The sequence below is a fragment of the Ovis aries genome, chromosome X (genome assembly GCF_016772045.2).
Source record: "Ovis aries strain OAR_USU_Benz2616 breed Rambouillet chromosome X, ARS-UI_Ramb_v3.0, whole genome shotgun sequence".
Lineage (NCBI taxonomy): Eukaryota > Metazoa > Chordata > Mammalia > Artiodactyla > Bovidae > Ovis > Ovis aries.
The window spans coordinates 94193583-94265671 of NC_056080.1; positions in this window are offsets into that span (position 1 = coordinate 94193583).

Sequence of the window (72089 nt, forward strand, 5' to 3'; positions counted from 1 at the left end):
TTTTATTTCTATTATTTTAGTTATTAGCCTTAAGATTTTAAATAACTGACTTAAAATCTAAAATTTAGCAGTATCTCTACTCTCTTTTTGAATAATTCAAAACCTTAAAACATTTTTGCAGAGATCATTTTCTTTCATCTTACATCTAATGTTATACTTCCATTTGGTCTTATACCCTTCTGAAATCAGCCACAATTTTCATTTTATGCCATCCATACCTGAATGACTCACATATTATCACTTTGTTAGTTACCATTGCTTTTTAAATCTCACTCCTTTCTTCTGAGTTCAGATTCTATCATTTTGAAGTAATTATATTAATAGTTATTTCAGCAAGTTGCTATGACTGGTGAACTCTCATTCTTTATTTATTTGAAAGATATATTCATCTTTACCTTACAAAGTAGCTATAGAATTCTAGATTGATGATTGTGTTCTTCCATTACCTGAACTAATGATTTTATTTTGTTCTGGCCTCCATCACTGCTTTTGAGGAGCTTTAGCCTGTCTAATATTCTGTGATTTCTTTACAAGCAATCTTCCCTCTCTGGTTACAAGACATTTCCTTTGTTGTTAGTCTGCAGTTACACTATTATATGTCTACAAAAAGTCTCAGTTTTATTTATCTTCTTGTGGTTCATTATCCTTCCAGTGACTGAGAATTCATATTTATAAATTCTAGAAAAAACTTTGACTATTGCCTCATTCCTAGTCTAATTTCTTTTTCTGGACTGTCTCATTCTATCTGCTATGTCTCCTGATATATCATTCATATTTTCTATTTCTTTATCTCTCTGAAATGAGCTCTGGATAATATTTTCAAATCTATTTTCTAGTTCACATGTTCTAAATAGATTATATACAGCTGTGCCCAATATTGCGATTTTAAGCTCAAAGACCATAGTATTCATTTTTGGAAGTGTTAGTTGGTTCTTTTTCAGATATACTCATTCCTTTTGTTTTTCATTTGTCTTGTTATCTCACGGATTTTATTCCCACTAGACCTTTAATTATCACAAACATTTATTTTATGGTCTATCAGATTATTTTAAGATCTACTGAGTGGAATGTGGGAAGGGTATGAAGCGTCCATCTTCTGTGTCTGCAGTTCTTATTCATGATGGATCATTTCCTTCTGTGTTCTTAAATTCTGGATTGTGAGTTATTCCTTTTTTATAATGAATTTATTTTTGGCTACACTGAGTCTTTGTTGCTGCATGTGGGCTTTCTTTAGTTGTGGCAAGTAGGGGCTATTCTCCAGTACTGGCGCACAGGCTTCTCAGCGTGGTGCCTTCTCTTGTTGTGGAGCACAGACTCTAGAGCACAGACTCAGTCATGGCACACAGACTTAGTTGCTCTGCAACATGTGGGATCTTCCCAGATCAGAGATCAAACCCATGTCTCCTGCATTGGCAGGTGGATTCTTTACCACTGAGCCACCAGGAAGCCCGTGAGTTATTTTTGTACAACTGTGTATGGAGGAATTGTGGGTCATCTGGCCTGGAGGTATATCTGTTCTGGATAATTTCATGTTTGCCAATGTCCAGGGACAGGTCAGGAAGCAAGAGTTAGAACTGGACATGGAACAACAGACTCGTTCCAAATAGGAAAAGGAGTACGTCAAGGCTGTATATTGTCACCCTGCTTATTTCACTTATATGCAGAGTACATCATGAGAAATGCTGGGCTAGAAGAAGCACAAGCTGGAATCAAGATTGCCGGGAGAAATATCAATAACCTCAGGTATGCAGATGACACCACCCTTATGGCAGAAAGTGAAGAGGAACTAAAAAGCCTCTTGATGAAAGTGAAAGAGGAGAGTGAAAAAGTTGGCTTAAAGCTCAACATTCAGAAGACAAAGATCATGGCATCTGGTCCCATCACGTCCTGGGAAATAGGTGGGGAAACAGTGGAAACAGTGTCAGACTTTATTTTGGGGGGCTCCAAAATCACTGCAGATGGTGACTGCAGCCACGAAATTAAAAGACACTTACTCCTTGGAAGAAAATTTATGACCAACCTAGATAGCATATTCAAAAGCAGAGACATTACTTTGCCAACAAAGGTCCATCTAGTCAAGGCTATGGTTTTTCCTGTGGTCATGTATGGATGTGAGAGTTGGACTGTGAAGAAAGCTGAGCACCGAAGAATTGATGTTTTTGAACTGTGGTGTTGGAGAAGACTCTTGAGAGTCCCTTGGACTGCAAGGAGGTCCAACCAGTCCATTCTGAAGGAGATCAACCCTGGGATTTCTTTGGAGGGAATGATGCTAAAGCTGAAGCTCCAGTACTTTGGCCACCTCATGCGAAGAGTTGACTCATTGGAAAAGACTCTGATGCTGGGAGGGATTGGGGGCAGGAGGAGAAGGGGACGACAGAGGATGAGATGGCTGGATGGCATCACGGACTCAATGGACGTGAGTCTGAGTGAACTCCAGGAGATGGTGATGGACAGGGAGGCCTGGCATGCTGCTATTCATGGGGTCGCAAAGAGTCGGACACGACTGAGCAACTGAAATGAACTGAACTGAGGGACAGTAGCAGCTCCCCACAATCTTATACTCATTTCTTGGCTTGGAGTTTCTTGCATCACACAGGTGGAGTGTACCTTTTAACCCAAATCCACACGTGGTGCAGACCCAACATTTTGAATTGTTAAGAGAGATATTTTGAAATGTTTCTATCGAAAGACATAGAGATAAAAATTATTCCTTATCATATCCCTGGACTTTGGGAGTCTTGATTTGTTTTCATCTTCTTCCCCATAATTCATCGTTTAGCCCACTGAAGCTTTTCAATGGCCCTAGCTTTAGATCAACATCTTAACTCCAAATTGTTTCCCTTGTGTGAGTCTAAGGTCTAATCTACTCTCCTTAGATATATGTTTAAAAAAAACTAACCCTGAGATTATTGACAATCATAACCCCTTACCATTCCTAGCTCAAGTTTAGTTACAGCATTAAGTCATGTACTTTCCACTCTGGTATTCAGGTTTATCTTCGTTTCTGACACCTGGATCTATGATCTCAATTATGTACATGAAAGAACTCTGTTATATTCTATTAAACTTTATTAGGAGTTCATTACAGAAGTATTTTCAATTCTCTTTACCGTTCTGCTGCAATCAGAAGTATAATTGTTTCTTTTGCTTGTCTAACTTTCACAGTAGACTGACAGCTTCTCCCAGCTACAACTAGAGTCAGGACTTCATGGAATCTGTGTCAGAGGCATTCAACAGAATGATAACAGAATGTTCAACAGCATGAAATTTAAAAATGTAAGCTGTTTTCTGAGAATAGTCCAGGGTGGTTTATATTTTGGTTTTGTGAGGATCGACATAAGAAGCTATGACAGGTGACAAAGATGATGTTCATTTCATTCCACAATAAAGAATTTGGATTTATCTACCAATAAACTTGAGGCCATTAAAGAGATTTAAACAGTGGAATATTATCATTTATTTGTGGTACAAGATGACCACTTCAGTTTCTCTGGAGCTGGACTGAGCGTGAGAAAAGGTGGATGTGGAGAGACCAATGAGATTACCACCACAGGAAAAGAGTGAATTTTTAAAATCAGCTTATTTTTCAGTGGTACAGTTTGATCTCTAGGTTTCCAGAGAGTAGAAAAAGTACTTCATAGAAATGTATTGTGCACACATATACCACAAGTTCCCCCAAACTTTAAATAAATCTTCGAATGTTTATGTGTTCAGTAAGTCATTAATTAACTGCCTAATTGATTTCAAAAACAATGTACTAATCCATGGGCTTCCCAAGTGGCGCTAGTGGTAAAGAACACAGATAGACGTAAGAGACACAGGTTTGATCCCTGGGTTGGGAAGATCCGCTGGAGGAGGAAATGGCAACCTACTCCTGTATGCTTGCTTGGAGAATCCTATGGACAAAGGAGCCTGTTGGGCTATGGTCCATAGGGTCGCAAAGAGTTGGACACAACTGATGTGACTTAGCATGCATGTATGCACATACTTTTCCATAGCCTCACCCCAACTACATCAAGCCCTTATGAATCATATCTTCCCAACTGCATGAAAAGAAACTCAAGTTTAAAATGAACAAAATAATGAAATCCTCAAGACAGCCTAAGTCAGAAAAAAAGATTATATGTTTGCTTCTGGGAACAATACTCTCTATTCTGGAGGCTTTCAACTAAACTGCATAGCTATTTTGGCATATTGTGTCACTAAATCAATTGCCTGTATGGACAATTAACACCATCCATCAGTGAGTTAACATGGTATAAGAGTTCTCCCTCCCATTAAATTATTCTAAGACCTAAAATAAAATCTCATCCTTGTAGAAAACTTACTGTCTTCCCTAAGTAATCCACAATGAATGATTTCTGTAGGAGACAGGCTCTGTTGAGATCAGTCTGTTTTCTGAAACACCCATCTATCCTCTAGTGAATACCTTTCAGCACACACTAAGGTTTGCCTTTCTCAACCAATTCCCTAGGTTATCTGATGGCACAGAGATCTAGTGGTGTATACTGTTTTAGTCTCTTCAAACAGCTACTGAAGACAGGTGGAGTCAACACTGGTCGACTCGAAAGGAAAAAGATATATAAAAATATACCCAGGTGAGCACAACATGACATTTTCTCTCAAGTATTCTGCACTTGTGGCCTGCCAAACATTTCAAGAAAATTTTTCTACTGCCTTTGGACAAGGTTCTTTTGAGTAAATGAGCTTCATATAAACAGTGAATAAGACAAAAGATTGGTAAGATATTAATAATTAGTAAGCAGGCTACTTATAACATTATAATATATAAATCACATTCTGTTGATTCAACTAAGAGTAGTGTGATGATTTTTTGCAATGTTCTGAGAAGAATAATACCCTTTCCAATCTCTCATCCTTATATACCCCTATCATTATTTTTAAGGTTCATGAACAATGCAATTTTTTTTTTAATTAGAGTGATGGCTTTGTTACTTTCAGATAAAGACACTGTGTCAGGTACAGGAAGGTTTCCTTCGGAATACTCTGCTGGTAATGTAAGCAGCTCTTCCAGAAAAGAACATGGCACACTTAGCTCGTTGTGACAATCATGGAGAAGGATCAGGTGTCTGTGGGTCACCTTTGTGTTGTCAATGGGTACAGCATCATTGCCTACTGGCACAGGGGTCTTTCTAGCCTCTCTTGGCAGGTTTTCTTCCATAAGTGTCATCCACTGAGCCTACATGTGCTCTATCCATTGTGTATTCATTTAGAAAACCTGTGTTGCAGTGTTAACACTTACCTTGCTTCAGAATCAGTATAGTGTTTTGGTTTGGAGCAAGAGCTCTGAAACTGGGCAGTCAGGCTAGGTTCAAATCCTGATTCAGGCAATTATTGCCTTGTGACCTTGGGCAATTTACTTAATCTTTGTGCCTTGCTCTTTTCACCTCTAAATTGGAGAGTAACTATACCTCTTCGAGTTGTTAGGATTAATCACTTAATACACAGTCTGTGCTTAGAAAAGTATACAGATGCTAAAACACTGCTTATTATTGCCAGACACTGTTAATCACTGAGGATTTGGCTGTCAGAGCACCTGTTCTCGTAGACCTTGAAAGCCTAACAATAAATTATGACAAATGTTGGACTTGAAAACTCAGGGGGTTATGGGAACCCCTATGAAGGGGAGCTAACACACTATCAGAGGAATCACTTTTCATAAGTGCCATTGGAGCCAGTGAAAAAGCCCTGAGGCAGAAATGTACCTTGTATAATTGTATGAAAGCTAAAGAAAAGAGAACACAATAATCTAGAAGGGTAGTAGGAGATGAAGCCCAGTGATAACAAGAGGATGTGGGGTCTTTGTAGGCCTTTGTAATGCCTTGGAAATATGCTTTGAAGACAGGAGGAACCTTTGAAGGGTTTTGAATATAGGAATGATTCAATCTGACTACATTTCAGCAGACTCATTCTGTCTACTGTGTTATGAATAGATGGTGTAATGACCTGTAGCAGGGAAACCAGTGAGAAGACAACTGCAATAATTCAGATGAGAGGTGAGGGTAGCTTGGAGCTGGATGGAAGCAGTATTAGACAGGTCCACCCCTAAAATGTGTGGGGTTCAGGGAAAGAGTGTAGATGGAACACCACTGGAGTGGGTAGCCTTTCCCTTCTCCAGGGGATCCTCCCAACCCAGGGATCAAACTCAGGTCTCCTGCATTTGCGGGCAGATTCTTTACCAGCTGAGCGACAGGGGAAGCCCAAGAATACTGGAGTGGGTAGCCTATCCCTTCTCCAGCGGGTCTGCCTGGCCCAGAAATCAAACTGGAGTCTCCTGCATTGCAGGTGGATTCTTTACCAACTGAGCTATCAGGGAAGCCCCTAATAGAAGCCCACAAATGATAAATGTGATATAGTCTACCTCTATATCTTACCTTCATTTTGAGAATTTTTTAAATGTATAAATATGTATGCTTTTTGTATTACTAAAAGTTGGAAAACTATCAAATATGACTGAATTGATATATTATTCTATGTTTCTGGATGTTCTGTTGGTGGAATGACAATATAGGCATGATTAATAACATAAAATATATAATTTACAGTTTCCTATATATCTCTCTATAATTCTTTTCTTGTCTTTATTTCAGTGAAATTATTGTTATTATAATCAAGTTTTTGCATAATGCATATTCTTTGCACGACAATACCAGATTAGATATCCTTTCTTAAGTCATCGTAGTATTAATAGATTTTTAAATAAGTTCAATTTGGTGAAGCTTTGTGAGGCAGCAGCAGCTGAAATTGCATATAAAATTATTAAAGGAATATTTAAATTCATAAATGAACCACAGATTTTACTCACCATGTTCTAACAGTGCATTGGACAAATTTTCATTAATGCAAAAATTATGATAATGTATTTAAATTTTAGCACTTAATTTTCCATGACATATATTAATACAAATTTCACAAAGACTTAAAACAACATATAGATGTGTACAGTAATTTAGAGAATTTGTATCATGCTTCCCATATGTTGTCTTCTCAGCTGACGCTAGTGGTAAATAACTCGCCTGCCAATTAAGAAGACAAGACACAAGAGACGCAGTATGAGAAGACGCCAGGAGAAGCGATGTTCTTAGTGGAGATCTAGGTTTTAGTTAGAGCAAGGGGGAAGGGAAATTTCAGAAAAGAGATTAAGAATACGGTGGACTTTTGTGATGGCGGGAGTGGTGAATTTCAGACAGCTTCAGGAGTGGAAGGTTTTCAGGAGTTGAAGGTTTTCAGGAGTCAGGGAAAGGTCAAAAAAATAGAAAGGATAGAGGTGGTGGTACAGAATTACATGAGATTAGACTTGTGAGATGAAACCTGGAAATTTGAAGCTATTAGTAGTAACTAACATATCAGACATAAAGGGCTAGTCAGTGCCTTGAAATCCAGTGGTCTCAAGGCAGACTTTGGTGGTGTCCAACTCTTTGCGAGCTCATGGCAAACCCATACTGTAGCCCACCAGCCTTCTCTGTCCATGGGAATTCCCAGACAAGAATACTGCAGGGGATTGCCATTTCCTCCTCCAGAGGATCTTCCTGACTCAGAGATCAAACCCATATTTCCTGCATTTCCTGCATTGGCAGGTGGATTTTTTTTTTTTACCACTGAGCCACCTGGGAAGCCCAAGTTGTAGAGTAAAGCTCCCAATTGGATCTTAAATTTTTCTAGGGCAAGTACCACATCTTTGACTTATTTTGTATTTCCTCTTAGTATTTTGTGATATTTAGTGTAGTTCTCTTCATATATACCATGAATGCTTTTTGACTATATACATCCATATTCACTTCCAAGCACAAGTGTAAAAGATTTTATCAACATAGTTTTTCTTCCCTAAGAGTTCTGGAATCAACCTGTCAGACTTCAAAAGAAATTTTCACTGTGACTTTGATCCAAATTAAATTGAATTGAATCTATGGCTTAATTAGAAGGATTATCTTTATAATACAGAGTATTCCAAAAAAAGAACATGATCTACCCCTGCATTCATGCTTGTCTATGTATACATTTCAAATATGTATTATAGATTTTCATCTCAAAATTTTTCTATAAAACTGAATTTAAAGTCATTTTAATCATGTATTCCATGTATTTGTCTTTTTCCAATTTATTTTTCCCTCAGCCAACTGTTTGTTGTGATCCACAAAGTCAAAGGCTTTAGCATAGTCAATGAAACACAAGTATATGTCTTTTTGGAATTCCCTTGCTTTTCCCCTAATCCAGTGGATGTTGGCAATTTGATCTCTGGTTTCTCTGCCTCTTCTAAATCCAGTTTATACACCTGGAAGTTCTCTGTTCATGTACTGTTGAAGCCTAGCTTGAAGGATTTTGAGCATAATCTTGCTAGCACGTGAAATGAGTGCAATTGTGTGGTACTTTGAACAAAAGAGCACTTTGTTTGTAATGGAGAGTGGAGTAGCAGACGAATTCCTCAAAGAAATGAGTTTTTCTCTAATTTAAAACTGTCTGATCAAAATCCAGGGAGACTTAGGTTTAATTGATTTTCTACTATAACCATTAAGTTTGCATTTTCCTGGATTGGTTAATTTTTCATTACTAACTCCTACTCTACAAAAAACTAAAGTAGGAGTTACCCTCCAACATGTATGAAAACAAAAGGAAAAATATCCCCAATATGTTTTAAATGTTATTGGCTTGATTGTTCTTTCCCAGCTACATGGTGAGGGTATTAGGGATGACATCACTGTGTATGTACAATATATTTTAAATCCCCATTTGGAATGCAGTGACAGTCCTAGTGCTATAAAAGTAATACAGTACTAAATAATTAACTAAGAAATTATGAAAAGCAAAATGGAGAGTAAAAGACAACTACAAAGCATCTATCACAACAAAATAGTCATCTTTTCTAGTTGATTCTGTCTATTTTTCTGTGACTGAAGAACAAAATATCAATTATGGGCAGATGGCCATTAGCATAATCCATAATACCAGAAGATAAAACAGTGCTTTGTATCTTTCACCTTTGATTAGTAGCATAATGTTTTATCAGGCTCGGTATAAATAACACTAACAGAATATGGGCTTTGAAAAACCAACAGTTTTTTTCAATAGTAAAATCTCTGTTAGAAAATAAAAGAAGAAAATATCACCCAAATCTTCATACAAGGATCAAAGTGTGGGATGTTTCTGATTCGCTCGAAACCAGGGTATACACTCAGTATATAACAATCCACTTACAGAATTAACATTTCCATGAAAATCTTCTTTAACAAGATAAAACAATTTGGACTTTCTAACATAACATAAAAGCAAATGGTATAAGTAATATATCCATATTCTATGTGTTTAAGCAAAGTTTATACTTTCAAGCTTGGTGAGCTTTGGGATGCCTGTCTTAAATTTCACCTAATAGGCCTTTGACAGCCTCTATTCTACAAGGTTTTTTTAACCTTCATTGCCCTCCACTCTGTTTCCACCAGGAGAGAAAGAAATCAAAGGCCACAGACAACAAAGCCTAAGGAGCCTCCAGCCCCAGGATTTAAGATGCCCCCATGCTAAAGTTGGATAACTCACAGCTAATAGCAAATTCAGGTGAACATCTTCCATCTCTGTAGGAAGAGTAGGAAAAGGCTATAAAAGATGAGACTGAATGTTATTTGATTCTACTCAAGTACAAAAGTTAGAACATCTTCTATAACCTGCATGAAATAGAGTAAAGCACCACTGAACCTGCAAAGGGACCAATTTTAAATGAAACTGTCAGCTAAGGAGATGACTCATGGTAGATAGAGCAGAAGAGGATCTCTAAGGGGGAGTGGACTCAACAATGGAGGAGACTCTTCTAGGCAGTGCTCAGCAGGGATTGATTCTTTCCTGTACCTATATCCAATGAGGTAGCCATTTTGGAAATGTATTTTGTCACAAATGTATTTTGCAGATGGAATCAGTAGAGCCAGTTTGCACTAAAGGAGAGTTGCAGTGTCAGCACTCCAGAAATCTGTGAAGCTAGCAACTCAAGTCATAGACATAACAAGACAGGATATTGAACAACTGCCATTACACTAAAAGCTCTTTGCAGTTTAATATTTTGGAACTTAATGACTAGAACTTGTAGGCCAACTAAAAAGCCTCTTTCACTGTTTGATAGCAGTAGACAGTAAGCAGATCAAATCAGTCAATCCTAAAGGAAATCAACCCTGAATATTCATTGGAAGGACTAATGCTGAAGTGAAGTGAAGTCACTCAGTTGTGCCCAACTGTTTGAGACCCCATGGACTGTAGCTTACCAGGCTCCTCCGTCCATGGCATTTTCCAGGAAAGGGTACTGGAGTGGGTTGCCATTTCCTTCTCCAGGGGATCTTCCCAACCAAGGTATTGAACCTGGGTCTCCCGCATTGCAGGCAGACGCTTTACCCTCTGAGCCCCCAGGGAAGCCCAATGCTGAAGCTGAAGCTCCAAAATATTTTGGCCACCTGATGTGAAGGGTTGACTCATTGGAAAAAACCCTGATGCTAGGAAAGATTTGGGGAAGGAGGGAAAGGGAGTGACAGAGGATGAGATGGTTGGATGGCATCACCAATTCAATGGACACGAGTTTGAGCAAACTCAGGGAGATAGTGAAGGACAGGGAAGCCTGGATTACTGCAGTCCATGGGGTCACAAAGAGTTGGAAATGACTCAGCAACCAAATGCTGCTACTGCTGCTAAGTCGCTTCAGTTATGTCCGACTCTGTGCGACCCCATAGATGGCAGCCCATCAGGTTCCTCTGTCCCTGGGATTCTCCAATCAAGAACACTGGAGTGGGTTGCCATTTCCTTCTCCAATAACTGAATAACAACCTCTAAAAAATCTCTGTTTTGCTTTTAATAACATTTATAGTTTTTTTTTCTAATCACAAGAACTGCACTTGCTCAATATGAATATTATAAAATACCTAAAGCTATAAAGAAAAGGAAAAAATTCTATCATCCCTTGATAATATAGTTTCTATCTTGACATATATTTACCCAGGCCTTTTTTTTTCATTTTGAATTCCATTTTAAATGTTAGAATATGTGTATATGTGTGTGTCTCTGGGTCTGTGTTTTAAAACTAGATAACATTCCAAAAACAATTCTGTATTTTTTAAATCAATGCATGAGTATTATTTCCCATGTCACTAAGTATTCTCCAATAATGTTATTTTTAATGACTACATAGTATTCAGATTGTCTCTAAAACTATTAAACATTAGTATAAATAATATTTTCTTTTATCTGAGTCATAGTTAATGAAGTAAGATAGCAAAATTAAATATGTGGTATACATTTTAGAAGAAAAATAATAATATTTACAGATGTCATGACTGTGTACCTTGAAAATCCAAAATATTATTTTGGTAAATCAGCTATTAGATTAAGAAAATTTAGGAAGTTGGCTAGAAATAAGTTTTGTTTTATGCTAACAGAAATAATTAGAAATTAAAATTTAAGAAAGAAAAAGAAAACCTATTCACAATTGACACAAATTCTATAAAATACTAAGGAATAAATGTTATAATGATAAAAATATGAAAATATATTGAATCCATACAAAAGTACCTGAATATATGGATGGATATACAATGATCCTTGGAAATGAAGACCAAACTTTAAACCTGCAATAGTTTTGTAAATCTAAAGTTCCTATTGTTTGTATCGTATTCTCAAAAATATCAAAGAGTACATTTAATATGGCATAAGATAAAATAGAGGCCATGTGGCTTACATGAAACATATTTTGGAGGGTTCTGGGTTGTACCACCAGAAATAAAGTGCCCTCCAGAGCAGTGGAAACAAGCACAAGATAATCTTTGATCACTCATCAGTAATGACATGTAGGAGGCTACAGATACAGAACACATACAAGCAGCAAATCACAGCATCAGTTCAGTCAGTTCAGTCGCTCAGTTGTGTCTGACTCTTTGCAACCCCACGGACTGCAGCACGCCAGGATTCCCTGTCCGTCACCAACTCTTGGAACTTGCTCAAACCCATGTCCATTGAGTCGGTGATGCCATCCAACCATCTTATCCTCTGTTGTCCCTTTCTCCTTCCACCTTCAATCTTTCCCAGTGTCAGGGTCTTTTCCAGTGAGTAAGTTCTTTACATCAGGTGGTGGCAGTATTGGAATTTCAGCTTCAGCATCAGTCCTTCCTTCCAATGAATATTCAGCTCTGATTTCCTTTAGGATGGGCTAGTTGGATCTCTTTTCAGTCCAAGGGACTCTCAAGCGTCTTCTCCAACACCACAGTTCAAAAGCATCAATTGTGTATAACGGACTTTTGGACTCAGAGGGAGAGGAGAGGGTGGGATGATTTGGGAGAATGACATTCTAACATGTGTACTATTATGTGAATTGAATTGCCAGTCTATGTCTGACGCAGGATGCAGCATGCTTGGGGCTGGTGCATGGGGATGACCCAGAAAGATGTTATGGGGAGGGAGGTGGGAGGGGGTTCATGTTTGGGAATGCATGTAAGAATTAAAGATTTTAAAATTTAAAAATAAAAAACAAACAAACAAACAAAAAAACAAAAGCATCAATTCTTCAGCACTCAGCTTTCTTTATAGTCCAACTCTCAGATCGATACAAGACCACTGGAAAAACTTTGACAAGATGGACATTTGTTGCCAAAGTAATGTCTCTGCCTTTTAATATGCTGTTTAGTTTGGTCACAGCTTTTTTTCCAAGGAGCAAGCTTCTTTTAATTTCATGGCTGCAGTCACCATCTGCAGTGATTTTGGAGCCCAAGAAAAGAAAGTCTCTCACTGCTTTCATTGTTTCTTCATCTATTTGCCATGAAGTGATGGGACCAGATGCCATGATTTTCATTTTCTGAATGTTAAGTTTTAAGCCAACTTTTTAACTCTCCTCTTTCATTTTCATTAAGAGGCTCTTCAGTTCTTTGCTTCTGCCATAAGGGTGGTGTCATCTGCAGATCTGAGGTTACTGATATTTTTCCTGACAATCTTGATTTCAGCTTGTGCTTCATCCACCCTGGCATTTCGCATAATGTACTCTGCATTTCGCATAATGTACTCTGCATATAAATTAAATCAGCAGGGTGACAATATACAGTCTTGATATACTCCTTTCCCAATTTGGAACCAGTCTGTGGTTCCATGACCAGTTCTAACTGTTGCTTCTTGACCTGCATGCAGATTTCTCAGGAGGCAGGTCAGGTGGTCTGGTATTCCCATCTCTTGAAAAATTTTCCACAGTTTGTTGTGATCCACACAGTCAAATAATTTGGCATAGTTAATAAAGCAGAAGTAGATATTTTTCTGGAATGCTCTTGCTTTTTTGATGATCCAGCAGATGTTGGCAATTTGATCTCTGGTTCCTCGCCTTTTCTAAATCCAGCTTGAACATCTGGAAGTTCATGGTTCATGTACTGGTGAAGCCTGGCTTAGAGAATTTTGAGCATTACTTTGCTAGCATGTGAGATGAGTGCAACTGTGCAGTAGTTTAAACATTCTTTGGCATTGCCCTTTTTTGGGATTGGAATGAAAACTGATCATTTCCAGTCCTGTGGCCACTGCTGAGTTTTCCAAATTTGCTGGCATACTGAGTGCAGCACTTTTTGCTTGATTTGCAATCAAGATGATTTCGTCACCTGAATAGCAGTCTTTATGATTAAAGAGCTAAGGTTTATTTATTTAATGATAGTTGATAATAGCAATACTGGGCAATAGAGTTAGTTACCATATTAATTATTTTTAATCAAAATGTAAGTGGGTTTTTTTTACAGTTATAACAAATTTACAGTTCTTATGAAAAGAAATGTACAAGTGCCAAGAAATTTTTGAAGAATAACATGGGAGTAATTGACTTATCAGATCTCAAAATATACTGCAAAGCCAATGTAATCAAAGGACTATGGTAATGACAGAAGAATAAACAAATGGAAAAGTGGAACAGAAAGGAGAGTCAAGAAAGAGATCCAAATAAATATTGTTGTTTTTCAGTCACTAAATCGTGTCCAATTCTTTGAGACACCATGAACTGCAGCACAGCAAGCTTCCCTGTCCTTCACTATATATAGGGACGAAACATATTAAAATGGGAACAATCAAAGAATGAGGGAACAAAGGATTATTCAGTAAATTCAATTAAGTCCATTTGTATCCATATATTTGGAAGAAAATTTAGATTCTTACACATATTTTGGAATGATTAAAAATTAAATGAAAAAAATAGAAGTAGTAAGAGAATAATATTTTATAAATTCAGTATGGGTAAGGATTTCCTAGCAAGGTAAAAAATCTAGAAAGGATAAAATTAAAATCTGATCACTTTAACCACATAAATATTAAAATCTTCTATGCAGCAAAAGATTATAAACTCCAGTGACAACAATGAGGATAAAGCTTTTAAAAATATAACAGATAAAACATACCCCTCTAGTACACAAAAATATTGCAAATCAATAATTAATGATTTATTACAGAAAATATAACTAATGCAATACAAAACAGGCAAAGCTTGTGAATATAATGTTCACAGAATCAAAAAAAATAAATGTAAGAAATATATGCAACCTCAGTAGTTTTCAAAAAAATGAGAATAGAATTATCAAAGGGATATGACTTTTTTGAAAATCAGAGTAGAAAAATTAGAAGACCTAATGATAATTACTGTTAAAGAGGGTACAGATAAGGGACAATAGCTCAAAGATGTTGGCAGGAGTATAAATTTGCTCTAACCATTTTGGAAAGTAATTTGGCAGGTAACTATGAATGCTTTAAGAGCACACACCTTTTTGAAAAAATTATTTATTTTAATTGAAGGCTAATTACTTTACAATATTGTAGTGGTTTTTGTCATACATCGACATGAATCAGCCATGAGTGTACATGTGTCCCCCATCCTGAACCCCCCCTCCCACCTCCCTCCCAATTGCATCCCTCAGGGTCATCCCAGTGCACCGGCCCTAAACACCCTGTCTCATGCATTGAACCTGGACTCGCAATATATTTCACATATGATAATACACATGTTTCATTGCTATTCTCTCAAATCATCCCACCTTTGCCTTCTCCCACAGAGTCCAAAAGACTGTTCTATACATCTCTGTCTCTTGTGCTGTCTCGCATATAGGGTCATCATTACCATCTTTCTAAATTCCATATATATGCATTAATATACTGTATTGGTATTTTTCTTTCTGGCTTACTTCTCTGTATAATAGGCTCCAGTTTCATCCACCTCATTAGAATTGATTTAAATGTATTCTTTTTAATGGCTGAGTAATATTCCATTGTGTATATGTACCACAGCTTTCTGATCCATTCATCTGCCAGTGGACATCTAGGTTGCTTCCATGTCCTGGCTTTGTAAACTGTGCTGCGATGAGCATTGGGGTACACGTGTCTCTTTCAATTCTGGTTTCCTCAGTGTGTATGCCCAGCAATGGGATTGCTGGGTCATATGGCACTTCTATTTCCAGTTTTTTAATTTACATTCCCACCAACAGTGTAAGAGGGTTCCCTTTTCTCCACACCTTCTCTGGCATTTATTGTTTATAGGCTTTTGGATAGCTGCCATTCTGACCAGCGTGAGATGGTACCTCATTGTGGTTTTGATTTGCATTTCTCTGATAATGAGTGATGTTGAGCATCTTTTCATGTGTTTGTTAGCCATTTGTATGTCTTTGGAGAAATGTCTGTTTAGTTCTTTGGCCCATTTTTTGATTGGGGTGTTTATTTTTCTGGAATTGAGCTGCAGGAGCTGCTTGTATATTTTTGAGATTAATTCTTTATCAATTGCTTTGTTTGCTCTTCTTTTCTCCCATTCTGAAGGCTGTCTTTTCACCTTGCTTATAGTTTCCTTCATTGTATGAAAGCTTTAAGTTTAATTAGGCCCCATTTATTTATTTTTGCTTTTTATTTCCATTACTTTGGGAGGTGGGTCATAGAGGATCCTGCTGTGATTTATTTCAGAGAGTGTTTTGTCTATGTTTTCCCCCAGGAGTTTTATAGTTTTTGGTCTTACATTTAGATCTTCAATCCATTTTGAGTTTGTTTTTGGAGCACAATGGCAACCCACTCCAGTATTCTTACCTGGAAAATCCCGTGGACAGAGAAGCCTGGTAGGCTACAGTCCTCAGGGTTGCAAAGAGTCAGACACCACTGAACGACTTTACTTGTGGAGCACACACCTTTAGATTCAGCTACTTCATTTGTAGAAATCTACCCTGCCACTATAAATGGATGTATGTACATGGATGTTCATTATGGCACCCCTGAGCTTCCTGGGCGTTGCAAGGATACTTCATTGTCCAAAAGCCCTTGAAATAATTTGCTTTTCTGAGCCAAGATAATTGACCTTTAATGTTTTACCTAAAAAAGAGACATCTAAATAATGCTATCAGGCTTGCATATTCAACTTATTTGACCAAGGCAATTAATTCTTCTGTAAAATTTAATGAAGTACATTGAACTTCATAAAAATACTTTCATAAAATCCCAGCAGCAGACATGGGTTTTAGTGGTAGACAAAAAAAAAAATGTAAATTGTTCATTTTGGTCTGTACTGTTGTTAGATCTTTTATCCAGTTTCATCATTTTAATTCTCCCTTTATATATAAATCTTTAGATGTGGAGTCAAATTCTATTATATGGCATGATATAGTGTAATTCTGGTTTTCCACCACTTTTCTTACTGCCCAGTTAACAAAGCTATAAGATGAGCTCAACTGTTAAAGAAGTTCTGTTTCATAATGCTTCTAATAAGTTAGTTTGGATGATTATTTATATCTCAATATCACTAGTATAGGGCTTCCTTGATAGCTCAGCTGGTAAACAATCTGCCTGCAATGCAAGAGACCCTGGTTTGATCCCTTGGTCAGGAAGATCCCTTGGAGTACAGATAGGCTACCCACTCCTGTATTCGTGGGCTTCCCTGGTGGCTCAGACGATAAAGAATCACCTACAATGTGGGAGACCTGGGTTTGATCCCTGGGTTGGGAAGATCCTCTGGGGAAGGTCATGGCAACCCACTCCAGTATTCTTGCTTGGAGAATCCCCATGGACAGAGGAGCCTGGCAGGCTACAGTCCATGGGGTCACAAAGGGTTGGACACAACTGAGTGACTAAGCACAGCACATCATGTCACTAGTATAAACTTGACCCTCAATAAATATTGATTGAAAGAATGAAAAATATCTTTTATTGAGAGGAGGAAAATGTGGAACACAAGAAGGAGAAAGACATAAACCATTCATGCAAGTATTTGTTATATGTCCTAAGTTCTTATTTTCTCCCAAATATTTACGACACACATTTTGTGTCAGACATCATTCATCTATTAAACAAATCTTTAAAAATGAGTACCTATTATAAGCCAACACTGTTCCAGGAACTGAGGACATAACAATGAATAATATAGAGGATGGAGTTTGCACTGTATCAGAAAATTTTCTAGTCCTTATACACACACTACCTACCTAAACATTTTTCCAGCATGTTTCAGAAAAGAAAAACAAAATACAAAAGCCTTCCAATAGGGACGATCTTAAAGCTGCAAACTGTATTGTATTTCTTTCATTCATTCATTCAATCAACACATATTTACTGAATGCCTGCCTCTATGAGACATGTTCCAAGTAATGTGAAAACATGAGTAAATGAAAAAGACCAAGTCTTTGCCCTCAAGAGGACTGTGCTCTAAACACAGACAAGATACTATTAATAAGAAGCTAGAAAAAATAAGTAACATGCATAAAATAATGAGGGGGTGGTTTAAAGCCAGGATGGTTTGTAGAGTTGACTTCTGAGCTGAGACCTAAATGACCAGAAGGAGTCAACCATGGAAAGATAGAGTTGAAGAGTTACAGCTAGATCTCCACAGAGAACAGCTTCCACCAGAATAAATGAACTTGAGGTGTTTTAGGAACAGAGAGGAACAAAATGATCAATGAAGGGAGTGGTAAGTGATGATTTCAGAGAGATGTCAGGAGGCGGGATCATGTTGGACCTTGTAGGCTAAAAGAAAAAGAGTGATTTTTACTCTATTATATGGTAGAAAGTCACTGAAAGGTGTTGAATAAGGGAGTGGTGGGATAAGATTTGCATTTTTTTAAGATCACTCTGGCTGCTCTTCAGAAAACTGGTGATATGGAAGTAAGGGTGGAATCAATATTGCATTATCCTAAACTAGAGACAATTGTAGTTTAGATTGGAGTGGGAGCAGTAAAGATGGTTAAATTCTGGATATATTTTGAAGGTAGATTGTTTCAGGGACCCCAACACAACTTTCAAGTTTGCTAATTCACTATAAGAACTCACAAAACTTAATCTGAATAAGGTTTATTACAGCAAAGGATACATAGCAAAAGGAACAGGAAAAGATGTTCAGTGGGCAAAGTCTAGGAGGCTAAACATAGGCTTCATGTCCTTACCCATCTGGGGCCACATAGGGCAAGCTTTGTGTCTAGCACCAAACTATGTGGACAGGTGTGGAATGTATCAGTCTACGAAAGCACATTTGAGTCTTTGGGCCTGAGGCTATAATTAAGAGCTGGTCACACAGGCACATCATAGTACATAACTAGCAGTAGTAATGGAAACTTCAGGATCCCAACAATGCAACCAGGTGCACAGCACTGAACTTCATGTTTATGCAAAGCAAACTGGCCAGCTGGCACAGCAGAGTCCATTGCTCCAAGTGAACACAAATACAATAAAATGATTACTCACTGACATAAATAACATTCTTGAGGTCACATTTACAAAAGTTGACCAAGGATTAATTGTGGTTTCAGGTTCCTTGGACATACAAGACATAAGCAATCAGATATGCTATGTTAATTCTTTGCACATATAGAACCAAGAAGATTTCTGAAGGAATGGGAATGTGTGATGTGTGATAAAAAGGAGTCAATGAGGTTTGTGATCTAAGTAACTGGAATAATTGAGTTGGCATTTCTGAGATAGAGGAGAATATGACAGAGGCAGATTTACTAGAGATGGGGGAAGAGCAGAAGTTCAGTTTTGGGGAAGAGCAGAATTTCAGTTTTGGACATGTTAAGTTTGAGATGTTTATTAGCCATCTAAGCAGTGATGGCAAGTAAACAGTTGGATATACTAGCTCAAAAGAATGGTCAAAATTGGAGACATAAGTTGGAGAGTCACTGCTATATAATGGTTATCAAAACCATGGTTCTCAGTGACATTACCTAGGGAGATTGTACAGGTGGAGATAGTTATCCAGAATGCAGTCAGCAGTGAAAGAGAACCCAGGAAAGATTGAAAAGGAGATCCCACAAGATAGGAGGAAAAAAAGAAGAGAAGCAAAGAAAAAATGTATTATTCTGGAAATAAGTGATCATCTGAGACAAATGTTGCTAAGAGGTCAAGTCACTGAAGACAAAAACAGTAATTCTTGATTTTTACAAGTGGTGGTCACAGTAACCTTGAATAATAGAAATAAAAGTCTGATATAACAGGGTTGACAGGATGATGGAAGGTGAGGAATTAAAATGAGGAATTAAAAGATTTGTATACAAATCTTTAAAGACATTTTGCTGTGGAGGGGAACCCAAAAAATGAGTTTTCTGGAATATGTCAGATGTCAAGGAAGTTTTTGGGTTTTAAGTTTGAAGATACTGCAGCATATTTACATGCTGATGGAAAGGACCTAGTAAATATTCAATAAAGAAGGAAATATATATAGGTTCTTGAAAAAAGGAGACAGGAATAAGATAGAAAATTCAAGTGGAGTGTGAACCTTAAGTAAGAGCATAATAAATAAAACAGTATGGTACTGGCATAAAAACAGACACATAGAGATCAATGGGACAGAATAGACAGCCCAGAAGTAAACATATACATATATGGTCAATTAATTTAGAACAAAAGAGCCAGGAATATACAATGGAGAAAGTAAACCTTATTAGGTAGGGAACTTTACTGTATGTATGTATAAGAATGAGTTCTTTTCTGAGAGCACAATGGTAAGTTCAATCTGTTCTTAAGTCCAACAAAGCTAGCCTTGGTACCCGACTAACACAATTGCAAGTTGCAGTTTCACTCATGCCTGACGTTGATGGAATGCGTGTTGGCATCTTTGAAAGTCTGTGCCTTGAAAGTTCATATGTAGGGGACTTTGTGTGTGTGCGTGTGTGTGTGTGTGTACACGGTATGATTGAATCGTTTTGCTGTACACCTAAAACTAACAAGACATTGTAAATCAACTATACTTCAATTTAAAAAAGTGAAAAATCTACTGCTTCTCTCTTGTCACTGCTTTGTGTTTACTGGACTGATCAGCTGCTTAGCGGAATTAAAGTTTAATATTTGCAAGACTTGTTAAGGTCTTCATTTCCTCCTTTCCTTCATTATTTTATTAAACGCATGTTTTGTTTCAGGCTGTGTCCTGAGCTCTGCCAATGCAACAGTGAACAAGAGACATAGCACTTGCCCTCATGATGCTTACAGTCTAGCAATCCAACAGACATTAATGAAAGGATCACCCAAGTTTTATAATGTATACTATCAACAAAATGAGTGCTATGAGTTCCCTGAACTCTGATATAGTCTGAGGAATCAAGGAAAGCTTCCCCGTGAAAATGCCTCTCTAGTTGTGATCTGAAGAATGAATTGGAGAAAACAAGACAAAGACAAGGAGTGAGAAAAAGAGTGTATCTTAGACAAAGGAAAAGAAAAAAACAAAGGTTTTATGATGATAGGGAGTTAGCGTGTTATTATGTGCCGAGGTTTGTACACATCTATTGTTTTAATTCTCTCAACAATCCTTTCTGCAAAGTAGCTAAGCCCTTATTTTAGCATTGAGAATATGGAAGCATAAAGGGTTACTAGCTGCACAACCTGGAGTAAGTGAGTTTAAAGCCAGTATTGAGTATCTCTAAGACAGTGATTCTCATTCTGACTTCTCCCATCCCAGAGCACATTTGGGAATATCTGGAAACAATTTTAGTTGTCACTACTTTGAGGGTGGGTGGGTAAACTACTGGGCTGAGGTGAAGATGATGCTATGTATCCTACAATACACAGGACAGCAATCATAATAAACAATTATCTGGCCCCAAATTTTAATAGTGCCAAAGATAAGAAACCCTAGCACTATTGAAATTTGGGTTGACCTCCAACTCTTGACCCTTCCACAGACTTGTCTCTCTCCCTGGAGGCTTCTAAGTCCTTTGAGCAGATAGATTTCTGGTCAGTCAGCTCCAATTAGCCATACATACCGAGGAGTGGACATGGATTAGACTTAAGCGGGGACCTTTTCTACTTGGCAATTCTTTCAGTGATCCTTACCAGCTTTGTATTGTCAGTTCTACCTTATAGATGAAGAAACAGATGTCAGATAACATACCTTGAGTCTCAGAAGTCACAGTGACAGAGCAATTGAGTCCAGCTCTTTCGAAATTGAATCTGATATCATTTTCCTTCATAAGGCAGCCTTTCAAAGGACAAATGTTTACTCTCAGCCTCCTCAGGTAAAACTGGCAAAAGCTGAAGATGCAGGTATGAATCTGGGTTGCAGGGGTGCTATAAAGAGTTTGTCAAATTTAGTGCCTGCATTATTTTTTTTAGGAACTTGAAAATCAGCCCCATGTTATTCAGCTTGAATTCTTCTCTTGCGAGGCTCGAAGCACACCAGACAGACAATCTGCTGTTTGTGTAGAGAATGTGTCAGGAGAGAAACGAATAGCACCCACATGCGAGCATCTGCTCAAAAAATCCATTTCACCATTAACCATACAATTGAGTGAGAAAAACATCTGTGCCTGCTATTGCAGATGTAATCATAAAACCCAAATTGAGCAATGGAACAAACTGGAAGGGGGCAGAGGACAAGAAAAGAGAGAAGCACACAGCTTTATTGTGGCTGGGCTCCTACGCTAAACACTCTTGCCTTCACCTTTCAAACATGACACCATCTGTAGGAAACAGCAAGATCGTGAGCAGACAAATTATACAAGGCAGCTCTCAGGAAGCAATAAACAAGGCAGAGGAATCCCGAAGACTGCAAATCAATAGAAAAAATAAATCTAAATATATGTTGGTGGTATTTCAACTTTAAGGCAGATGACAGGATTGTGGAACAAGACACTGTAGAAAATGTCAAAGCTGAAGGGCCCTCAGAAATCGACCAGTTCAATCCCCAATCTTACTCATGAGGAAACTGAGGCACAGAGATAGATGTGATTGCCTAAGATCACACAGCTAGTTAGTGGCAGACAATTCTAGGTAGTTTTGGGGAAACTTTTTTTTTTCCACACAGGCAAGAGAGAACCTTTTTACAAAACTTTACAAATAACTGAGAACGCCACCTTGAAAGCATAACTGTGTTACAGCAATATAAATTTATGCTTTGATTCAGGGAGCCAAAAGCCAGTGCTGATCTTTGCCCAAAGTGGCGAGACATGATTCTGCCACTCAGGGTAAAACAGAAACACCTGCTAGATCTCACTGAGGGACACTGCACTTCTGCTTACAAAGTGAAAAGTGAAAGTGAAGTCGCTCAGTCGTGTCCGACTCTTTGCGACCCCATGGATAGTAGCCTACCAGGCTCTAGGAGCCTACCAGGCTCTGCCGTCCATGGGATTTTCCAGGCAAGAATACTGGAGTGGGCTACCATTTCCTTCTCCAGGGGATCTTCCCAACGCAGGGATCGAACCTGGGTCTCCTGCATTGCAGACAGACGCCTTACCGTCTGAGCTACCAGGGAAGTAGAAAACACACCTAACTGTAAACGTAGCTCTATTTCTGCTGGACCACTGGTTTTAAAGAACCACACAATTTTAATCTGAAGGTGGGAGGAAAGGGAAACCAACCAGGCCCATGGCGCCCCAGACCACACCCCTTTCACTGGTCCAAGAAGAATCTGCACCCAGGAAGTCAGGAGGCTGGGCTCTGGCTTCTGATTCTGCCTAGGAGAAGGAAATGGCAACCCACTCCAGTATTCTTGCCTGGAGAATCCCAGGGACAGAGGAGCCTGTTGGGCTGCCGTCTATGGGGTCGCACAGAGTCGGACACGACTGACGTGACTTAGCAGCAGCAGCAGCAGCAGCAGCAGCAGAAGTAGCTGTATGACCATAGGATAAATACAGACCGCTGGACTTGAGCCCTCCAAAATTTCTTCTCCTCCAGACAAAGGGATGAAAAGAAGCAAAAGGAAAAGAGAAAATGGAGAAATGTATGGGAAGAGATAGTGGGAATAAGCAGGGTTGCCCTCTCTCCCTGCCTATGCCCTCAATTGCCAGCCCAATTGTTATGGAGTCCATACAGTGTGCCTCCTAAATTCAGCCTGGGTTGTATCATGCATTTGATGGCCATTCATGGCCATCTTCTTTCATGAACTATCTGTTCATATCTTTCCCCCATTTTTATCATTTTTTTTCTCATAAAGGGATTATAAAAGGCATTTATATATTCTGGATGTAACTACTTTGTCTGATATAAGTGCTGTGTGTAGTTTCTTCTAATGTAAAGTTTGCCTTTTCATTTTCTCAAAAATATCTTTCAAACAGCAAAAGCTTTAAATTTTGCTAACATCAAATTTATTATATTTTAAATACTTCTGTGCATTTTGTATTCTATGAACTTTTACCTACTCCCAGAGTCCCAAAGATTTTCTCCTATGTTTTCTTCTATACACTTTAAAGTTTCAAGGTTTACATTTATTTCCACTTAGAATCCATTTACATTTATCATCCATTTCAGGGTAATTTTTGTGTATGGCACAAGGTAAAACTTGATGTTCACTTTTTTCCTGTATTAATGTTCAGTTGATCTAGCACTACTTCTTGCACAAGCTGGATTTAGAAAAGACAGAGGAAGCCGAGATCAAATTGCCAACGTTCGTTGGATCATGGAGAAAGCAAGGAAATTCCAGAAAAACCTCTATTTCTGCTACATTGACTACACTAAAACTTTTGACTATGTGGATCACAACAAACTGTGGAAAATTCTTAAAGAGAGGGGAGTACCAGATAACCTTACCTGTCTCCTGACAAACTTGTATGTGAGTCAAGAAGCAACAGTTAGAACCTTATATGGAACAATGGACTGGGTTCCAAACTGGGAAAGGATTATGTCAGGGCTGTATATTCTCACTCTGCTTATTTAACTTATATGCAGAGTACAATCAGGCAAAATGCCAGGCTGGATGAATCACAAACTGGAATCAGGATTGCCAGGAGAAATATCAACAACCTCAAATATGCAGATGATAACACTGATAGCAGAAAGGAAAGAGGAACAAAAGAGCCTCTTGATGAGGGTGAAAGAATAGAGTGAAAAAGTTGGCTTGAGACTCAGCACTCAAAAAAATCCACCTTCCAATGCAGAGGACACAAGAGAAACAATTTGATCTTTGGGTGGGAAAGATCTCCTGGAGAAGGGAATGGCTACCCACTCCAGTATTCTTGCCTAGGAAATCCCATGGACAGAAGAGCCTAGTGGGCTACAGTCTATGGGGTTCCAAACAGTCAGAAGCGACTGAGGACACATATGCATACGTGCAAAACAATTCATTTTGATAAACTGATATGACCTAACCTAACAACACTGAAATTAATCAGGATTTTTCTAATAATCCTTTTATATTTAATCTTTATGGCAGTTACAGATTTTCACCAGTGCTCTTTTATTTGGTATTTTACAGCTTTGCAAGATAGGCAGAGGAGATCCTACTATCTCCAATTTACTGATAAAGACATTGAGAATCACATGGAGACAAGTGACTTGTCCAAGTACACAAAGTTAAAATGGGGTGGAGCTAAGATTGAACTCTAGGTCCTCTAACAGGCTGCTACTAAGTTTCAAATTAAAACTCGCTAATATTACAATCATTGTTTCTTAATATTATGTCTCAGGAAGTTCAGATGGAACATATAGCATCACCAAGGTCTCCAAATATTTTCTTTAATAATTCTTTTCCCAAATTATGTGTCCCAGTATCACTCTCTGGACACTAGGACAGAGACAGCTTTTCCCATGACCTTTCAAGTGATGTCACTTTAGAAACCTTTTAAAGACTGGGCCAAAGAAAAAGATTACCGAGAGGAAGAACATGTTACCTTGAAGAGTAATCAGTTATGCGAATGGTTTCATTGCCTGTTATACCATGGATTATGCTTTCATTTTTCATATTAATGTTCTTTATGTTTTTCAATTAGTCACAGCAAATTACCTGTCCTTCACCTTGGCAAGGGCAGCTCAGTGGGCATTGGTGGAGTATTTTCCAAGTTCCGTCTGGTGAATTCTTGCTCACATTCTTCTTGAGGCATTAACATGTAATTTTTTGAATGAATGAATGTGTTTCGTTTGACACCATCTCATTCATGTAGGAAATTACTTATTGAATAATGAATTGGAAATTTTCTCCTTTCTTTTTCTGCAATGGTGCATTGCAAAAAATTAACTTTATGTTAAATCTTAAAAAAAAGAATTGGAACATTAAATAAATTTAAAATTCATTCAATACTTCTTAGTCATTCTAACAGGGAGGACTTGTGGCACAGAGCATACAAAATAACAAATTCTCTAAATCCATGCCCACCTCCATTTTCCCCTGTCCAGTCACAGCAAAGTGCTTGCCCCTCCTCTGCACTCCATCCTACTGTCCCAATATTTCCCTTGTGACAATACCTGACTAGCTGCATTCTAACCACCTGTTTACTAGTCAGTCCCCATTCGTCCAACCCAAGTATGTGAGATTTTCTAGGACAAAAATAGTGTCTTAATCAGGACTGAAATAATGTCTTAATCAGGACTGAATTCCTAGTTATTAACACACTGCACAGCACAGAAGTAAGCACTTAGAAAGTAATGAGTGAATGAAGCCATTTGCCTTTGGAAAATTTGAATATATCCTTGTTAGCTACAGTCTTAAATCCCAAAGTAGGCTTTGTTCAGTCTATAATTTAAGCATTACACTATATTCCCATAATCCTTTTTGGGGAGGGAAACCAAGTAACTTCTCCGCCCTTGAAGATCTCAGAGTCTAGCCAAGCTCTGCCAAATGTCAACTTTCTAAAAACCACATGGTAACCTCCCTTTAGAGTACTTCATTAAGAGCTCTCATTTTCCTTTTCTTTGATGTGTGACATGGTCCTTAAGATTAGCAAGTTTCTTCAAACCCTTTTGAAAGACATCTGAATATATTAGAGAAGAGGCAAGACCTCTTGTTCCTCAAAGAGTCTGGTGTTATTATATTTTGTAATTTTTTGGTTAGTGGGGGCACTAGAATTTCCAGCCCAAGGCCTACCCAGAGTTACATCTCTGCTCTTCACCAGAGGATAGTTTAAATTTCTTTGTACTCCAATTCCTTTGTTTCTGTCATTTTATGACTTTGGGGAGTGAGGGAGAAAACTGTTGTGGACATTCTGTGTCTCTTTAAAGAACTGAGTTATTATTAAACCGATACCTCCACTATTGAAATCCCTTGTTGTTATTAATAATCACTGCAATCAGCAGGGTGGAGAGCCATGAAAGAAAATGCTCTTATTTATTCAAACTTTATGCTAATTAAGCCTAACAAGTGATATATAAGTAGATTCAAAAATATCTCTACTTTTTATGCATTGTGCAAATAAGTGAATACAGATAATATCCATTGAGGAAATGTTTACTTGACTTGAAATACAACTAAACTACAAAAGACATGAAGAACAGCCTACATTGTCTCTCTTTCCAGAGAAATCTTTTAAGTGATACTTGCTGCTAATGGAGTAGCATTTGGAAATCATCAGAGGAATAGCATAGTTGAAGGATTGTAAAAAAGCCTGAGAAAATTTCTGTTTTCTTTGACTTGGGTACAATGTAGGATCAGTACAAATTGGTACAGTATAGAATTATCTGCCCTTCTCTAGAGCTCTCCAGGAAGCACAAATGCCACGTAACTTTCAGTGTCCCATTCTTGCAACTTACCATACCAACAAACAAAAAGTTCCTTCGTATGACTAAGGAACACTTTTTCTGCTTTGATGTAAATTCAGTTCCTTTTATTGTGATGTTTTGCTGCAAAAAGAACAACTAATACCAGTTCCTTTCATACAAATTTTTCATGCCCTTTGAAACCATAAAAAGATGACTCCTATCTTCATAATCTCCAGACCAGATGAAACCTAGTTCACTCTGTTCTCAGTCTCTTTAATCTTTCTTCCTCTGATCCTGTTTAAGGACCAAAACAGGAACAGCTCCAGAAACTTTCTCTATTCCTGGTTCTTAGGGCTACTTGGAGATGGATACAAACTGAATTGTCCACCCACAAAGTCATTATATCATGCCCACAAATGCACATAGATAATTACCTGGCTAAACAAAAAACAGATAAACAAAGAAATCCTGGAGAGACGTAGGCTGTGTATGTATATGTGTGAGTGTTTTTCATTGAGGGTTAAAACTGAGGAGGCATGCAAATTTTGTAGCATTAACTCTGAGGTAGTCAATTTCAAAAATGAATGAGAAAACATTAAAAGGCAGCTAATTTAGAGATATAAAATTTATGTCAAGAAATAGGGTTTTCAAATTCCTCAGTCAGTTCAGCTCAGTCGCTCAGTCGTGTTCGACTCTTTGCAGCCCCATGGATTGGAGTATGCCAGGCCTCCCTGTCCATCACCAACTCCCGGAGTTCACTCAAACTCACGTCCATCGAGTCCATGATGCCATCCAACCATCTCATCCTCTGTTGTCCCCTTCTCCTCCTGTCCCCAATCCCTCCCAGCATCAGAGTCTTTCCCAATGAGTCAACTCTTCGCATGAGGTGGCCAAAGTACTGGAGTTTCAGCTTTAGCATCATTCCTTCCAAAGAACACCCAGGACTGATCTCCTTCAGAATGGACTGGTTGGATCTCCTTGCAGTCCAAGGGACTCTCAAGAATCTTCAGATTCCTAGAGAAAGGCAAATCACTATCAGTCAAACTTCCTACCAGACAGAAAGTTCAACAGTATAATGCAGATGTGGTAGAGTAGAAAAGAGGAAATTAAAGTTCATATTGTGTTGGATGTTGGTTAAGTCTCTTAAATTCTATTATCTTATAGTAAACACTTCTTGGGACTGAGCCCCAGCTTACAATTTGCCTTTCTCTGAGGATGGCCCTCATATGCAGAGGTGATAGGCCACCAGTGGTCATGTTAATACTATGAGATCCTGATCCCGTGGCCACAGTTATTGATCCAGGGGAGGGCACAGGATCCAAACCAAATAAACAAAATTCTTTCTTTCAGGAATTTAAAATCTGGAACAGAAAAGCACAGTGCATTGTAAGCAGTTTCATTCTTTCTAGCCCACCTGAAATGAATTCTTTATGTTTTTCACTCGACATTCATTTCCTTCAGTGCAGGGTCTTTGTCATTTAACCCTGCATAGAATAACAGAGGGGCTTCCCAGGTGGCTCAGAGGTAAAGAACGTGCCTGTCAGTTCAGGAGATGCAATAGATGCAGGTTTGATCCCTGGGTCAAGAAGATCCCTTGGAGGAGGACAGAGCAACCCACTCCAATATTCTTGCCTGGAGAATCCCATGGATAGAGGAGTCTGGTGGGTTCCAGTCCACCGGACCACAGAGAGTCAGACATGAATGAGTGACTAAGCACAAACAGGGGAAGATGATGTGAAGACACAAGGAGAAGGTGGTCATGTGAAAGTCATGGAAAGAGGCCCAGAACTGATCCTTCCTTCATGAATCTTAGGAGGAACAAACCATGCAAGTACCTTGATCTTGAACTTATCTCCTCTAGAGCTCAAAATGATGAGTGTACTGTAACTATTAAAACATAGATAAGTGTCAACAAAGATGAAAAGCAAATATGCAAAAACAGAATGCACTGACAAGTTATGCAGTGGTTTATGAATGAGTCCTTTCTCTTGTCAAAGCCTGTAATAGCTATATCTATCTAATTAAAAAATTTGCTACAGTGATGGCAAATTTTGTTGAAATACTGGTTCTAACGGGCCATGGGTAGTACTAGAATGGACTTCCCAGATGATTCAGTAGTAAAGAATCTGCCTGCCAGTTCAGGAGATGCAAGAGATGCAGGTTTCATCCCTGGGTTGAGAAGATCCCTTGAAGTAGGAAATGGCAACCCCCTCCAGTATTCTTCCCTGGGATATCCCATGGACAGAGGAACCTGGTGGGCTACAGTCCATGGGGTCACAAAAGAATCGGACACAACTGAGCAACTAAGCACATTCACAGCTCACACATAGTACTAGAATATTTCTCTAAAATGGAAGGGGGAAATGTATGTCATAGGTTTATTGCTGCAGCACCCTAAAAAAATCTGGTGGCAGTAGAATCTGTACCTATATTTAACCGTGTCCTAATTCTCAGTGTCTCTCTCTCCACATTTCACACAATTTCAATAGCTTTGCGTACTGTGCCTGGCATCCTTGTTTTTATAACTGCTATAGTCAATTGTGAGTGGTGATCTACTGAATGACTAAAAAATGGTCAGTTAACTTGGTGTGGTCATTTTCTCCTGAAGAATGAATTTCTCATGACTGAAAACAGTGGAAAATGCATGCTATTGAACCACAGCTCCACAGGTGGGCCTCTATCTCTGCTTAGCACCAGTGTCATCATCTATCCTTACAGATTTCTGACTGGCTCCCAGCTTTTTCAGACCCTATCACTTGGGCCCGCCAGCTTCTGTTCCTATCCACTCAGCCATTGCAAACCAAATCTGACCTCAAGTAGGGGAATATAAACAAGACTGGAACATTTTGGCAAGGTATCATACACAGGATTGTGAGTGCACAGTACATATGCTATTGCTTCTGTCTCTTGGATAACCGTGGCTAATACATCTATGCACTGACCTAGTGAAGAATCCCCCTACCCCTTGGCTTCTCTGCACATTGCCTCATTTCCATAAAGTTCACCTTTTCCACATGACAAAATTAAAATTATTTTCAAGGTCCCTCCTCTGGTATACAGCTTGTCTATTTGCACCTCTCTTTCTGTGATTACTATGCTCTGTTTTACATCACAGTTAACTGAGGACCTAGTGTCTTACTTCATATTAGCATTATGTGTTCAATGATTGCCATATAGTAGATGCTCAATAATTAACTACTGAATTAATAACTGGCCATAAATATGGTGTTCTTTTGCAAAGGTCATGAAATCTTTCTTTGATCAGAAACCTCAAAATGGTTTCCTTTATTCAGCAAAGACTACATAGTATATGACATTGATTTCAAAATATTTTGCTTCCCCTTGTCAGTTCTTAATGAGATAGTTCAATGCAATCCATCATTTTAATATTTGACAATTCTCAAAATAAATTAATTAGTTAGTCCCAAGTCTTCATGGTAAACAGGGCAACATGCAGAAATTACAGATACTCTTTCTAATTTGAAAAATAATGCTTTTAGATATGGTTTTTGTGCTCTTCAAAGGACCAAGATAAAATACTAAAAATCATTTAACTTGCGTCATACCTAAAGGTGCTTTGGGATGAAAGGAAGGGAGAGTGGGAAGAAAGTCAGTTAGCATTCTTTCCCTGAGATCCTAACACAACAATCTAGAGTGTCCTACACAATCCCTGTGGATGTGATAACAATCCCCATTTTAGAAATGCAAAAAAAGAAAGCATAAGGATATGAAGTGTATTTTTCACTGTCACTTGACTCAAGTAGAACAGTGAGTGTGTGTGCATGTATGTTAAGTCACTTCAGTTGTGTCTGACTCTTTGCGACCCCATGCACTGTAGTCAGCCAGGCTCCTCTGTCCATGTGATTCTCCAGGCAGGAATACTGGAGTGGATTGCCGTGCCCTTCTCTAGGGGATCTTCCCAGCCCAGGAATCAAACCTGCATCTCCTGCATTGGCAGGTAGATTCTTTACCCCTGAGCCACCAGGCGAGCTGGTGGAACAGACAAGACTCAAATCAAATCTGACAGCCACTAAGACTTACTGTAAAGCAATTGCATCATCTGCCTTAGAACTCTTAATCCATTCCCAGTATCAACCAAAACAACAAAAATATATCGTGAGATAAAATTTTTGCAGCAAAGAGATTGATAGATCTTCTTTCAATTTGTACCATATTTTCAATAAATAGATACTTAGGGGTCTCCATGTATAGCCAGAGGTACAGCAGGTTCAGAGGTATCACAGTTCCTGCATTCAAGGAGTATACATTTCAGGGAAGAGAGTTTGAAAAATAATAAAGCAACTTATTTACTATCAGTTTCAGCCAGCATTACCAGGATGTTCTGGGTCACAGAAAAATGGACCTGACCTCTGATGGATATCTGAGATTGTTTCCCTGAGGATGCGACTTTTAGAGGTAAAATTGGGCTTCCCAGGTAGCTCAGACAGTAAAAAAAAATCCACCTGCAATGCAGGAGGCCCCAGTTTGATTCCTGGGTCGGGAAGATTCCCTGGAGAAGGGTTAGGCTAACCACTCCAGTATTCTTGGGCTTCCCCAGTGGTTCAGAATTTTCCTGCAATGCAGGAGACCTGAATTGGGAAGATCCCCTGGAGAAGGGCATGGCAACCCACTCAAGTATTCTTGCCGGAAGAACCCCCAAGGACAGAGGAGCCTGGTGGGTTACAGTCCATGGGGTCACAAAGAGTCAGACATTACTGAGCGACTAAGCACAGCCCAGCATAACACATGGAGAGTAACAAAACATTGAACAGGCAAAGGATGGATAGAGAGTTAGAGACAGTTGAAACAGTATGTGAAGGTTCTCGGAGGCAGGAAAGAGCATAGAATTTTTAAGGAACTGAAAGAAGATAGAAAGGCTGACAAAGTAGGCTTAGAATGAAGATTTACATTCTCAGACTCCGCATTGCTTAGCTCTAAGTCAGCACCAGGTCCAGCCAACAAGGTGAAGAATATGCCCACACTCAGTTGCAAACAAAACAGAGACAGCTGGTGAGATAAGCAACAGAGTATATCCCACAACTGATTTACCCTGGAAAATAACCCAAGATAGCAAAGAATTCCAGGCCCTTCGTCTATGAGTCATCAAAACCATCCTGTGTTCCTAGTAAGCATTAAATCCCTGCCCTTATATTTTAGATGAAGCTACCCAATGTCCTTCTTATCATATCTATATTTTAATCTATTCTAGGTAACCATCATCTGAACTAAACTCTTCTAGGTCACCCTGTTTAGCTTGAAGCTGAATAAACCATTCTTTCAAGTTTTCTAATCAGTCATAAATGGTGCATTCAATTTCTCAGGGCCACATTCAGTGTGGAAAATATATAATTCACTGAAGAGCTATATTGTTCTCAGAGTCTCAGTTACCTGAACAATGGGGATGTCAATGCAGTACTTACTGGCTTATGACAATCACAGTATAAGCTGAAGCTGTTCTAACCCTCAGGGAAGCCATCAAGAAAGAAAGCATTCAGATAAATTAAATTTGTAAGTCAAGGCCCAACAGTAAAACAAGTTGTGTAGCTTTTCAGGTTAACCAATTCCCAAATTTCATTGTTAAAAAGTAGTGTGAAATGATAATGACAAATGAAAAACATGACATAAGTAATAATTTTTCTTAAAATCCAAGAGGAAAATTAAGTCAAATATTATTTGAAGTGCACAATTAGCAAAGTTTTGGAATAGCCCCAAGTGACAATTTCAATCTTTGCTCTTCAAATAAAAGCTGACATATTTTTAGACAGTAGAACTGACTAAGATGTAATTGCTTCGCAGTTAAAGTAATTGCATTTCTGGTGGTGGTAAGTGAATTACAGAAGTGACAAATGCTGTACTTAAATAATTTGAAGCCAACAACATCTCCTGTCTGCACAGAGCAGATTCAAAAGAGCAGAAGTCAGGAAAACATCTACCTCATTTATTCTGTTCTTGCCTACATGGCTGAGGCTCAGTTCCTAGTTTGAGATGGAGTTATTCAAGTGCTCAATACAGGCAGCAATGCTGTCCAACCAGCATCCTGAAAACAGCAGATATGTCAAGACTCTGATTTCTAGCAGCAGTCAGCTTACTTTTCTTAAAAGTGAAAAAATGATGAAAGTATCTCTAAATGTACAAATGTACATTTAACCTTGACAAAAACCTTTTTTCCAGTTTCAATGAGAAAGGGCTCTGGTATTCAAGGAAGGTGAAGAATATGCCCACTCTGCTTGGAATGCCTGTTATTGCCAACTCTTAGACTCTGCATCCTTTCTATCCTTCAGTTCAGTTCAGCCGCTCAATGGTGTCCAACTCTTTGTGACCCCATGGACCACACCATGCCAGGCCTCCCTGTCCATCACCAACTCCCAGAGCCTACCCAAATTCACATCCGTTGATGCCATCCAATCATCTCATCCTCTGTCGTCCCTTTCTCCTCCTGCTCTCAATCTTTCCCAGTATCCAGGTCTTTTCAAATGAGTCAGCTCTTCGCATCAGGTGGCCAAAGTATTGGAGTTTCAGCTTCAACATCAGTCCTTCCAATGAACACTTAGGACTGATCTCCTTTACAATGGACTGGTTGGATCTCCTTGCAGTTCAAGGGACTCTCAAGAGTCTTCTCCAACACTACAGTTCAAAAGCATCAATTCTTTGGCGCTTAGCTTTCTTTATAGTCCAACTCTCACATCCATACATGACTACTGGAAAATTCTATCCTTTAAGGCACATTCAAATTCTACCTTTTCTTTCAAGTCCTGTCACACCCATCTTCTGGTTTCTATAACCCTGGTTTATATTCTATTGAGTATCATCCTGCATTCTATTTGGTACTAGTAGTAAAGAACCCACCTGCCAATGCAGGAGACTTAGACGCAGGTTTGATCCCTGGTTTGAGAAGATGCCCTGGAGGAGGCCATGGCAACCAACTCCAGTGTTCTTGCCTGGAGAATCCCATGGACAGAGGAGCCACATAGAGACAGACATGACTGAAGAGACTTAGCTCGCACTGCATTCTATTAGCTATGCAAGCATTCATCTGTCTTCCTAAATAATTTGCTAAAGTTATATATGAGGTCCTGGAAGACAGGTAACATGATCACAGTATCACTTTCAATTTCTAAAGTAATTTTTGGCATATAGTAGTATAGTATAATAGAGGCTTGTTGAATTAGACATGCACGTGTGCTAAGTCACTTCAGTCATGTCCAACTCTTTGCAGTCCTATGAACCATAGCCAACGAAGCCCCTGTGTCCATCAAATTCTCCAGGCATGAATACTGGGGTGGATTTCTATGCTTTCCTCCAGTGGATCTTCCTCCACAGATCAAACCCACATCTCCTGCATCTCCTGCATTGACAGGTGGGTTCTTTACCACTAGTGCCACCTGTAAAACCCATTGAATTATATACCAGAAATTAAAACCTTCTTTAAGCCAATACCTTGAGATTGTTTAGGTAATAACAATCTTGAAACCTGACTGCATGAACATATGTAGTGAATAAACTATTCCTGAACAATTCAACTGACCTTCTTAGTCAGAAATCAATCAGCCATGGTCTAAGTATGAAGCAGTGCAAACAAGGAGTCTATATCCCCGAGTCTCTGTCAATCATGTTCTTCTAGAAGATCCCCAGTTGCTATGTTTGACAAATTCATGGTTGGATAGGTTTGGGGATGGTTCTGCTGCCCATCTAATAAACAGAGTTTCTGTATTAAAAGAAGACAATGTTTAATATCTGGAGACTTTTTCTGGGGGATAGAGGGAGGATTAAATAAAAATTACAAAAGAAAAATTCTGGTATTTATCTTTTTCAATTCACAAATATCTATTTACTTTGAAAATATCAGCCTAAATAATACTAACCATCTCTCCACAATAAATTAAGAATATATATTTGCTTGCTATATATTTTTTATGATCATAGTCATTGTACTAGTTCCATTAAGATATGCAACTTGATTATTGATTAAATCCTTGTTTATGCATTCAACTGAGCTAATAACTTATCTGGCTTCATCATCCACTCTGCAGCTGGATCTCTGAAATATGAAGTTGGATCAGCATGATATAACTTTTTTGTTAATAAAATATCCAGAAAAGGTAACAAATTGTATATCCTGACTATTAAACTTGTAGAGTCAATCAGCATGAAAGTGTGATTATGTAAGCACAAGACAGAATAAATGAAATGTACCACATGAGCCATGAATTTTGCATCATTATTCTCAAATTACATCTAGTTTGTCACTAAGTCTATCTGGCAGCCTGTTTTAATTGAATTAAAAACAGGAAAAGATACTTGTCCATGTGACTTTCATGCATCTTGCAGAAGAGGAAGTCTTTTTCAATCTCATTTTTTTCTTCTTGAGATTTTACTTGGAAAAATACAGACAGTGAGATTACCAAAGTGAAAGTGAAGTGAAGTCACTCAGTAGTGTCCGCCTCTTTGTGACCCCATGGACTGCAGCCTACCAGGCTCCTCTGTCCATGGGATTTTCCAGGCAAGAGTACTGGAGTGGGGTGCCATCACCTTCTCCTGAGATTACCAAAGTTATATCTAAATATACACACAATTTAACTGGAATTAGGCATCAGTATTTTTTTTTATTTCATAACACTATCTCTTATTCCCTGCTTCTTTTTTCATCAGCGCAGATATTTATAACTAATATCTCCTTCTTTGCATACATAACAATAAAAGGAACTAAAACTACCCTAAACATTTCACCTAACTAACATGTTATTGTAGACTAATAATTTATTTCATAATATCAACATTAGAAAGTACCTCTCCCATTTAACTATGTTCTTATAATGTTATTTATTTTTCATAACACCATTTTTAAATTTTATTTCTGATCAAGGGATATAGGAGCTTTTCACCTCTCCACCCACATAAAGAATTTTTTGATGGTTACTCTGTCAGTCAACCAGAAGGCTTATTCTAAAAAACTATTCTTAAATATGTAATAGATTGTTCTCCTTGAGATTAAGTGATACAGTGGGACCACAGTAACTTAACATATGTATTGATCTTATTTATTCATGAGATAAACTTTGGAACAATGAAGCAATTCTTTTCCTTTTTCATCAAAGATATAACTTTCTCTTTAAGTTCTACCTTGTACATCACTCAGATGAACACACAGTTGGATGGAAAATCATATGTTACCCCAGCCTGAGGAAATTTAGGAGTACAAATGAATTCCAGATATCTAGCACTTTCTCCAGCATGGACCATCATATTATATAACATTCTTATCCCAGGATTCATACACTCTTTTTATTTACATATATATTTTAAAGCTTCATTGAGATATATTTGGCATATTGCATTGTGTAAGTTTAAGATGTAAGACATCTTGATTTGATATACTAATATATTACCATATAGTAATATATTATAAATGATTACAACCATAGCATTAACTAATACCTCCATCCTATTATACAATTAACATTTCTTTTTTTGTGTGTGGGGGAGAACATTTAAGATCTACAGTCTTAGCAACTTTCAAGTACATAATACATTAATATTAGCTATAACCCTCATGATGTACATTAGACCCTCAACTTGTCAATCTTACAACTACAAGTTTTCATTCCCAGACCCTGGTAACCACCACTCTACTCTCCATTTATATGAATTCAGCATTTTTGGATTCTACTTTTAGGTGACATCATGCAGCAATTGTTTTTCTCTGCTTAATTTATTTCATTTACCATAATGCCTCAAATATTACCTAAGTTGTCACAAATGGCAGTATATCCACTGCCTATACCACCTTTTTTAACCATTCATTGACTTATGGACAAGGTTATTTCCATATCTTGGCTATTGTGAATAGTAAACATTTGTGGCACAGATGGCTTTTTGAGATCCTATTTTCACTTCCTTTGGATATATAACCAGAAATGGGATTGCTGTATCAAATGTTGTTTTATTTTTAATTTTTTGAGGAAAGTCCATACTATATTCCATAGAGACTGCAACAATTTACACTTTCAACATCATCCTCAACACTTGCTATTCTTGTCCTTTTAGATAATAGCCTTCTAACAGGAGTGAGATGATTATTTCATTGTGATTTTCATTTTCACTTTCTTGATGATTAGTGATGTTGAGTATCTTTCCATGTGCCTGTTGGCCACAGGTATCTATTCTTTGGAAAAGTGTCTATTCCATTCTTCTGCCATTTTTAAATCAGTTTTTTTTGTTTGTTTGTTTTTTCTATTGAGTTATATGAGTTTCTTACAGATTTTTTTTGTATTTTAATGCTTTATCAGGTATATGATTTGCAAATGTTTTTCTCCTAAATGTAGGATACTTTTTCATTTTGTTGTTTCTTTTACTGTGCAAAAGCTTGCTAGTTTGATGTGGTAGTTTAATCACTAAGTAGTGTCCCACTCTTTGTGAACCCATGGATTGTAGTTGGCCAGTCTTCACTCTCTATGGGGTTTCCTAGGTAAGAAGACTAGAGTGGGTTGCCACTTCCTTCTCCAGGGGTCTCCCTAACCCTGGGATCAAACCCACATTTCCTGCTTGGCAGGCAGATTCTTTACCACTGATCCACCTGGAAAGCCATAGTAATGTAGCCTCATGTATTTATTTTTGCTCTTGTTATCTGTACTTTTGCAGTCATACACAGAAAACCATTTTCAAGATCAAAATCAAGAAACTCTTCCTTTATAATTTATTCTAGAAGTTTTATTTTCAAGCCTTTAGAAGCTCTATACAGTCAGCAAAAACAAGACCAGGAGCTGACTGTGGCTCAGATCATGAACTCCTTATTGCCAAATTCAGACTTAAATTGAAGAAAGTAGGGAAAACCACTAGACCATTCAGGTATGACCTAAATCAAATCCCTTACGATGATACAGTGGAAGTGAGAAATAGATTTAAGGGACTAGATCTGATAGAGTGCCTGATGAACTATGGACTGAGGTTCATGACATTGTACAGGAGACAGGGATCAAGATCATCTTCAAGGAAAAGAAATGCAAAAAAGCAAAATGGTTGTCTGGGGAGGCCTTACAAATAGCTAGAAAAGAAGAGAAGTGAAAAGCAAAGGAGAAAAGGAAAGATATAAGCATCTGAATGCAGGGTCCCAAAGAATAGCAAGAAGAGATAAGAAAGCCTTCCTCAGCAATCAGTGCAAAGAAATAAAGGAAAAAAATAGAATGGGAAAGACTAGAGATCTCTTCAAGAAAATTAGAGATACCAAGGGAACATTTCATGCAAAGATGGGCTCGATAAAAGACAAAAATGGTATGGACCTAACAGAAGCAGAAGATATTAAGAAGAGGTGGCAAGAATACACAGAAGAACTGTACAGAAAAGGTCTTCACGACCCAGATAATCAAGATGGTGTGATCACTAATCTAGAGCCAGACATCCTATAATGTGGAGTCAAGTGGGCCTTAGAAAGCATGACTACAAACCTAGTGGAGGTGATGGAATTCCAGTTGAGCTATCTCAAATCCTGAAAGATGATGCTTTGAAAGAGCTACACTAAATATGCCAGCAAATTTGCAAAACTCAGCAGTGGCCACAGGACCAGAAAAGGTCAGTTTTCATTCCAATCCCAAAGAAAGGCAATGCCAAAGAATGCTCAAACTACTGCACAATTGCACTCCTCTCGAACACTAGTAAAGTAATGCTCAAAATTCTGCAAGCCAGGCTTCAGCAGTATGTGAACTGTGAACTTCCAGATGTTCAAGCTGGTTTTAGAAAAGGCAGAGGAACCAGAGATCAAATTGCCAACATCTGCTAGATCATGGAAAAAGCAAGAGAGTTCCAGAAAAACATCTATTTCTTCTTTATTGACTGTGCCAAAGCCTTTGACTGTGTGGATCACAATAAACTGTGGAAAATTCTGAAAGAGATGGGAATACCAGACCTCCTGACCTGCCTCTTGAGAAACCTGTATGCAGGTCAGGAAGCAACAGTTAGAACTGGACATGGAACAACAGACTGGTTCCAAATAGGAAAAAGAGTACGTCAAGGCTGTATATTGTCACACTGCTTATTCAACTTATATGCAGAGTACATCATGGGAAACGCTGGGCTGGAAGAAGCACAAGCTGGAATCAAGATTACCGGGAGAAATATCAATCACCTTTCAGGTGAAGCTGAAACTCCAATATTTTGGCTACCTCATAAGAAGAGTTGACTCATTGGAAAAGACCGTGATGCTGGGAGGGATTGGGAGCAGGAGGAGAAGGGAATGACAGAGGATGAGATGGCTGGATGGTATCACTGATTCGATGGACATGAGTTTGAGTGAACTCTGGGTGTTGGTGATGGTAAGGGAGCCCTGGTGTGCTGCGATCCATGGATTCGCAAAGAGTTGGACACGACTGAGTGAATGACTGAACTGAACTGAACTAAATCCATTTTGGGTTAATTTATCTCAGTGGTACAACCTAGAGTCCAATTTCATTATCCTGCATTTGGTTATCCAGTTTTTCCAACACCCTTTATTGAATGAAAATATCATTTTGAATTGAATATTCCTGAGCTCCATGTCCCATGTTAGTTGACTGTATATACAATAGCTTATTTTGGGGTTCTTTGTTCTTTTCCATTGGTCTATGTGCCTGTTTTAATGCCAGTATCATAACTGTTTGGTTTTTTTTTGTTTTTTTTTGTTTGTTTACTATAGCTTTGTAGTATACTTTGAAATCAGGAAGAATTTTGTCTCTAGTTTCTTCTTTCTCCAGTTTGAGTTTGCTCTTCATGGGTTTTTGTGATCTTATACAAATTTTAGGATTTTTTTCTATTCTTATGAAAAATGCTTTTGAAATATTAATAGAGATTTTATTGAATCTATAGATGATTTATGTAGTACTATTTTAATGATATTATTCTTTTGATCCATGAATACCAGATATTTACTCATTTGTTTGTCTTACTAAATTGCATCAAAGTGTTAGAGGTTTTAATGTACAGATCTTTCACCACTTTGATTAAATTTATAAGCATTTTACTTTTTTCATGCTATTGTGAATTAGATTGTTTCATTCATTTCTTTTTCAATTGTGTTGTTATTAATGTGTATCAGTTCAGTTCAGTTCAGTAGCTCAGTCGTGTGCAACTCTCTGTGACCCCACAAACTGCAGCATGCCAGGCCTCCCTGTCCATCACCAACTCCTAGAGTTTACCCAAACTCATGTCCATCGAGTTGGTGATGCTGTCTAGCCATCTCATCCTCTGTCATCCCCTTCTCCTGCCCCCAATCCCTCCCAGCATCACGGTCTTTTCCAATGAGTCAACTCTTCACACGAGGTGGCCAAAGTACTGGAGTTTCAGCTTCAGCATCAAACCTTCCAATGAACACCCAGGACTGATCTCTTTAGGATGGACTGGTTGGATCTCCTTGCAGTCCAAGGGACTCTCAAGCGTCTTCTCCAACACCACAGTTCAAAAGCATCAATTATTCAGCCCTCAGCCTTCTTCACAGTCCAACTCTCACATCCATACATGACCACTGGAAAAACCATAGCCTTGACTAGATGGACCTTAGTCGGCAAAGTAATGTCTTTGCTTTTGAATATGCTATCTAGGCTGGTCATAACCCTCTTTCCAAGGAGCAAGTGTCTTTTAATTCATGGCTGCAGTCACTATCTACAGTGATTTTGGAGCCCCCAAAAATAAAGTCTGACATTACTTCCACTGTTTCCACGTCTATTTCCCATGAAGTGATGGGACCAGATGCCATGATCTTCTTTTTCTGAATGTTGACCTTTAAGCCAACTTTTTCACTCTCCACTTTCACTTCCATCAAAAGGCTTTTTGGTTACTCTTCACTTTCTGCCATAAGGGTGGTGTCATCTGCATATCTGAGGTGATTGATATTTCTCCCGGCAATCTTGATTCCAGCTTGTGCTTCTTCCAGCCCAGTGTTTCCCATAATGTACTCTACATATAAGTTGCATAAGCAGGGTGACAATATACAACCTTGACGTACTCCTTTTCCTACTTGGAACCAGTCTGTTGTTCCATGTCCAGTTCTAACTGTTGCTTCCTGACCTGCATGGAGGTTTCTCAAGAGGCAGGTCAGGTGGTCTGGTATTCCCACCCTTTTCAGAATTTTCCACAGTTTATTGTGATCCACACAGTCAAAGGCTTTGGCACAGTCAATAAAGAAGAAATAGATGTTTTTCTGGAACTCTGTTGCTTTTTCGATGATCCAGTATATGTTGGCAATTTGATCTCTGGCTCCTCTGCTTTTTCTAAAACCAGCTTGAACATCTGGAAGTTCACGGTTCACGTATTGCTGATTATATGTATAAGAAGCTCCAATATTTGGCCACCTGATGGGAAGAGGAAAAGACTCTTTGGAAAAGACCCTAATACTGGGAATGATTAGAGGCAGGAGGAGAAGGGGATGACAGAGGATGAGATGGTTGGATGGCATCACCAACTCAATGAAGATGAGTTTGGGTAAACTCCGGGAGTTGGTGATGGGCAGGGAGGCCTGGCGTGCAGCAGTCAACCAGGTTGCAAAGAGTCGGACACAACTGAGTGACTGAAGTGACTGACTGAAGATCTGCCTGAAATGCAGGAGACCCCGGTTTGATTTCTGGGTCGGGAAGATCTCTAGAGAAGGATAAGTACCCATTCCAGTATTCTTGGGCTTCCCTTGTGGTTCAGCTGGTAAAGAATCCACCTGCAATCCAAGAGACCTGGGTTCAATCCCTGGGTTGGGAAAATCCCCTGGAGAAGGAAGGGAAAGGCTATCCACTCAAATATTCTGGCCTGGAGAACTCCATGAACTGTATAGTCTATGGGGTCACAAAGAGTCGGACACACCTGAATGACTTTCACCTTCCCTTTTCCTTTTCAAGTATAAGATAATAAAATCTGCAAAGAAAAACAATTTTACTTTTTCCTTTAAGCCTGTTTAGATGACCTTTATTTCTAATAATTGCCTAATTGATCTGGCTAGTATTTCCAGTATTATTTTAAACAGGAGTGGTGACAGTGGACAGTCTTGTCTTGTTCCTGATCTTAGAGGAAAAGATTTCAACTTTTCATCACTGAGTACAATTTTGGCTGTGGGTTTGTCATATACGGCCTTTATCATACTGAGGTATATTCCTTCTATACCCAATTTTTTGAGCATTTTTATCATGAAAGGATGTTGCAATTTGTCAAATATTTTTTATGTAGCTTTTGAGATGATCATATGATTTCTATCTTTCATTCTACTAATGTGGTGCCATTTCATGCGAAGATGGGCACAATAAAGGACAGAAATGGTACAGACTTAACAGAAGCAGAAGATATTAAGAAGAGGTGGCAAGAATACACAAAAGAACTGTACAAAAAAGATCTTCACGACCAAGATAATCATGATGGTGTGATCACTCACCTAGAACCAGACATCCTGGAATGTGAAGTCAAGTGGTCCTTAGACAGCATCACTACAAATAAAGTTAGTGGAGGTGATGGAATTCCAGTTGAGCTATTTCAAATCCAGTTGAGCTATATCATCATCACAGATGACGCTGTGAAAAAGCTGCACTCAATATGCCAGCAAATTTGGAAAACTCAGCAGTGGCCACAGGACTGGAAAAGTCAGTTTCCATTCCAATTCCAAAGAAAGGCAATGCCAAAGAATGCTCAAACGACCGCACAATTGCACTCATCTCACACGCTAGTAATGCTTAAAATTCTCCAAGCCTGGCTTCAGCGGTACATGAACCATGAATTTCAAGATGTTCAAGATGGTTTTAGAAAAGGCAGAGGAACCAGATATCAAATTGCCACATCCGCTGGATCATCAAAAAAGCAGGAGAATTCCAGGAAAACATCTATTTCTGCTTTATTAACTATTCCAAAGCCTTTGATTGTGTGAATCACAATAAACTGTGGAAAATTCTGAAAGAGATGGGAATACCAGACCACCTGACCTGCCTCTTGAGAAACTTATATTCAGGTCATGAAGCAACAGTTAGAACTGGACATGGAACAACAGACTGGTTCCAAATAGGAAAAGGAATACATCAAGGCTGTATATTGTCACCCTGCTTATTTAACTTATACGCAGAATACATCATGAGAAATGCTGGACTGGAAGAAGCACAAGCTGGAATCAAGATTACCGGGAGAAATATCAATAACTTCAGATATGCAGATGACACCATCCTTTTTTTTTTTTTTTTTTACTTTATTTTGCTTTACAATACTGTATTGGTTTTGCCATACATTGACATGAATCAGCCACGGGTGTACATGAGTTCCCAATCCTGAACCCCTCTCCCACCTCCCATCCCATATCATCTCTCTGGATCATCCCCGTGCACCAACCCCAAGCATCCTGTATCCTGTATCAAACATAGACTGGCGATTCATTTCTTACATGATAGTATACAGGTTTCAATGCCATTCTCCCAAATCATCCTGTGAAGAGGAACTAAAAAGCTTCTTGATGAAAGTGAAAGAGGAGAATGAAAAAGTTGGCTTAAAGCTCAACATTCAGAAAATGAAGATCACGGCATCTGGTCCCAACACTTCATGGGAAATAGATGGGGAAACAGTGGAAACAGTGTCAGATTTTATTTTGGGGGACTCCAAAATCATTGCAGACGGTGATTGCAGCCATGAAATTAAAAGACGCTTACTCCCTTGGAAGGAAAGTTATGACCAACCTAGATAGCATATTCAAAAGCAGAGACATTACTTTGCTAACAAAGGTCCATCGAGTCAAGGCTATGGTTTTCCAGTGGTCATGTATGGATGCGAGATTTGGACTGTAAAAAAAGCTGAGTGCCGAAAAATTGATGCTTTTGAACTATGGTGTTGGAGAAAACTCTTGAGAGTCCCTTGGACTGCAAGGAGATCCAACCAGTCCATCCTAAAGAAGATCAGTCCTGGGTGTTCTTTAGAAGGAATGATGCTAAAGCTGAAACTCCAGTACTTTGGCCACCTCATGTGAAGAGTTGACTTATTGGAAAAGACTCTGATGCTGGGTGGGATTGCGGGCAGGAGGAGGTGATGATAGAGAATGAGATCACTAGATGGCATTACCAACTCGATGAATGTGAGTTTCAGTGAACTCCAGGAGTTGGTGATGACAAGGAGGCCAGGCATGTTGCTATTCATGGGGTTGCAAAGAGTCAGACATGACTGAGTGACTGAACTGAACTGAAGCACTCATTTTACAAAAGATTGTTTGTTAGTCATGAGGATCTGATGTCACCATGAAGGGATTTAATGCTTCTCTAGATATGAGGAGATGCAAGGATTGAGAACATAAACTCTGTTCCTAAGAACATTCAACTATCTAAAGACTTGTTCCACCAGATTCCCTGGAGCACAGAGTACCTCATTCCACCCTGAAATCCCTCAGGGATTGTTGAAGGTCAACAGCTATAGCAGCACAGGGTTCAATCTCCGTAGAGACAGATGACAAATGCCTTTGTTGTTCAGTTCTTGGCAATGCCCTTTGTAAGTGCCAATTTGCAGTTGACAAAACAAATCTTCAAAACAACCACAACTGATACTATAACTGCTGCTGCTGCTGCTGCTGCTAAGTCGCTTCAGTCGTGTTCTACTCTGTGTGACCCCATAGATGGCAGCCCACCAGGCTCCCCTATCCCTGGAATTCTCCAGGCAAGAACACTGGAGTGGGTTGCCATTTCCTTCTCCAATGCATGAAAGTGAAACGTGAAAGTGAAGTCACTCAGTCATGTCCGACTCTTAGTGACCCCATGGGCTGCAGCCTACCAGGCTCCTCCATTCATGGGATTTTCCAGGCAAGAGTACCAGAGTGAGTTGCCATTGCCTTCTCCAGATACTATAACTAGATAATAATAATGCTTGTCTTTATGTTATAAATATATGCCACGTTTTGTGCTAAGTGTTAACTAAGCCTAAGAAATTTAGGAAGGGCTTCCTGGAGGAAGTAATATTAGATTTTTGTGTTAAAGTAAACAAAAAGATTTGACATAGAAAACTAGAAAACACTCTAGACCTATGAAATAGGTATGGTATATCGGGAGAAGGCGTGGTATATTGGGAGAAGTTCAGTGTTGGAAAGGACAGAAATGTAGGCATAGGCTGGAGTCATTTTGTAGAAGGCCTTGCTCACTGCATAAGGATCTTGGGTTTTATCCTGAAGAAAATAGGGAATGATGAGCCTTTTCACGCAGGGTAGTACCATCTTCAGTTTTACTATTTCAGAAAAGTATTCCATGAGTGAGATGGAAAATGAAATGGAAGGCTACGAGAACATGGAGACAGATTAGCAACAGGAGGCAGAGAACCAGACTGAAAGCCACTATAAGTAAAACACTCATAATAATATTGATTAGACCAATACTTACTTGAACTCTAGCTATGCTAGGGAAACAGCAATAAGCAAAACAGGCCTATTGAGTGGAATCTCCAGAACTGAGTTCCTGATAACTAAGATTCTTTTTAAAGTTTCCTGGGTAATTTTTGATCCACAGCTAAGTTTAAGAAATACTGGATGAGAGCTCTGTCTGCTAAATTTCATCTGTGAGTAGCAGATACTCATTCATGCAATTAATATTTATTGAGTACCTATTATGTACCATTTAGCAGAAACTGATTCCAGGAAAAAAAATTGTTCAAGGAATGTGGTAGGGTGTGGGAAGTACTCTAGATGTAGTGACTGGTGACTTCTGAGAGGAGGTAACATTTGATCTAAAAATAGAGCTGATTATTAGAGAAATGCAAATCAAAACTACAATGAGACATCACCTCACACCAGTTAGAATGGCCCTCATAAAAAAATCTGCAAACAATAAATGTTAGAGAGGATATGGAGAAAAGGGGACCCTCTTATACTGTTGGTGGGAATATAAATTGTTACAGTCACTATTAAGACCAGTATCAAGGTTCCTTAAAAAACTAGGAATAACACTAACATATCACCCAACAATCCCACCAATGGACATATACTCTGAGAAAACCATATTGAAAAAGACATGTGTACCCCAGTATTCATTGCAGTACTGTTTACAATAGCTAGGACATGGAAGCAATCTAGATGTCCACTGACAGATGAATGGATAAAGAAGCTGTGGTACATATACAATGGAATACTACTCAGCAATAAAAAGGAATGCATTTGAGTCTGCTCTAATGAGGTGAATGAACCTAGAGCCTATTATACAGAGTGAAGTAAGTCAGATAGAGAAAAAATATATCATATATTAACACATATATATGGAATCTAGAAAGATGGTACTGGTGAACTTATTTGCAGGGCAGCAATGGAGACACAGAGAGCAGACTTGTGGACATAGTGGGATTAGAGGGTGGGATGAATTGGGAGAGTAACATGGAAACATATACACTACCATATATAAAATAGATAGTCAGTGGGAATTTGCTGTATGACTCAGGGAGCTCAAACCTGGTGCTCTGTGACAACCTAGAGGGGTGGGATGGGGTGGGAGGTGGAAGGCAGGTTCAAGAGGGGAGGACATATGTATACCTATAGCTGATTCACATTGATGTATGGCAGAAACCAACACAATATTGCAAAGCAACTATCCTCTAATTAAAAATAAATACTTTGGCCACCTGATACAAAGAGCAAAGTCATTGGAAAAGACTCTGATGTTGGGAAAGATGGAGGGCAAGGAGAAGAAGGGAATGACAGAGGACGAGATGGTTGGATGGCATCATTGACTCAATGGACATGAGTCTGAGCAGACTCTGGGAGATAGTAAAGGACACCTGGCATGCTGCAGTCTGTGGGGTCGTAAAGAGTCTGAATCGACTGAGTGACTGAACAACAATAACTAAAATAAATAAGTTTAAAAAATTTAAAAAATTAGAAATTTTTTAAAAAGAACTGAAGGGGAGGAAGGCATGATCAGAAAGTTGTCACATTTTTTAGCTCTGCATAAGCACATCTTCATAAAATGTTATGCTTTACATGCATGCTAGTTTATTTGCAAATGGATGCTTCTCCTAAAATCAGATTTAATGTGCGACTATACATGTGGGCATACAGGAGCATGTACACAATTGCACAACCATGCAAGTACATGTATATACACACACAATCATCTCATACTCTTAAATTTAAGGTAGCTAGAAACATTTCTTATGGAAGTACCATTTTGGAAAAATTTTTATAATTAAAACTAGATTTTCTAAAGTAGATTATTTCTACAAGTAGTCTAGAAAGCTAATGCCATCTTTAATATAGCTTTTGTGGAATAGACTACTAGTTATAAACTTCAGGAAACATATAGTCATGTTATAAATTTTTAGGGTATTATAGAAGAGTCAGATAATTATAACTGTTACTAGTAGTGAAAAATTTAGAACTATTTGCCATAATAACAAATGTAATAATTTATCCACTTAAATCATACCTGAGTTATGTTAGAAGGTAAAAGTAAGTGAAGTTCTATGATTAATGCTGAACCTTCAAAATGAAAACACAAGGGTTACATTCTTACAAGCTTTTATGAAATGTGCTGGTAGCCCATTTAAAATACATATATTTGTAGTAAAAGGAGCTGCCACTTTTAAATAAATAATAGGGGAAACAATTCCACAAGAATACAGAAAGGCAGATATAGAAAATCATAACTCATAAGAAACTCATAGCCAGAAACCTCTATGGGAACGAGAACAAGAGTAGAAAAACCTAAACTGTTGTTGATAAATTACTAGAGGCTCTAAGTAGACAATTCTTAGAGTTAAAAATTCCAAGGGGCTCCACAATGAGACCCTCACATTTTTGTATGTTTTACATCTAGGAACTCTATCAGGTCCTCACAGTGAATATCAGAGAAAAATCTTCTTGTGCTTCCTGAAGGGAAAGGGGGAAAGGAATTATTTTTAAAATGCATCAGAGCATTCTGTTCTGTTTTTCTTAACAAGGTCTACCTTTTTGAGAAACCATTTTACTAGAACTTAACCTGCTAGGATTTTTCAGAGACTAATCTTCCTAGGAGAAGGGAAACACCCAAAAAGCAGCACTTCTGAAGTCCGTGATCCAAACATGAAGGTCCACCGAAAGAATAAGACATAGTCATAAAAATATAGAATGCTTCCTTTCCTCTATACCTTACCACCACATTACTAAAGGCCTATTTACAGAAGTCCAGTTTACCTTGGCAGAGAAGGCAATGGCAACCCACTCTTGCCTGGGAAATCCCATGGACGGAGGACCCTGGTAGGCTACAGTCTATAGGGTCGTGAAGAGTCAGACACGACTGAGTGACTTCACTTTCACTTTTCACTGTCATGCACTGGAAGAGGAAATGGCAACCCACTCCAGTGTTCTTGCCTGGAGAATCCCAGGGACGGGGGTGCCTGGTGGGCTGTGGTCTATGCGGTCACACAGAGTCGGACATTACTGAAGCAACTTAGTAGCAGCAGCAGTTTACCTCAGACATTATGTCTGGCTATCAAGAAAAGCTACAACACATACTAAAAACCAGAAAGAAAAGAGACAGAGAAAGTATCAGAATCAGAATCAGATATGACAGATAAATAGGAAATATCAGACTAGGAATTTAAAACAACTATAATTGATATGTTAAGTAATACATAAAGTAGACAGCATACAAAAACATGAGCAATGTAAGCAGGGATATGGAAATTCTAAGAAAAAAAAAAAAGAAATGCTAGGGATCAAAAAACACTAACAGAAATTTTAAAAGCCTTAGCTAGGATTGTTAGAAGACTGAATACCGCTGAGGAAAGAATCTTTGAACTCGGGGATATAAAAATCTTCAAAACTAAAGAGCAAACAAAACAAAGAGGGGAAAAAACAGCAAAACATCCAAGTACTGTGGGAAAACTATAACAAGTGTAATACATGCATAATATAAAGGCCACAAGGAGAAGAAAGCAATAAAGAAAGAAGGAAATTTGAAACAATAATGACTGAGAATTTCCTCTAAGTTAATATCAAACACCAAACAACAGATCCTGCAGGCTCAGAGAACACCAAGCAATATGATAAATAACAAAACCCCCCTAAATCTAAGTATATCATATTCAAACTTTAGAAAATCAAAGATAAAGCCTTTGTAAGTATCTAGAGGAAAAATAAACATTACTTATGGAAGAGTAATGATAATACTTACACATGACTTCTCCTTAGAAACAATGCAAGCAGGAAGAGTATGAAACAAATTCTGAGAGTTAAAAAAACAAAAACAAAAGCAAAAAAAAAAAAAAAACCTTCAATTCTGTACCTTGTGAAATTGTCCTTCAAAAGTGAAGGAGAAATAAAGACTTTGTCAGAAAAATGAAAATTGAGGAATTTGTTGCCAGTAGACTGGCCTTGCAAGAAATGTTGAAAGTAGTTCTTCAGAGAGCAGAGTTATTTAAGAAAGAGAGCTGGATTTATAAGGAAAGAAAGAGGAGACAATGAATAAGCGAAGGCAAAATCACAACTTTTCTTTTTGTTAACTGATCTCAGATAACAGTTTGTTCAAATGATAACAGCAATGTATTTGAATTCATTTAATTATGTGTCCTTATAAATAAGTGAAATGAATGACAACAATGACACAAGGTAAGGGTAAGTTCAGTTCAGTCGCTCAGTCGTGTCCGACTCTTTGCGAACCCATGAATTGCAACATGCCAAGTCTCCCTGTCCATCACCAACTCCCGGAGTTTACCCAAACTCATGCCCATCGAGTCCGTGACACCATCCAACCATCTCATCCTCTGCCGTCCCCTTCTCCTCCTGCCCCCAATCCCTCCCAGCATCACGGTCTTTTCCAATGAGTCAGCTCTTCCCATGAGGTGGCCAAAGTACTGGAGTTTCAGCTTCAGCATCAAACCTTCCAATGAACACCCAGGACTGATCTCCTTTACGATGGACTGGTTGGATCTCCTTGGAGTCAAAGGGACTCTCAAGAGTCTTCTCTAACACCACAGTTCAAAAGCATCAACTCTTCGGCACTCAGCTTTCTTCACAGTCCAACTCTCACGTCCATACATGACCACTGGAAAAACCATAGCCTTGACTAGACTGACCTTTGTTGGCAAAGTAATGTCTCTGCTTTTGAATATGCTATCTAGGTTGGTCATAACTTTCCTTCCAAAGTGTAATTTCATGGCTGCAGTCACCATCTGCAGTGATTTTGGAGCCCAAAAAAAAATAAAGTCTGAAACTATTTCCACTGTTTCCCTGTCTATTTCCCATGAAGTGACTGGACCAGATGCCATGATCTTCGTTTTCTGACTGTTGAGCTTTAAGCAGCTTTTTCACTCTCCTCTTTCACTTTCATCAGGAGGCTCTCTAGTTCTTCTTTCCCATAAGAATGGTGTCATATGCATATCTGAGGTGATTGATATTTCTCCTGGCAATCTTGATTCCAGCTTGTGCTTCATCCAGACCAGTGTTTCTCATGATGTACTCTGCATAGAAGTTAAATAAGCAGGGTGACAATATACAGCCTTGGCATACTCTTCCAGATTTGGAACCAGTCTGTTGTTCCATGCCCAGTTCTAACTTCTGCTTCCTGACCTGCATACAGATTTCTCAAGAGGCAGGTCAAGTGGTCTCATATTCCCATCTCGTGAAGAATGTTCCACAATTTGTTGTGATGCACACAGTCAAAGGCTTTGATGTAGTCAATAAAGCAGAAGCAGATGTTTTTCTGGAACTCTCTTGCTTTTTCCATCATGTTGGCAATTTGATCTCTGGTTCCTCTGCCTTTACTAAATCCACCTTGAACATCTGGAAGTTCACAGTTCATGTACTGTTGGAGCCTGTCTTGGAGAACTTTGAGCATTACTTTACTAGCATGTGAGATGTGTGCAATTGTGTAGACCTTTTCCAGTCCTGTAGCCACTGCTGAGTTTTCCAAACTTGTTGGCATATCGTGTGCAGCACTTTCACAGCATCATCTTTTAGGATTTGAAATAGCTCAACTGGAATTCCATCACCTCCACTAGCTTTGCTCATAGTGATGCTTCCTAAGGCCCACTTGACTTCACATTCCAGGATGTCTGGCTCCATGTGAGTGATCACACCATCCTGATTATCTGGGTCATGAAGATCTTTTTTGTTTAGTTCTTCTGTGTATTCTTTTCTGTCCTTTGTTAAGCCCATCTTTGCATGAACTGTTTGCTTGAAATCTCTAATTTTCTTGAAGAGATCTCTAGTCTTTCCCATTCTGTTATTTTCCTCTATTTCTTTGCATTGATCACTGAGGAAGGCTTTCTTATCTCTCTTTGCTATTCTTTGGAACTCTGCATTCAAATGGGTATATCTTTCCTTTGTTCCTTTGCCTTTCACTTTTCTTCTTTTCACAGCTATTTGTAAGATCTCCTCAGACAACCATTTTGCCTTTTTGCATTTCTTTTTCTTGGGGATGGTCTTGATCACTGCCTCCTGTACAATGTCACAAACCTCTGTCCATCATTCTTTAGGCACTCTGTTTATCAGATCTAATCCCTTGAATCTATTTCTGACTTCCACTGTATAATCATTAAGTCCAGTCCCATCATGGCAAATAGATGGGGAAATAATGGAAAAAGTGACAGACTTTATTTTCTTGTGCTCCAAAATCACTGCAGATGATGACTGCAGCCTTGAAATTAAATGATACTTGCTCCTTAGAAGAAAAGCTATGACCAATCTAGATAGCACATTAAAAAGCAGAGACATTAGTTTTCCAACAAAGGTCCATCTAGTCAAAGCTATGATTTTTCCCATAGTCATTTATGGATATGAATGTTGGACTATAAAGCAAGCTGAGTGCCAAAAAATTGATGCTTTTGAACTGTGGTGTTGGAGAAGACTCTTGAAAGTCTCTTGGGCAGCAAGGAGATCCAGCCAGTCTATCCTAACAGAAATCAGTCCTGAATATTCATTTGAAGGACTGATGCTGAAACTGAAACTCCAATACTTTTGCCATATGATGCGAAGAACTGACTCACTGGGAAAGACCCTAATGCTGGGAAAGATTGAAGGTGGGAGGAGAAGGTAATGGTTAAGGATGGCATCACCGACTCGATGGACATGAGTTTGAGTAAGCTCTGGAGTTGGTGATGGACAGGGAAGCCTGGCATGCTGCAGATCCATTCGATGCTGAAGAGTCAGACACGACTGAGTGACTGAATTGAACTACGCTGAAAGATACATTTAGAGCAACAAATTGAAAGGGAAGAGTGGAGTAAAATTCACATATTTACAGTAAGTCAAGTAGGCAGTATCCTTTTGTCGTTCTTGAAAGAAATATTTGTTACATAACATCTTCTGAAGAATTAGTTTGAAAGAAGCTTGTTTTCCTGTGGTTATTGTTGTCCTTTTTGATTAGTGTGTATGCATATAAATGGTAGTGCTCTTGTTATTAGAAGCAGGGGGGAGCTAATCTTTTTTGAGTAACTACTATGGGAACATTGTCTAAATTTAGAAATCCCCTGAGAAAACCAGCAACGTAAGTTTTGTTCTTTCAAAATGTTAAGTACAGAGAGGTTTAAGTGAATTCACATAGCGAGTCAGTTATGTATCTGGATTCAAATCCAGACCTGTCTAGTGGTAAATTCTTTCAGATCCTCTCATACTACCCTCAATTTTTTTTTTTTTAGAAAAAAAATCACACTCAAATGGGAATTTAGAGTTCCCCTAGAAAGCCAATATATTATATAAAATGACTTTTTCATATGTTTCCAGCCTTAGAATAGAAGTTTTGGTTCCTGGTGCCTGGAAATTTTCATGCTAATCCAAGGTCACCTTCATCCAGAATTCTTCAGGTATGTAAAGTTGACTCCTAGACTGTCCTTCTCTAGCATACAGACTTAGAGCAAAAAGAACTTGACATTGAAAACAGATAGTCCTGAGTTCTAATATTAGATTCAGAATTTGTCTATAACATTGGGCACGTATTTTAGGTTCTCCTGAGCCTCAATACCCTCCTTTAATGTTCTTTTCTACTTCTCTTCTTCCTAAACTCATTCGGAGTAGATAAGAGGTATCTGTCATCTTACCTTTGGTCAATCCCTTGGATGTGTTAAATACTGCCACCATAGTTATGGTAACAATCATTGTCTAAACTTGGTGCCTTAAGGTTATTCCCACAAACCTCTGGGTTGGCTGGATGTCTCTATTTCAACACTATAGCTGTTGGAGGTGTTCTGCCCCCATGTGTTTCCTTCCAGTGCCTACGTTAAAGGGTCAACAGCTATCCTGGGACATGCTCATGGTCATTGCAGACAGAGAGGAGGGCAAGCACAAGCATGGGAGTCCTCTTAAGTTATAGGGTCAGAACAGGCATACTGTTACTTATGTATGTCCCATTCCTTTGGTTAAAGCAAGTTACAAGGCCAAACCTGGCCAAGTAAAAAATCAAGGTGTAGCAATGTACCTTTTATGTTCATCAGTGACATTGCAAATGTACAGATGCAGGGGAAGATGAAGATTTAAGTTGACAAGTCAGTCTGTCACCATTTTTTAAACTATTTGAAACATTCTTCATCCTTCTCAGCATTACTATTCTACTTCATTAGGAAAATCATTCAGTTTCCTGACTTTCTACCTACAAGCTATTAGTATCCACATTTACCAACCATTTTCTTTTTTCTCCCAGTCTCAGATTAAGATACATCATTCAACCTGTGTTTTGAAGTCCATTCCCTTCTCATTCCTCTGGAAACCATTGATTATCTCTTCCTCTCCCACATACTCAACTTAGACTTTTTCTTTTCTCCTTTTAAAATGCCAATTTTCTACTCAAAAAAAAAAAAAAACTAACTAAAAACAAATTTTAAAATTCTTTTGACCTAACAGCTTCCATCTAGCAATTTCCCTACCTTTCTCATTCCTTTCTCAGATAAGCTTTCAGTAAGTTTTATTCGGTTTTTCTCAATTCAAGTACTCCTCATTGTATTGAAATCTAGCTTCTGCTCCCATCACTCTACTTGTAATGTTCTATCAAATGTCACTATAGATCATTTCTTTCCTGAAATGCTCTTCCTTTGGCTTACATCATATTTATTACTGTCTTCTCTACTCTTATATCACCGTATGCTCTTTCTCAATCTCTTTCACTGATCCTTTCCTTTGCCCTTTCTTTTTTAACGTTTCCTAGATGTTGGACCACAGTCTTCATTTTATTCTTTTTCATGAATTGCCTATTTCCCAAGTTTTAACTATATCTTAATTTAAGATATTTCTTCTAGACTCCAGGTATCTCCAAATGGCTATTACACAGGCAACTGAAACTGAATCTGTTCAATTCTGAATTCACTGCTTCCTAGATAGCACACACTGACTCTTAAAATTCACATAGGGTTAAGGTTGCCAGCTCCTCTCACTCAGTCTTCCAAACCAAACCTTTCACCCACCTTTGTTTCCTCCTTTTCAATCTCTCTACATGAAACCAGTCACCAAGTTAGATCAAATTGGAATCAATTGTTTACTACCATTATCATCATTTAGAAGATTGTAATTTTGTGCATAGTTTTGTTGTTGCTGTTGCTGTTCTTTGTTGACTTATTGGTTTTGTCAGGGCCTATTTCAGTAGCTTCCTAATTGGTCCCTCTCCATCTTGCCTCAAGGGGTAGACTTTTTACCATGAAGCTCCAACCACAATACTCTATATGCATTAGGTACTTAGTCTGAGTTAGATCTGTTCCTCTTCCTTATTCTCAAGGCAAATCCATAGGCCTAGACTTGGCCCAAAATGAAATTCACCCTATGACTTAATGAATTGTTGATTCTTCTTTTGAGAAAAGGCTTTTTTTTTTTTTTGTAAGTAAACATTAGGCTTGTTTCTGGCATCTCTGATCTCCCATTTACTTTCTAGACATTGTCTCCTTTATTTGGATCTCAATGTACTTAACATTTTCCCACTTCTCTTTTTCTACCTAGTCCTTTCCTTAGGATAATATGTAATTAACACTACCAGGATGATAAAGCTTAAAGAGAATAGACCTTAAATGTTTTCACAACACACAAAGAATGGTAAGTATGTAATATGATGGATGTGTTAACTAATCTTATTTTGATAATTATTCTGTAATACAAACATATATCAAATAATCACCCTTACACCTTAAACTTACACAAGGTTACATCAGTTATATCTCAGTGAAGCTGGAAAACATCAGTGCTATACCTAGCAGAGGAATGAACTGTTTGCTTTAGTTGTCATGGAATATACTCAAGAAAAAGAAATACATTGAAATGCCAAACTATAACTTCTTAGAAAACATAAAGCAGGACTTAATTCAGAAGCATTAGTATTTTTAAAGGCTCCAAAATCTTATACTAAAGGAAAAATTCTCTAATAACAGAACTTTAGGAATCAGTAACTGGCTAAGGGAGGTATTTTTGGATGGTGTTGGGGAGGTGCCCTGAAAGCATAGTATCTCCATGGCCTACTCCCATCCTCTTGTTGGCTCTGTACCTTATTACAGGTTATTGCTATAAACAGTGATTGCTTAATACTTTTCTTTTCTGTTTGGAGATGCAAGGTAGATCGCAATGGTAGCTCAACTACCTTCTGCCATCAGGTTCAGAGAAAGTTCAGTTTTCTCCTAAATTGTTATTTTAATTGGTCAATTAATACTCATATCACTATTGGTGGATTACAATAAACTATCTTGTTGGCTAAATAGTTCTCAAAACAAATTGGAATGTGAAGGTGAACTTGATTGTAAACCTAGACTATATTTGAATTAATTTGTAAAATAATAGTGTTTAGTACAGCAGCATAATAATAATAGTGTTTAGTACAGTGTTTAGTACAGCAGCATCAATTCTGAATATATAATCATGAAACTCAATGACCTTGAACGGAGAGGATGTTGGGAAAATTAGGTTACATGGGGAAAAAATAATGACTAGTGGATGCAATTCATAAGAGATATGTTGCTAATTTGAGTTATTGATTTAAACTTGAAATAGTAGTGAAGAGCATTATCATCTTCATTTTGTTTCCTTAAATGAAATAATTGGGAAGCCAGACTGATTTATAAAACATACTGAAATTATGACTTGTATTGTTTCTTAGAAATCAAAAGAAAAGATCTCTTCTATCATGACATACTTAAAAATCAATTTGTGCCACCATTCTGTTTTTTTTTTTTTTTTTTCTCCTCCGTCAAGTTTTCATGAAAGCCTCTTTTCCTTGTTCGATCCTCAGTCCCTTCTTGTTGGTAGAGGTAGAAATACCACCCTTTCTTTGACTAAGAAAGAAATCTACATGAAAAAGATTCTGGATATAGTCCTGGAGCAAATGCATCCATAGATTCTTCCCTTTGTTTCAAATGACTGGAATAATACTTTCAGATTTACTATGTCTGAACTGTCATTAACTGAAGATAAACCATCAAAATGAAGAGTTGTGAGGAATAATATTCAAATGTTAATGTCTTTGACTACATAGACTCGACAATTTTAGGATGGTAAATGTCTCCTTATTATTTTTATGTTTTAGCCATTTAGTCAATAACAATACCTGTATGTTTAACTTAGTGTACAAAAAAAAGCCTTTGTGCGAACAGATGTGTATGGAAGTTTTTCTATACTGCTATACATTCTTCTCTAAAGTCTCTGAAGAAATTCCAAAAAGAAACACAGAAGGATTACAGAAGACACATTCCTTCTTCTTAGGACAACCATCTCTGAGGCCTGAATAACAGGTCACCAGCACTTTGAAATTCAGTTACTGACCTTTTTCAATCTTGCAAATCATAATTCTGAACTGACAGGAAGCACTGGGACTGAAACTAAGGCTCTTTAGTGAAGATAGACCAGTAATTATGTGAGGTGCTGCATGTTCTATTTTTGTTTGATAAATAATAGAATACTCTGGGGGTGCTCCTATAATTACATCATAGTCTCTCATTCAGTATACTGCACTAGCTACCACCATTGAACATTCTGAGTTGTTTCTGGCCAGATAAATGAAAATAATGGAAGAAAATAATTACCCTAAATTGTATGAAACCCTTAGGAAAAATTAGTTTTATTAACCTAATGTTTGAGTCCTCACTGGTACTGTTTTTGAAAGATGTCCTGTAATTTGGTTTTATGAAAGAACCTTTTTTTCGTTGTTTATTAATTAGCAGCAGGGTAACCAATGTTGTGTAGCAAAGGGACACTGAATAAAGAGATCTGGGAAAAAGAGTACTTTTATGATTAGGCTTTTATTCTTCCTAATCATCTCTTCTATCAGCAAAACTCCCAAGGATAGCAATGGCACAGTGAAAGCTGAAAGAAAGTGGCAGTGAAAGCTAAAATCAGCTAAAATAGTAGTTTGCTGCATTTAAGATGCAACAGAGGCAGCAGTGCATTGAGGTTAGTGTGAAGGTGAAAAAGAAAAAAACATAGAATACAACTGAAAAATAGATTTCTTTGTGGATACTACCCTGGAATGGGAACAATTACTACCTTGCAAAGAGATTTTTACCTTATCACTCTGTTCGCCTTAGGGGACAATAAAGGCAGGATATCATGGTCCACGGGGCCTCAGGAAAGCATTTACAGTCATGAGATTGCATTTACTTTTATATAAGGTAGACTTTACCCTGGATTCAGTTATCCTTTACTACAGCTGGGGAAATCTGGAATGTTTCCCTTATGCTTGTTCTCTTTAACACTATCAGACTTCTATTGGATTTGTACCCCTGTCTGCCTCTCAAGAAAAGCTTTACAATTGCTTTCAAAAGTGGAAAGGTATATATTTTGTAGCTGACAAATCTCAGTTTGAATGCTAAAGCAATGTTTTTATGTGCTAATTGTATCCAACAGTAAGCCATGTTGGAGAAACACCACCCTTAAAAACCTGAACTGATGTTGAACCTAAGGGAGGTATGGATGTTGATGCTGATAAAAAGAGTGCTATTATAAATAAAGTGACCAACTATTACTTCGTTGTACAAGTTGGGACACTTCAGGAAATGAGAAGGAGCTACTAATAATTACACCAGGTATGTAACCATAAATTGGGACTAATCACAAGATGCATTCGTCTTATTTATAAACCAAAGTAAAAGACAGGAAACCAAAACTAATATATATTAGTTTCAGAATAATGAACCAGAATCCAGGAAAAGAATCTGTTGATGTGAAAGAATGAATAATTTTAAAATATTTATTTTTTAACTTATATGAAAATAATGCATATTAATATGTAAACTTTTTAATATAGAAAATATAAAATACTTGACTACCAAAATAATGCACTAGACACAATTTTTGTGTATTTTTCTTGTGATTATATGTATTATTTATGTAGTACAAGTTAATAATCAATAAAATAAAAGATAATTTATGTAGTAAAAGTAAATAATTAATTAAATGATAATTAATATAATTATCTTTTCATTTTGTATTATTTAATCATCATTTTCCCATTCCATTAAATATTTTCCTCCAACATGACTGTTATTGAGCTGATATTAATTCATTTATTTAATTAATATTTATTACAGAGTCCACATAATACATTCTATGAAGGAACTATATTTTATTTAATAATACATTATCATTAGGCATTTCAATTATGACATTATTTAGTTGTTATGTATAAAGTTCACACAAATAACTTTACAGAAAAATCTTTCTTTCTCTCTGGTAGTTTCCTTAGGACATGTTATAGAATTGGAAATCCTGAATCTGATCATATGTGTATTTGTAAGGCTTTCAGTATACTTTGTCAAGCTAAACTCCAGAAAGACTATATGATTTTTGGGGCATGTAGTCCATGAGATGGCTATCTTACTCAACATGTGCCAGCAATATAAATCATCCTTTACAAAATCTTTATCAATTTGAAAAGCAAAAACATATGTCATGGTCACATGGTGTTGATATGTCTCTTCCATGTGCACTAGTAAAGCACTGTTTAAATATTGTCTGTTAAAAGTGAATTTTAGTATCTAGTTGAATTCCTGAGCCCTTGTTACTTTGCTTTAAAATTTTTATATCTAAGTCTTGGCCATTTATTCTGCCAAATCACACTTTAAAATGTCTACTTTCTTAAACTTTCAAACTAATTTGAAAGGCAAACTTACAATAATGAGTCTTGCCATCCAGGACCATGTACACATTTCTAATTTTTCACAATGTCTTTTATTTTCCCTAGACAATGTTTGCAGTTCACCTCACATATATCCTGCACATTCTTGTCTTGTTTATTTGTAGGTATTGTGTAGTTTTGTTATGGTTGTGAATTAAATACATTTTTCATTAATTTTCAAACTCATTTGTACTGACAAGAATATATAGAGAGAGAAAGAGAGAGACAGAGACAGAGAGAGCAGACAGGCAGAGACAGAGAAAGAGAGAGCATGCCATGTTTTCTTATTGTCTGTAAGAGTTTCCAAATTATTTTCTGAAAACTTATTAGAATCCTATAGTAGATAATTTTCAGTTCAGTTCAGTCGCTCAGTCATGTCCGACTCTTTGTGACTCCATGAATCACAGCACGCCAGGCCTCCCTGTCCATCACCAACTCCCAGAGTTCACTCAGACTCGAGTCCATCAAGTCAGTGATGCCATTCAGCCATCTCATCCTCTGTCGTCCCCTTCTCCAGCCCCCAATCCCTCCCAGAATCAAAGTCTTTTCCAATCAGTCAACTCTTCGCATGAGGTGGCCAAAGTACTGGAGTTTCAGCTTTAGCATCATTCCTTCCAAAGAAATCCTAGGGTTGATCTCCTTCAGAATGGACTGGTTGGATCTCCTTGTAGTCCAAGGGACTCTCAAGAGTCTTCTCCAACACCACAGTTCAAAAACATCAATTCTTCAGCACTCAGCCTTCACAGTCCAACTCTCACATCCATACATGACCACTGGAAAAACAATAGCCTTGACTAGACGGACCTTAGTCGGCAAAGTAGTGTCTCTGTTTTTGAATATGCTATCTAGATTGGTCATAACTTTTCTTCCAAGGAGTAAGTGTCTTTTAATTTCATGGCTGCAGTCACCATCTGCAGTGATTTTGGAGCCCAAAAAAGTAAAGTCTGACACTGTTTCCACTGTTTCTCCATTTCCCATGAAGTGATGGGACCGGATGCCATGATCTTCGTTTCCTGAATGTTGAGCTTAAAGCCAACTTTTTCACTCTCCTCTTTTACTTTCATCAAGAGACTTTTTAGTTCCTCTTCACTTTCTGCCATAAAGGTGGTGTCATCTGCATATCTGAGGTTATTGATATTTCTCCCAGCAAGCATATTTTTCTAAATCTTTATTATTAAGTTTCTTGTCTTTTGTTCTTTAATGGCTTTATATGTGCCTCTTATTTTTTCCTTCATTCATCTCCAAATAAGAAGTGATTCCCTCTAGAATTAGTGTTTCCCAAAACAAAGATCAGAAGCTACTTCCTCTTTGTGCATGTCTGTGCTAAGTCACTTAAGTCATATGCAACTCTTTCCAACCCTGTGGACCATAGCCCACCAGGCTCCTCTGTCCATGGGATTCTCCAGGCAAGAATACTGGTTGCCATGCCCTTCTTCAGGGGATCTTCTGGCCCCAGGGACTGAACCCACGACTCCTACATCTCCTGCATTGGCAGGCAGGTTCTTTACCACTAGTGCTGCCTGGAAAGCAGTTTGAACTGCTCTATTTCAGGGAAAAAGCATGTATATGTCACTAGTTGGGTTTCTTCATTCAGATTCACTGACTTTGTAGTAATTATGAATTGCACTTTTTAAGAATTGTTTATTTTTACTTTTCCTTTTTTTTTTAATGCCTTAGTATTTTAGTAAGAATTTGGCACAGATCTTTCAGTGTTGTATCTTTTTGCCTTTTCATCCTGTTCATGGGGTTCTCAAGGCAAGAATACTGAAGTGGTTTGCCATTCCCTTCTCCAGTGGACCACATTCTGTCAGACCTCTCCGCCATGATCCATGCATCTTGGATGGCTTAGTTTCATTGAGTTAGACAAGCTGTGGTCTATATGATCAGATTGGCTAGTTGTCTATGATTGTGTTTTCAGTCTGTCTGCCCTCTGATGCCCTCTCTCAGCACCTACCGCCTTACTTGGGTTTCTCTTATCTTGGACATGGGGTATCTCTTCATGGCTACTCCAGCAAAGTGAAGCTGCTGCCCCTGACCTTGGACGTGGGGTAGCTTAATATTCAGAAAACTTAAGATCATGGCATCCGGTCCCATCACTTCATGGTAAATAGATGGGGAAACAATGGAAACAATGGCTGACTTTATTTTGGGGGGCTCCAAAATCACTGCAGATGGTGACTGCAGCCACGAAATTAAAAGATGCTTATTCCTTGGGAGAAAAATTATGACCAACCTATACAGTATATTAAAAAGCAGAGACAGTATTTTGCCAACAAGGTCCATCTAGTCAAGGCTATGGTTTTTCCAGTGGTCATGTATGGATGTGAGAGTTGGACTATAAAGAAAGCTGAGTACTGAAGAATTGATGCTTTTGAACTGTGGTGTTGGAGAAGACTCTTGAGAGTAGCTTCAACTGCAAGGAGATCCAACCAGTCCATCCTAAAGAGTCCTGGGTGTTCATTGGAAGGACTGATGTTGAAGCTGAAACTCCAATATTTTGGCCACCTGATCCAAAGAGCTGACTCATTTGAAAAGTCCCTAATGGAGGGGAGGGAAAGATGGTGGAGGAATAGGACGGGAAAATCACTTTCTCCCTCACAAATTCCTCAAAAGAACATTTCAACGCCGAGCAAACTCCACAAAACAACTTCTGTAGGCTGGCAGAGGACATCAGGCAACCAGAAAAGCAGACCATTGTCTTCAAAAACAGGTAGGAAAAAATATAAAAGACGAAAAAGGAGACAAAGGAGGTGGGGAGGGAGCTCCGTCCCAGGAAGGGAAGCCCGTCCCGGGAAGGGAATTTTAAGAAGAGAGGTTTCCAAACACCAGGAAACACTCTCCCTGCCGAGTCTGTGGCGAGCCTTGGAAACACAAAGGGCAACATAACAGGAAGGAAAAATAGATAAATAATTAAAACCAACAGATTACAAGCCCAACAGTAACTCCCCCAGCGGAAAAGCAGCACAGACGCCTGCATCCGCCATTGGGAAGTGGGGGCAGGGCAGGGACGCGCGGGAGGCGCGGGCTGCAGTGCTTTGCAAGAATCGGGCAGGAATGCCCCATGCGCAACCAGAATGATCTAACTTGGGCTAGCAAACCAGACTGTGGGATAGCTACCACGCGAAAAGCTCGAACATAAGACACCGCCAGGACCGAGCACAGAACAAAGGACGGAAAGGAAAAAGCCGGCTGCAGACCATCCCCCACTGGGGACAGGCAGCCAGAGCCGTAAGGACTGGAAAGGGGCAATTGCAGACCCGGAGAGACTTTACGTACCTAACTGCAAGCAGGCTCCTTTGCTAAGACTTCTGGGGGTGCTGGACAGTCACAGTCTGCCTCACGGGGTGCGCCAGCGGTCCACCCAGAGAGCTGAGCGGCAGCGGCGGAAAAGGTGACAAGCCGCGGTGATCGTGCTCGCCAAACTCCTGAGCTACTCGGACCTGGGAAGGGCACAAAGTGCAGTGCCTCTGAGGGCTGCCTGAGCGCCGAACCTGAGCGGCTTGGACCGGGGAAGTGCACGCAGCCTAGGGCCGGCCCCAGATGGTTCCTGGCTGAGCATCGTAGAGCCAGAGCAGTTTGTGCGCCGAGAGAAAGGACAGGTCAAGCGGGGCTGAGATACTGTGTGCACACGACAGTGCTATTTGTTTGCAGCATCCCCCCTCCCCACAGCGCGACTGAACTAGTGAGCCTAAAAAACCAGCAAACAGAAGAAGTTAAACAGAGGGAACCACCTTGGAAGTGAGCCCACACGGCCCATAACATCAGAGAAGGGCCAGTTATATTTTTAATATTTTTAAAATCATTCCTTTTTTTTTTTTTGCTTTTTGCTTTTTTTTTCTATTTTTTTCTAGCTTTTTTTAAATTGTTAAGTCTTCTATTTCTCCTCTAATTTTTATTTCTATAACCTATTATTACTATTTAAAAAAAAAAGACTTTTTTTTTTAAGGCAAACACCATATATACTCTTTGGATGGTTGTTGGTGTTTTTTTTTTGTTTGTTTGTTTTGTTTTGTTTGTTTGTTTTTTAATAATTCTTTTTTTTCTTTCTTCCTTTTTCCTTCTGCTTTTCTTTAATATTGTATCTTTGAAAATCCAACCTCTACTCTAGATTTTTAATCTTTGCTCTTAGGTTTTTGTTGTCAATTTTGTACATTTAAAAACCCAAACTTCACTACCCAAGTTTACCTGAGAGCGAGATTACTGGCTTGACCACTCTCTCCTCCTCTGGACTCTCCTTTTTCTCCACCAGGTGGCCTCTGTCTCTTTTCTCCCCCATCTCTTCTCTATCCACCTCTGTGAATCTCTGTGTGTTCCAGACGGTAGAGAACACCTAAGGAACTGGTTACTGACAGGATTTGTCTCTCTCCTACTCATTCCTCTCTCTTATCCTCCTGGTCACCTCTGTCTACTTCCTCCCTCTCCTCTTCCCCGTATAACTCTGTAAATACCTCTGAGTGGTCCAGACTATAGAGCGCACATAAGGAAGTGACTACTGGCTAGCTTGCTCTCTCCTCTCTTGATCTCACCGCATCTCATTCCAGTTACCTCTAACTACCCCCTCCATCTTCTCTTCTCCTTGTAACTCAGTGAACCTCTCTGAGTGTCCCTCAATGTGGAGAAACTTTTCATCTTTAACCTAGATGTTTTATCATCGGTGCTGTATAGATGGAGAAGTCTAGAGGCTACTGTAAAAATAAAACTGAAAACCAGAAGCAGGAAGCTTAAATCCAAAGCCTGAAAACATTAGAGAACTTTTGAATTCAGGGAACATTAAGCAATAGGAGCTCATCAAATGCCTTCATACCTACACCGAAACCAAGCTCCACCCAAGGGCCAACAAGTTCCAAAACAAGACATACCACGCAAATTCTCCAGCAACACAGGAACACTCCCCTGAGCTTCAAATACAGGCAGCTCAAAATTATCCCAAAACCTTTGATGTCTCATAACCCATTACGAGTCACTCCACTGCACTCCAGAGAGAAGAAACCCAGCTCCACCCACCAAAACTCCAACACAAGCCTCCCTAACCAGGAAACCTTGACAAGTCACTGATAGAACCCCACCCACAGTGAGGAAGCTCCATAATAAAGAGAACTCCACAAATTACCAGAATACAAAAAGGCCACCCCAAACACAGCAATATAACCAAGATGAAGAGACAGAGGAATACTCAGCAGGTAAAGGAACAGGAGAGTTGCCCACCAAACCAAACAAAAGAGGAAGAAGTAGGGAATCTACCGGAGAAGGAATTCCAAATATTGATAGTGAAAATGATCCAAATCTTGAAATCAAAATGGAATCACAGATAAATAGCCTAGAGACAAGGATTGAGAAGATGCAAGAAAGGTTTAACAAGGACCTAGAAGAAATAAAAAGAGTCAAAATATAATGAATAACGCAATAAATGAGATCAGAAACACTCTGGAGGCAACAAATAGTAGAATAACGGAGGCAGAAGATAGGATTAGTGAAATAGAAGATAGAATGGTAGAAATAAATGAATCAGAGAGGAAACAAGAAAAACGAATTAAAAGAAATGAGGACAATCTCAGAGACCTCCAGGACAATATGAAATGCTCCAACATTCGAATTATAGGAGTCCCAGAAGAAGAAGACAGAAAGAAAGATCATGAGAAAATCCTTGAGGAGATAATAGTTGAAAATTTCCCTAAAATGGGGAAGGACATAATCACCCAAGTCCAAGAAACACAGAGAGTTCCAAATAGGATAAACCCAAGGCGAAACACCCCAAGACATATATTAATCAAATTAACAAAGATCAAACACAAAGAACAAATATTAAAAGCAGCAAGGGAAAAACAACAAATAACACACAAGGGGATTCCCATAAGGATAACAGCTGATCTTTCAATAGAAACTCTTCAGGCCAGGAGGGAATGGCAAGACATACTTAAAGTGATGAAAGACAATAACCTACAGCCCAGATTATTGTACCCAGCAAGGATCTCATTCAAATACGAAGGAGAAATCAAAATCTTTACAGACAAGCAAAAGCTGAGAGAATTCAGCACCACCAAACCAGCTCTCCAACAAATTCTAAAGGATATCCTCTAGACAGGAAACACGAAAGGGTGTATAAACCCGAACCCAAAACAATAAAGTAAATGGTAACGGGATCATACTTATCAATAATTACCTTAAATGTAAATGGGTTGAACGCCCCAACCAAAAGACAAAGACTGGCCGAATGGATACAAAAACAAGACCCCTCTATATGCTGCTTACAAGAGACCCACCTCAAAACAAGGGACACATACAGACTGAAAGTGAAGGGCTGGAAAAAAATATACCACGCAAATAGAGACCAAAAGAAAGCAGGAGTGGCAATACTCATATCCGATAAAATAGACTTTAAAACAAAGGCTGTGAAAAGAGACAAAGAAGGCCACTACATAATGATCAAAGGAACAATCCAAGAAGAATATATAACAATTATAAATATATATGCACCCAATATAGGAGCACCACAATATGTAAGACAAATGCTAACAAGTATGAAAGGGGAAATCAACAATAACACAATAATAGTGGGAGACTTTAATACCCCACTCACACCTATGGACAGATCAACTAAACAGAAAATTAACAAAGAAATGCAAACTTTAAATGATACATTAGATCAGTTAGACCTAATTGATATCTATAGGACATTTCACCCCAAAACAATGAATTTCACCTTTTTTCAAGTGCTCATGGAACCTTCTCCAGGATAGATCACATCCTGGGCCATAAATCTAAACTTGATAAATTCAAAAAATCGAAATCATTCCAAGCATCTTTTCTGACCATAATGCATTAAGATTAGATCTCAATTACAGGAGAAAAACTATTAAAAATTCCAACATATGGAGGATGAACAACACACTTCTGAATAACCAACAAATCACAGAAGAAATCAAAAAGAAATCAAAATATGCATAGAAACTAATGAAAATGAAAACACAACAACCCAAAACCTGTGGGACACTATAAAAGCAGTGCTAAGAGGAAAGTTCATAGCAATACAGGCATACCTCAAGAAACAAGAAAAAAGTCAAATAAATAACCTAACTCTCCAACTAAAGCAATAGAAAAGGAAGAGTTGGAGAACCCCAGAGTTAGTAGAAGGAAAGAAATCTTAAAAAATAGGGCAGAAATAAATGCAACAGAAACAAAAGAAACCATAGCAAAAATCAACAAAGCCAAAAGCTGGTTCTTTGAAAGGATAAATAAAATTGACAAACCATTAGCCAGACTCATCAAGAAGCAAAGAGAGAAAAATCAAATCAATAAAATTAGAAATGAAAATGGAGAGATCACAACAGACAACACAGAAATACAAAGGATCATAAGAGACTACTATCAGCAGTTGTATGCCAATAAAATGGACAACGTGGTAGAAATGGACAAATTCTTAGAAAAGTACAATTTTCCAAAGCTGAACCAGGAAGAAATAGAAAATCTTAACAGACCCATCACAAGCACGGAAATTGAAACTGTAATCAGAAATCTTCCAGCAAACAAAAGCCCAGGTCCAGACGGCTTCACAGCTGAATTCTACCAAAAATTTCGAGAAGAGCTAACACCTATCCTCCTCAAACTCTTCCAGAAATTGCAGAGGAAGGTAAACTTCCAAACTCATTCTATGAGGCCACCATCACCCTAATACCAAAACCTGACAAAGATGTCACAAAAAAAGAAAACTACAGGCCAATATCACTGATGAACATAGATGCAAAAATCCTCAACAAAATTCTAGCAATCAGAATCCAACAACACGTTAAAAAGATCATACACCATGACCAAGTGGGCTTTATCCCAGGGATGCAAGGATTCTTCAATATCCGCAAATCAATCAATGTAATTCACCACATTAACAAATTGAAAAATAAAAACCATATGATTATCTCAATAGACGTAGAGAAGGCCTTTGACAAAATTCAACATCCATTTATGATAAAAACTCTCCAGAAAGCAGGACTAGAAGGAACATACCTCAACATAATAAAAGCTATATATGACAAACCCACAGCAAACATTATCCTCAATGGTGAAAAATTGAAAGCATTTCCCCTAAAGTCAGGAACAAGACAAGGGTGTCCACTTTCACCACTACTATTCAACATAGTTCTGGAAGTTTTGGCCAGAGCAATCAGAGCAGAAAAAGAAATAAAAGGAATCCAAATTGGAAAAGAAGAAGTAAAACTCTCACTGTTTGCAGATGACATGATCCTCTACATGGAAAACCCTAAAGACTCCACCAGAAAATTACTAGAGCTAATCAATGAATATAGTAAAGTTGCAGGATATAAAATCAACACACAGAAATCCCTTGCATTCCTATACACAAATAATGAGAAAGTAGAAAAAGAAATTAAGGAAACAATTCCATTCACCATTGCAACGAAAAAAATAAAATACTTAGGAATATATCTACCTAAAGAAACTAAAGACCTATATATAGAAAACTATAAAACACTGATGAAAGACATCAAAGAGGACACTAATAGATGGAGAAATATACCATGTTCATGGATCGGAAGAATCAATATAGTGAAAATGAGTATACTACCTAAAGCAATTTACAAATTCAATGCAATCCCTATCAAGCTACCAGCCACATTTTTCACAGAACTAGAACAAATAATTTCAAGATTTGTTTGGAAATACAAAAACCTCAAATAGCCAAAGCAATCTTGAGAAAGAAGAATGGAACTGGAGGAATCAACTTGCCTGACTTCAGGCTCTACTACAAAGCCACAGTCATCAAGACAGTATGGTACTGGCACAAAGACAGACATATAGATCAATGGAACAAAACAGAAAGCCCAGAGATAAATCCACACACCTATGGACACCTTATCTTCGACAAAGGAGGCAAGAATATACAATGCAATAAAGACAATCTCTTTAACAAGTGGTGCTGGGAAAACTGGTCAACCACTTGTAAAAGAATGAAACTAGATCACTTTCTAACACCGCACACAAAAATAAACTCAAAATGGATTAAAGATCTAAATGTAAGATCAGAAACTATAAAACTCCTAGAGGAGAACATAGGCAAAACACTCTCCGACATAAATCACAGCAGGATCCTCTATGATCCACCTCCCAGAATACTGGAAATAAAAGCAAAAATAAACAAATGGGATCTAATTAAAATGAAAAGCTTCTGCACAACAAAGGAAAATAAAACCAAGGTGAAAAGACAGCCTTCTGAATGGGAGAAAATAATAGCAAATGAAGCAACTGACAAACAACTAATCTCAAAAATATACAAGCAACTTCTGCAGCTCAATTCCAGAAAAATAAATGACCCAATCAAAAAATGGGCCAAAGAACTAAATAGACATTTCTCCAAAGAAGACATATGGATGGCTAACAAACACATGAAAAGATGCTCAACATCACTCATTATTAGAGAAATGCAAATCAAGACCACAATGAGGTACCACTTCACACCAGTCAGAATGGCTGCGATCCAAAAATCTGCAAGCAATAAATGCTGGAGAGGGTGTGGAGAAAAGGGAACCCTCCTACACTGTTGGTGGGAATGCAAACTAGTACAGCCACTATGGAGAACAGTGTGGAGATTCCCTAAAAAATTGCAAATAGAACTACCTTATGACCCAGCAATCCCACTTCTGGGCATACACACCGTGGAAACCAGAATTGAAAGAGACACATGTACCCCAATGTTCATCGCAGCACTGTTTATAATAGCCAGGACATGGAAACAACCTAGATGTCCATCAGCAGATGAATGGATAAGAAAGCTGTGGTACATATACACAATGGAGTATTACTCAGCCATTAAAAAGAATTCATTTGAATCAGTTCTGATGAGATGGATGAAACTGGAGCCGATTATACAGAGTGAAGTAAGCCAGAAAGAAAAACACCAATACAGTATAGTAACACATATATATGGAATTTAGGAAGATGGCAATGACGACCCTGTATGCAAGACAGGGAAAGAGACACAGATGTGTATAATGGACTTTTGGACTCAGAGGGAGAGGGAGAGGGTGGGATGATTTGGGAGAATGACATTCTAACATGTATACTATCATGTAAGAATTGAATCGCCAGTCTATGTCTGATGCAGGATGCAGCATGCTTGGGGCTGGTGCATGGGGATGACCCAGAGAGATGTTATCGGGAGGGAGGTGGGAGGGGGATTCATGTTTGGGAACACATGTAAGAATTAAAGATTTTAAAATTTAAAAAATAAAAAAACTAAAAAAAATATAAAAAAATAAGTAAAGTCCCTAATGTTGGGAAAGATTGAGAGCAGGAGGAGGAGGGGACGACAGAGGATGAGATGGTTAGATGGCATCACTGACTCAATGCACATGAGTTTGGGTAAACTCCGGGAGTTGGTGATGGTCAGGGAGGCCTGACATGCTGCAGTTCGTGGGGTTGCAAAGAGTCGGACACGACTGAGACTGAGTGACTGAACTGAACTAAACTGCACTGGCAGAGATACTTTCAAGAGTTTTATAATAATATAACATTTTGAACCAAAAGTGTGAGCTGGATCTGTTAAATGGTTCTCTCCAAATTCTCCCACACTTTATAGATTAAAATGTGGGACTTCACTTTCTCCTTCTCCAAAGAATTCTGAGGAAAAAGAGTGGATACTTTAAAATGTGTGCTGTTGATAAATTTGTAAAAAGGATTAATAAATACAAAAGAGAAGTGTCAAATGAGATCATCTCATTCTGATTTGCTTCCTATAAGTATATGAAATCAATTCAGTGGCTTTTTCCATTTGCAAATTCATTGGGTTACTTGCAATGACATTCTGCTTCTCACGTTCCATTGCAGCAAGAACAAAGGACAAAAAAAAAAAAAAAAAGAACAAAGGACAAAATGATGACAGCTGTCACAGCTGTCTCAGCTTGCATACTTATAGTTTATAAGTTTTGATTATTTCAATTCAATTCAATTTTGCCCATTCTTCTTGCTAGATAAGTAGAGGGCCTACTAAACAAACATACTAATTTGAGTTATATCTGCTTTTGTTGAAGAATACATTTAAGGAACCAACATTTCAGATTTCAAAGGATTTGGTAGAAAAAATTCAATATGTAACACTAAAAATATAGATATTACATTTGTGTGGTGGATTGGAAATAACATTGGGCTTTTAGTCCTAAGTCTACTCTACTCAGGCTTCCCAGGCAGCTTGTGTGCTTAGTCACTCAGTAGTGTCCAAATCTTTGCGACCTCATGGACTGTATCCCACCAGGCTCCTCTGTCCATGGAGATTTTCCAGGCAAGAATACTAGAGTGGGTTGCCATGCCCTCCTCCAGGAGATCTTCCTAACCCAGGGATCGAAACCAGGTCTCCCACATTGCAGATGGACTCATTACCCTCTGAGCCACTAGGGACTTAGTGGCTTAGTGATAAAGAATTTGCCTGCCACTGTAGGAGATGGGAGTTCAATCCTTGGGTTGGGAAGAACCCCTGGAGGAGAAAATAACAACCCACTCCAGTATTCTTGCCTGCAAAATCCCATGGCAGAGGAGCCTGATGGGTTACAGTCCATAGGGCCACAAAGAATTGGACACAACTGAGTGACTGAACAAACACAAAAACACTCCTCTGCTTGAAGTCTTGGCCTTGGATGAATTGTCTACTCCCTCTGAGCTTCAGTTTACTCATCTACAAAGGAAGGTTTGGAGTAGGCAGTCACTAAAGGAAGTGCTGGCAGCAGATGTTTCTGTGAAATACTTCATTTTAGTGTGCAAAGATACAGGTAGTTTAGAAACAATTGGATTTTATCCCTGGCTAATTGTGCAGTTACATATGAGAGAAACTTCAGGAGACTAAGTGACTTTTTCATTTCCATTTTTTCATATTCTTAGGGAAGATTTGGCTCATAACCCACCAAGACATTAAGAAAATGACCCTATTCATTTTGTCTGTGCCATGAACTTTTAAATAATGATTACTTTCCACAGTTTCATTATGTTGCTAGATGATGTACATTCAATTGCACATTAACTCTTTCTGTCCATGTAATAATTTTCTCTGTAACATTCCTGAACCATATTATGTGTACTTATGGAATAATAAAATTTTCACATATTACTTTTCTCACATAAGTTTTGTAAATATGCTTCTTTCAATGGAAATTCTTCCACAAAGATTTTTTAATGAGCTAAATGCAATTCTAATTTTTAAATCTACAAAATCTATTTTATGGAATATATCTAGTTCATTCTCATTACCTAGGGTTTCAAAAGAAAGAGCACCATAAAGGGGTAACTACTGTGCTGTGAGGCACTGGGCAGTGAGAAACAAAAGATAAATTTCTTCCTAATAGACACAGAAAATGAAATGCTTTCTATTCTGTGTGACTTTAGAAAGTGTGCCGCATTTTGAAGGTTAAGAGCAAAATCAGTTTTGCAATCCAGTGATAGTTCAATTCATATTTCTGGGCCCTAATCTGATTCATTTTCAAGTTATTCCGATAAGGCAGTTATAAAATAAAATGTGTTTCATCAGTCATAGTCCCTCTATGTTAACAACTCAGATTTTTTATCATTTGAGCTGATTTTGTCCTTTAGCAACTGATTTCCAGTATCCATATGCCTATTAGACATCCCTAAAGAGTGTCATTTATTCATATTTGTATATCATGTTGTAGTTTTTGTTCAATCACTAACTCATAGCTGCCTTTTTCTACCCCATGGACTCCAGACTTCCTTGTCCTACACTATCTCCTGGAGCTTGCTCAAACTCATGTCCATTGAATTGGTGATGCCATCCAATCATCTTTTCCTCTATTGCCCCCTTCTCTTTCTGTCTTCAATCTTTCCCAACATCAGGGTTTTTTTCCAATGAGTCAGCTCTTTGCATCAGGTGGCCAAAGTATTGGAGCATCAGCTCCAACATCAGCCCTTCCAGTGAATACTCAGGGTTGATTTCCTTTAGGATTGACTGGTTTGATCTGCTTGCAATCCAAGGAACTCTCAAAGAGTCTTCTCCCACACCACAGTTTGAAAGCATCAGGTCTTTGACACTCATCCTTCTTTATGGTCCACCTTTCACATCTGTGCATGTCTATTGGAAAAACTATAGCTTTGACTATACAGATCTTTATCAACAAAGTGACATCTCTGCTTTTTTAATACACTGTCCAGGTCTGTCACACCTTTGTTTCCAAGGAGGAAGTGTCCTTGAATATCAGGGCTGTAGTTACCATGTGTAGTGATTTGGGAGCCCAGGAAAATAAA